General features: G+C 32.4%; 3 protein-coding genes and 3 pseudogenes across 6 annotated transcripts; 3 read left to right on the top strand and 3 right to left on the bottom strand.

Annotated features, from left to right (window-relative positions):
- Positions 1-996: 996 nt before the first annotated feature.
- LOC145626700 (uncharacterized) lies at positions 997-4,326 on the bottom strand (annotated as a pseudogene).
- A 4,877-nt stretch (positions 4,327-9,203) lies between these two features.
- LOC145628923 (uncharacterized) lies at positions 9,204-11,660 on the top strand. Of its 2 annotated transcripts, none has more exons than XM_081681356.1 (2): positions 9,204-10,576; positions 11,217-11,660. In XM_081681356.1, exon 1 carries the CDS (start codon positions 9,292-9,294, stop codon positions 10,567-10,569), a length of 1,278 nt encoding a protein of 425 aa, XP_081537482.1. In that variant the 5' UTR covers positions 9,204-9,291; the 3' UTR covers positions 10,570-10,576; positions 11,217-11,660. The 2 variants fall into 2 exon arrangements, with proteins under 2 accessions (XP_081537482.1, XP_081537481.1); XM_081681355.1 differs by having other exon boundaries at positions 11,173-11,660.
- A 4,489-nt stretch (positions 11,661-16,149) lies between these two features.
- On the bottom strand, positions 16,150-18,938 carry LOC145626699 (uncharacterized; annotated as a pseudogene). The gene is made up of 2 exons (XR_014111058.1): positions 18,450-18,938; positions 16,150-17,356 (listed from the first exon to the last, which is right to left on the bottom strand). The product of XR_014111058.1 is annotated as an uncharacterized LOC145626699 (transcript).
- Positions 18,939-29,467: 10,529 nt separating this feature from the next.
- Positions 29,468-48,121, top strand: LOC145626698 (multisubstrate pseudouridine synthase 7-like). Of its 2 annotated transcripts, none has more exons than XM_081679160.1 (21): positions 29,468-29,735; positions 29,833-29,911; positions 30,008-30,205; positions 37,382-37,596; positions 38,311-38,383; positions 38,783-38,839; positions 39,820-39,899; positions 39,987-40,049; positions 40,129-40,216; positions 40,397-40,500; positions 40,607-40,709; positions 42,299-42,372; positions 43,624-43,688; positions 43,800-43,969; positions 44,567-44,634; positions 44,721-44,781; positions 46,605-46,642; positions 46,734-46,802; positions 46,927-47,206; positions 47,388-47,482; positions 47,807-48,121. In XM_081679160.1, the coding sequence occupies exons 1-20, from the start codon at positions 29,494-29,496 to the stop codon at positions 47,421-47,423; spliced, it is 2,163 nt and encodes a 720-aa protein (XP_081535286.1). In that variant the 5' UTR covers positions 29,468-29,493; the 3' UTR covers positions 47,424-47,482; positions 47,807-48,121. The 2 variants fall into 2 exon arrangements, with proteins under 2 accessions (XP_081535286.1, XP_081535285.1); XM_081679159.1 differs by having other exon boundaries at positions 47,719-48,117.
- A 707-nt stretch (positions 48,122-48,828) lies between these two features.
- On the bottom strand, positions 48,829-49,395 carry LOC145627658 (mitochondrial import inner membrane translocase subunit TIM23-3 pseudogene; annotated as a pseudogene).
- A 10,701-nt stretch (positions 49,396-60,096) lies between these two features.
- LOC145628922 (trihelix transcription factor GTL2-like) lies at positions 60,097-62,951 on the top strand. Its single transcript, XM_081681354.1, has 2 exons — positions 60,097-60,634; positions 61,137-62,951. Exons 1-2 carry the CDS (start codon positions 60,114-60,116, stop codon positions 62,809-62,811), a joined length of 2,196 nt encoding a protein of 731 aa, XP_081537480.1. The 5' UTR covers positions 60,097-60,113; the 3' UTR covers positions 62,812-62,951.
- The last annotated feature ends 9,138 nt before the right edge of the window (positions 62,952-72,089 follow it).

Below are 72,089 nucleotides of genomic sequence, written 5' to 3'. Positions count from 1 at the left end.
TATTTAGTTAGGTCATTACCTTAAAAAATTTAGTTTTTATTTTGTAGTTAGAATCTACTTGTACGCTAATCGTATAAAAAAAATAAAAAAAAATTATGAAATTTTTATCATATAATTTTAGCAAAAAATGTTTTTGGGATCATTATCTTATTATATTTTGGAAAAAATATTTTTGAAATTTTTATCAAGTAAAAAATATTTATGGGATAATTATCTTATTATATTTTTGGAAAAAAATATTTTTGAAATCTTGGGCATATAAATTAGTGGCTATAAAATTGGGATATTCCTAATTAGCTTTTATTCACTTTTTTTTTTTTTTTTTTTTTTTGTATTAGCTATATACGGAGTATTGTTCTTTATCAAATCCTATGTAATGACCAAAGATAGTTTAAGTCATTACCTAACTCACAAACAAATTCGAGCAAACTTAATTACATTTATAAGATTAAACAGAGGTTGCGGTAGGTAAAAAAAATTCGACCCACTTCATCTTGTACAAACTTGATACTCTTTGTTCTTCGACAAAATTGCACAATTTGAGTCCACATAAATCATATTTTCAAACCATTTAAAGCGGAATTTGTCATTTGCAAATACTTATAAATGAGAATGTTATTGAGATTTTTTTACAAACGAAAACTTAAAATCAAAAGTTGCAAAAAGAAAATGCAAACACACAATTTATTTTCAAATTTTTATCACAATTTTAGCTGGGATTTGCGAATTTATCAACAACTAACATTGAATTTATTATTATAAAAATACATTTTTATAATTTATTATTATGTATTAAAAAAATACATGTATTAAAAATAATACAAAAAATAATACAATTTTAATACATTGTGGACATTAAAAATAATTCAAAATGAAAATAAAAATACAAAAAATAGGCCAATTATATTTTGCCACATCTGCAAATTGTGGTGTCATTTTTAAAGAATGACATTGTAGAATTTTTAGGGCTGAAATAGGTTGTAATTTTAGTTCTTGTCTAAAGTGTTTAACTTTATCTGATATTAGATTTATATACACGTGATGTAATTCAACAAATTCATGTATAATGAGGCTTGCCCCTCTCTTTCACAAAAAAATAAAAATAAAATAAAATAAAATAAATAAAATAACTAATAAATAAATAAATAATCATGTATACTAAACTTTTTTAAATATGAGCAAAAATTAATGACATTTATTTATTTTGAAAAGATAATACTATCTCACCCTTGACTTATATAAATATGAAGTAGTGATATTAGTTGACCAAAGGTTATGATTATTGTTAAACACCGCAAGGCACTGTTTTTTAGAGTGACTCTGCTCTGCCCTGTTGACTGCTGCTTTGCAGAAATCTGTTAAGCTCTGCTGAAATCTGCCTAAAAGCTCAAAAGAACATAACCTAATATATATACTTAACTCTCTTTCTTTTGTTACATTATTAGACAACAGGTGGATGATTGGTAGACCTTGTAAACCACATTGTGTACAATATTATGGACGACTGCTTTCCCGGCCTAATCAGCTTCACTATGAAGCATATTGTATGTCCAAGTAGTAGAAGAGCCATCAAGCAATCCCATACAATCAAAGATATATAAAAAGCCTTCCAATGTCCTGGTGTTACATCAAATTTTTTCGTTTTATAAAAGTCTACATCAAAGATTAGTAGTATTGCCATTAGGTATGTAAATGTTGTGGCTGAAACTGCGATCCACATGGTAAACATCAAAATCCCAATGAAGAGTTTCTTGTAGGGGAGGCCGCTTATGAGGAGGATGATCACACTTAGAGATGAAACAAGGCCGATTGTGTTACTAATGAGTAATACATTGTATCTACCGGGAGCCTTGGTAGTCAATACGGAAGTACCTGCAATGTGTAAATTTGTATCGTCCTGCCAAAGACCTCCTGGAGGATTGATTCCGACTTGGAAAGCCATGGTTGCTATCAGAGATGCGACCACTAGTAAAGCACTATGTTGGTTCTCTAGCCATTTGTGATTATTTTTGTTACGAAGTTTCAATGTGTCCTTAGCTTGTAATGCTTTGGCTACTTTGAGGGAGCGCGAAATCTCCTCATCATCTCTTGAATCCTTCGTATTTTGAGTTTGTATATCCATTGCAGTTAGCTTATTTGTGTTGAGGGCATTTATTTCGATACTTGTGTTTCTTAGTATACAATCTACCATCTGCATTACAGTGAAGAGCCAAATTGAGATAAGCAAAATGTTGTTACTTTTTTTAGGCCTTGTTTGGCAATTGGTTGTTGGCTGATGACTGTTTAACTTGGCTTGTTTGACTGATTGTTAGTATTGGCTATTTGACCATTTGTTGAATGTAAGAGCATATTCTCTTACGTTGAAATTCAGTTCAGTTCAGTTCAGTTCCAGTTCAATTCAGTTCAGCTCCTAATTTCCTTCTCTTATAAAAAAATTAGTTCAGTTCAGTTCAGTTCAGTTCAGCTCAGTTTAGCTCAGTTCAGTTCAGTTTAGCTCATTTCAGTTCAGTTCAGTTCAGTTCAGTCAATGAGAACAAGCCTTAAATATGATTGATTTAAATCAGCTGTTAGCTGTTGGTTGTAACTATGCAAAATAACCTTAAAGGACATTATTATAATGTTCTTATTTATTTAATATTGATTACTAATAATTACTAGTTACTAAATTTTTTATTATTAATTACTAATACAAAATACTAACTATTATTAATTATATATTACTAATTACTAATTGTTAATTACTACTCCGTAACTGTTAATTATTAAGTACTACTCGTAATAATTACTGATTACTAACTATTAATTATTAAGTACTTATAATTACTAATTTATTAATTATTAATTACTACTACATAATTATTAACTACTAATTATTAATTATTAACTACTCCGTACTAAACTACTAATTACTAATTATTAATTATGAATTATTAATCATTAAATTTTAATTACAAATTAATTAATTATTAACTATGTATTACAGTATTAATTGATTATAAATTAGTAATTATTAATTATCATTTATTAATTACTAATTACTCTGTACCAATTATAAATTATTAATTAGTAATTATTAATTAAGGATAAAGAAGTAATTTGTTTAATAAAAAGCCAAAACCAAAAGCTAGTCTTACTAGCTTTTTGTTTTTGGCAGAAAAGCCGACAATTTTGCTAACTAAAAAGTCATTTATCAAACATGTATTTTAGCTGTTTGACCAACAGAAAAAGACAATAATAATAATAATAATAATAATAATAATAATAATAATAATAATAATAATAATAATAATAATAATAATAATAATAAAATAAAAAAAACTAGCTAAAAGCCATTTACCAAACAAGACCTAAATCTTCTTTAGTCTTCACATCCACAAAAATGTTATTAAAAATTTATTTTAAAAAAAATAATAATAAATAAAAAAGGAGGATAAGTAATTAGTACTTTGATCATACCTCAGGTTGTTTAGTAGCAACAGCAAGGTGCAAAACCGTATTACCATCCATATCCTTGGAGTTAACTAATTGAGCATCTATAGCATCTAACAAGCACTTGAGGGCCTCAAGCTGACTAAATTTAACGCACAAATGCAAAATAGTTTCGCCACCATTCGCCCGCTCCCTAGCTGCCTGCAGCCTTGCCCGAACAAGCTCACCAAGTACATGAATCTGACCATTTATGGCTGCGACATGAACCGGGTTCAATCCATCTTGATCGCGAGCAAAGCACATGTTAGGCTTCTCAGTGAGCAAAGCTTGCGCAATCTCTAGGTACCCTTTCGACGGAGGCTATGTGTAAGGGTGACCATCTTTTTGAGAAATCAAGCTCCTCTGCTAGTTCAGGCTTTTGATGTAAAATTTCCTTGGTAAACTCTAGGTGCCCCAAACTAGTTGCTATATGTAATGGTGATTGTGAGAAATGGCCCGGCTTTTCGAGGATGTATCGATTGAGGATGAATGGATCTTCTCGGAGCAAGTTGAGCAACGAAGGTAAGTCACCCTCAAGGGCTGCTTCATGTAGCTTTTTTGTGGCTAGTAATTTTCTTGATCTCTCTGCTTCTCCTTCCATTTTTACTTTGTATTTGTTCTTTTTGTTTGTTGCTCGCAATTTATATGATTGGTAGTGCTCATTTTAAATATCAGTTAAGCAATCCGTATAAATTAATGTTGAATATGCGCTCACCATATCTGTCTTTTACATACCTTCAGTCTAACATAGTCAAAATTGATGCACTTATCCTAAAACATTTTATTTTATACTTCGTATGACTTAAGATAAGTCTCTATTCAAAAAAAAAAAACAAAAAAAAAAAAAAAGTTTTTTTTTCTAAGTTATGTCCCTAAATTTGTTCGATTTCTAAGCCGTGTCCATGCTTTTTCAAACGTCTAAGGTGTGCCCTCAACCTCACTAATTTTTATTAACAATAACCTTTTTTATTATTTTATTTTCTTATTTTTTTAAAAAAAATTTAAAGTGTTAAACCAATTAGAACGGGACACGTGTAAAATTTATAACGACACGACATCATTGTTAATAAAATAACTTAAGTTTCGTTAATGGATATGGTTGTCAAAGGGTATTGTTGATAAAATATCGTGAGCTGAAGGGCACAGCTTATAACTTTGAAAAAGTATGAGTACAGCTTAGAAACCGAAGAACTTGGAGTGCATAGCTTAAAAAAAAAAACCAAAAAAAAATGATAGGACTGTAAATACATAGTATTAGACTCATTCAACTTTTTTTTTTTTTTTTTTTTTTTTTTTGAATAGAGACTCACTCAACCTTAACAAGAAGTGATTTGACCAATTCAATTCCTTCACAACAGAAACTATCCCATGTGATTAATTTAAGGTACACAAGTCAAAAATGATTACTGTTATACACGGTCTTCAATTCATATAAATGCGTTGCAAGTTTCAATGATAAATCATACGATACATAAATCACGGAGTATCAATCTTTAGAGACATACAAACAAAACTTAGCAACCAAAGATACACTCGTTTATTTCGAATAGACAGAATTTTTTGTTACACGAGCGAAAGATATGGAACTTGCTATAAAGGCGTTCATCATAATATTAAGTGTCATGATTGCATTAGCAAGCATCATCGCCATCATACGGGTGCTGTGTTACCGATACTACGGGGTGCCGGATGCCACGATCGTTGTTGAGTCTCGCCCCTCAGGGTGGCATGGACATAACAACCACTATCATCATCACGGCCACCATCACGCTATGGCACACGATATGCACATGAATGCTGCACATAGTGCCGCTCATATGTCTGCAACCAGTTCTGTCTAGAGAGATCATATTGAATTCTACTCGTACTATGTATAGTCTTATTCTTTAATTAATTATTGATTTCAATGTAATTGTTTAATCTTTATGTTATTTGAACTTATGTAAATGAAAATTTTCAATTCATGTTTGTAATTTTGTTTGAGCATGGAATCTTAACTACGCACTTCATCTATTTCATAAAGCTAGTCTCATTTAGAATCTTTTGACTATTAAAATTAGAGGAAATCTTCTAAATTTCTTTTTCAATATAAGAACAAATAAACATAATAATATGATACCTAGTTTTATTCGTGTGGATGAGTACATTATTAATGTTAATTTTTATACTTTTTGCTAGTATGAGATTACATATATTTGCCATTAAAAATTTGCATCCATATACGTAAAAGGGACTAACATTATGGAATGGAGGGGATATCACTTATATCTTTCATGCTCTCTTGCATTACTTTTACTGATTAAAGTTATTTAGCTGAGCTAAAATTATTTTTGCTGAAATGAAATTATTTTTACTAAATTGAATTTATTTTCATTGATCGTTATTTTAAGGTGAAGAGGCATAGCTTAACTAATTATTATTAAAAAAAAAAAAAAAAAAAAAAAAAAAAAAAAAAAGGTAATTGAAGGTAACAAAGTGTTATGACTTATTCTCTTCTACCTAAATAAAGTGTGTATCTAATCAGAATTATTCTAGTATGTCATGAACTCATGATATATTGACGTGATTAAACTTTAACCTTGTCTTTAGACAGAAAATCTTGCATGGACCTGGTCCACAATAATGTTATTGTGGACCCGAGGTTTATACACACGTAAATGACATTATATTAAACATAGTAACCCCTAATTTTGATATAGTAACCTTATTTTTAACATAATAACCTTTATTAAAACTAGTATAACGTTTAATATTATTGTGAACTTAAAGTACAACGTTATGACCCTAATTTTAACATAGTGACCTTTATTATTCAAATTAACCAGTATATAAAATATTTCATTAAAAAAATTAACCTTTTATAGCATATATATTACCAAAATGACTTTTATTTCAACATAGAGACCTTTTTTCTATTATAGTGACCGTTTTTTTTTCTAATAAAACAACCATATTTCCCTAATGTTAGTGGTCCACAATAAATTAGTGTAAACCAGGTCTATTTAAGAATTTGTAGTCTTTAGAATATTGTTCAATTAAGAAAAAAAATACTAATCGTAAGTCAATTTTGTTGGATTCATCCGCGATCCCAGGATACATACTTTCCAAATACTTGTAAAATATTTATTAATATATATGTGCAATTCAAGATATATTTTTTCATGAACTTAAATTATTTTACTGAACTGGAATTAATTTTACTAAATATTTTTTTGTAAATTATTGATTTTTTACTCAACTGAAATTATGTTTACTGAATATTTTTTTTTTAATTTTTTTACTGAATATTTTTTTTAAGACGAAGACAAGAAATTTAAAATGAGCCAAAAAAAATTTAATAAACAAAAATCATTGGGTGCACGACCATACACTTGGGTAAATATAAAAAATTTCTAAATAGAATAGGGCTTTAACAATAAACAAATAAATATTAGAAAATGTAAATTTATTACCTAAACTAATCTATCTTACTATGTAATCCCTCTGTCTTTTTACGTGCCCCATTGAAACTTGACACACATGTCAATGCAAAACTTTGATTAATAGTATGTTTATATTAAAAATCATTATATATAAATTACAACAACTAAATATTACTCATAATAATCTATTCAGTAACACGATTCTAGTAAAATAAGTATTTATAAGACTATATTTTTTTTTCTTTAACTACCTCTGATTTTTTTTTAGTTGCGACTTTGGGGTATTATTTGAGAGATATAAAATATTCCTTAGTTACAACTAAAAAAAAAATCAAAGGTAGTATATAGTTTCCACACATTGGTCAAAGTTGGTCAAATGAATAGTACAAAAAGTGCCAATGAAACGCTTGTAAAAATTTTAAGGGAAGTATTTGGGCTTGTTTGAATACTTAAAGAAAATGGGGGAACTAAAAAATCATGGGAATTTGAAAATGGATTAGTTGTTTGGTTGACAATAAAAAAATGTAAAATGAGGGAATTGCAAATTCATGGGAATTGTGACTTCCCACAAAACATTGGAAGTTAATTACCCAACCTCCCCTAGGTAACTCAAAATTCTCATGATTTGCAACTTCTTTCATCTCAACCAAACAACTTAAAGCAATTTCTAGGAATTGGATGTAGATACTTAATTCTCATGAAATACATACAAATTCCTATGGAAAGTAAATTCTCATATCAAACAAACAACACCTTTGTTATGACAAAAATACGTACTACAAAGTTTTAGTTTTTTTTTTTTTTTTTTTTTTTTTTTTTTTAAACGTACTACAAGCTACAAAGTACTAAGTATGGAGTATTAAGTTATTTTATACTCCCTCCATATTTTTTTAAGTGTTACATTTTGACCTGTACATAATTTCAGGCAATTTAATTGACTTTGATAACATAAGAGGTAAGTGGGGTAGTTGGAGTATTAAAAATTTGAAAAAGAAATATAGTGGGGTTAATAATTTATTCAAAAGTAATAAATGTGAGAGGAGAGATATAATAATAATAATAATAATAATAATAATAATAATAATAATAATAATAATAATAATAATAATAATAATAATAATAATAATAATAATAATAATAATAATAATAATAATAATAATAATAATAATAATAATAATAATAATAGTGGGTTTGGATGGAGACCATGAGAGGAGAGAGATAATTTTAATGTAGTTTTTTGCCAAAAAAGGAAGTGTAACATTTATTAAAACACGGCCGAATTTGGTAAGTGTAACACTTACAAAAACACGGATGGAGTATTCCCTTTGTCACATAACAAGAAATTTGTATTCTATTTCAAGGTAGCAAAAACTACATGTCTATTTCTATTTAAAGAATACCTTGTGACAATATTCCACTCTTTTGTCATCATTTTTTTGTTTTTTTTTTACTTTTGACATAGTTTTACAGTACATTCTCCCTCTATTTATTCAATAATAATTTGTACTCTATAATTTTACAGTACATTCTCTCTCTATTTATTCTCTCTCTATTTACAGAACAAAAACTTTTGACAATATTCCACTCTTTATATCTCTCTCTAACCTCATATGCATATTTGTACTTTCCAATCGTGTGTTTTAAGAAATTTCCAGCTTTCTTAATTCTCGTGAAAAATATAAATTATGCTTTTTATTTATGTAATGGATGGAGTAAGGGCTTATTCGGTACAGTTTAGCTCAATTCTTAATTTCCTTCTCTCATAAATTATTGAGACAATTCAGTTCAATTCAGTCAATCATAACAGGCCCTAAGAATACGAAACAAGTTGAACCAAACCATTTCTTAACCTTAGGGGTTATTTGGTTACACAAAGAAAATGGGGGAAGTGGAAAATCATGGGAATTTGAAAATACATGAGTTGTTTGGTTGACAATAAAAAGTGTAAATGAGGGAATTGCAAATTCATGGGAATTGTGACTTCCCACAAAATATGGGAAGTTAATTACCTAACCCCCCATAGGTAAGTCAAACTTCCCATGATTTGCAATTTCCCTCATGCCAACCAAACAACTTTATACAATTCCCATGATTTTGATGTAGGAATTTAATTCCCATGAAATACAAATTCCCATGGGTAGTAATTCCCATAGCAACCAAGCGACACTTTAAACTTTGCTTAAACCAAGTTCAACTTCAATTGTACTTCCCTAATCCCTACAAATCTTCCCCTCGTCCCTCGTCCCCTTAATCTAACTTCAATTAGGATACACCCTAACCCAATCATTTTAAAAAAAAAAACAACATAAAAATATAAAATCCCTTCAACTTTGCATTCAATCACCCCCTCTTCTTTCCTCTTTCTCTCTCCTCCCTTACTCTCCTTCCTCTGTATTCTGCAATGAATTTCTTCAAATCTGTCTTCGCAGACGAAGACCCAGAACCCGATCCTCAATCACCACAATCTTCTCCCAAACATCAACAACCCCTTCAACCCGAATCCGAACCCGAACCCGAATCCGAACCCGAAGATCAATCCACAGCACCACCCACATGGGGTTTCGTCGGCGGCTTAATCAAAACCTTCGCAACAAAATCTGAATCCGTAATCGAAACATACCGTCGTGATTTGCAGGAATTTAGCTCTGGTTTAAAGATTGAAACCCAGGTTTTCAAAGAGGTTGCAAGTTCATCTCTCGAAGTTGGTGCATCAAAAGCGCAAGAATCCCTTGAATCTGTTGGTCAAGCAATTGATAACATTGGATCTGTTGTTTGGAAATCTACTGCTCAGATTATAGCTCAAGGTAGTGATTCGGATCTCGAGAACCCGGATTCGAGCCCGCGATCGAATCCGGGGTTGAATTTGAATCCAATTGATGGGAGAAAGTACAGTAGGTTTGATGCGCAGTTGAGGGGGATTCAATGTGATGTGAATACGTATGTTGAGGAATTTGAGGATGTGGGTGAGTTTGAGAAGTGGAAATCGTCGTTTAATTTGGGGGAAAAGAGTGAAGAAATGGGGAATTTGATGAGGGAAAATGGGGTTATGGAAGGGATTTATAAAAGGGTTGTTCCCAATTTGGTTGATCATGATTTGTTTTGGTATAGGTATTATTTTAGGGTTTATAAATTGGAGCAAGCTGAGAGTGTTAGGGCCAAATTAGTCGAAAGAGCGAATGAGGATGAAGAATTGAGCTGGGATGTTGATGATGATGAAGAAGAAGAAGATGATGAATTGAAACAACATGATGTTGTTGATGGTGGTGATAATGTAGGGGAGGAGGAGAAGGGAGAGAAGGTGAAAGACGAAGGCGGTGTTGTTGAATCGAATGAAGAGGCGAAAACGGGAGGGAATGAGGAGGAGGAGGAGGAGGAGGTGAAGAAGAAGAATGTGGATGAGAAGACACCCTCAGAGGGGAGTAAGGATAGTGATATAACAGTGGTTTCGACACAACCATCTCGAGGAGAGGAGGAAGAGGAGGAGGATCTTGGTTGGGATGAGATTGAGGATCTTGGTAGTGATGATGATGTTGGTGAGAAGAAAGGGAAGCAAACTGAGGGTGGTGGTGGGAGTCCGAGCAACCGGGAGGAATTGCGAAAACGGTTGAGTGTTTCTGAGGATGATGAGGATTTGAGTTGGGATATTGAAGATGATGATGAACCTATTAAGAAAAGTTAGAGAAAGGGTATGTTATAGTTATACTTTGTGGTTACATGATCATTTGATTTTTAAGAATGCAATTGTTATTTAAAAGCTTTGATATGCTTATTGTCTATTGTCATGTAATTGCTTAGTTTCAAATATATGCATTTAGTTTAATTCTTTTGTGTGGTTTTAGTCCTTGAGTTCATTGTATAAAGTTATATGATTTGCTAAGAATGCTTTGTCATAAACCATTCGAAATTGAATACGAAGTACATTGCAAGAACAAGTAATAGTATATTTGGATTGAATTTTTGAGAGAATTGGGAGTTGCTAATATTGCTATCTTAGAGTGCCATATTCATCAATCAATTATTGATTTATAGAAGAATCATGGTACGATCTTTGTGACTACAAATAATGGATTCGTTGTGGATTATAGCTTGGTCGTTGTAATGATTATTGATTAGTAGAAGAATCATATGCAAATCTGTGTAATAACCAAAATGCTACAACTGTATATTGGAGATTGTTTTGGCTATGATAATTCACTGCCTGATGTCGTTGTAAATTTGATAGAATCTTAGCCCAGACCTGACTGCTTTAGTTCATAGTTCTCATGGAATGTTTTTGAATCAGTGCAATGTACAAGAGATTATATAAGGTGATGAATCTGATGATAGGTGAAGCATAAATAAGGGTTAAAGCAGAAAGTGTACAGGGATATGGAAGGTGCATCTTAACTCGTTAAGCGATCATCATTGCTCAGGTTGTGTTATTATTACTCAATGAATCATTTAGCAATAAAAACCATTGCTGTTGAAGCCCACCAAGGCACCGAATGCACAGCAACCTGCGGTTAGTCCTATACCAGAAGTCTGTTTGGCCTGTTAATACTAGAATTGACCAGGGATTCACTGTAAATGCTGTCTTTGCTCGTTATTGCCAATATATTGGTCTGCTTCCTTACATTTATCTTGTAATGCCTGCAAATCATTGATAGATGAAAGGATCGTGTATGCTCTTTTAAGGACTAGCTAAAATAGATTACCTTTGTCTGTGCTGATCTACTTCAAGTGGTTATAGTATTTACTGTACTGAATCGCTCTACACGACAATCTTATTGTTTTAGCCGTGGATTATTTCTTAATCAATACAACTATAACTTCCCATATCCTTTTACGTATCTTACCTATAATTAGATGTATAACAGCTGGTATAGGCTAATAGCGCAGCTGATGTTGTAACGTTAAGCTAAGAAATATACAGTCGGGAATATCTGCAGTCTGACCTTATCCAGAGTGTCTACAGGTTTTTTTGAAGGGAAGAGAGAAAGAGGATTATGTTAAGGGAAGAGATGAAAAAGAGACGGTAAAGATTGATTGGTTAATTAATTTGCAAGCTAATTAGTAATTACTACCTTTACTAGTACCGCGCAGAAGCATTGTAAACGCTGTTTCTGGTCTAAAACAATATCTACAGTTGTGTTGGAGTGTCTTTGATTCAACATGGATACTTGGATTGTTAGGCCAAAATAATTCGTCAAAATAACTTTATATATTACTAGGTTACTAACTTCATAATTAGTATGCACGATTTTCTACAGTCTAAAAAAAAAAGGTATTTTAGAATACCTCATTTTTTTTCTTTTCACATTCCTTTCTTCCTTACCAACCCTTGAACCCTTGTTCAAGTGCAACCAAGCAAATGATTTATGCCAACAAGACACAAGGAGGGTTGGTGTCTTCATGTGAAAATCATTTACTCTAGTGTATTGTCTGTGGTAACAAACACAAATTTTGTACCAAGTAAGGCTTGGCCTGTAAGGATTTGGACTTATGACTTAAGCCTTGTTTGGAAAAGTGTTTTTTGAAGAGTTTTTAGCTTATAGAGACATATTACTATATTAGAGGTTTGACCACCTTAAAAACATTAATTTCGTTGTTTGGAAAAGAAAAAAAAAAATAAAAAAAAAATGAAACTAGCTTATTGAATATTTAGGTTTTTGGTTATTATATACACTTACAACCAGTCAAATCTAGGAGTGTCCATTCAGATAAAACCCAAATCCAAACCGAATTATCAATTCGGATCAATCCAAACTTTAAATCGGGTTAAATTCTTTTGAAAATTCGAATTTTCGAATCGGATCAAATTGACCTTATTCAGATCCAAAAAAACCGAAATAGAAAATGTTATTTTCTATAAAAAAAAATAAAAAATAAAAAGTATTTGTAATATAATCATGTTAAAACTATGTTTATGATTATATTAGTATTAGTTGAGTAAACCTATGCTTTCAATACTTGTATTAATCGCGTACAACTATACTATCAAGAATTGAATTTTTATTATTGCATTTTTATTTTTATAATCGCATTAGGCCCAAAAACATTAGCAACATATTTTAATTCGGATTTTCTGGATCCAAAAAATCGAATTATAATTCGGATTGGATTTGGTAAGGAATTCGGATCAAATTGGATTTGATAATTAAAAATCGAAATTTGTTTCGGATCGGATTGGATTGGATTTGGGCTAAATCCAAACCGAAAACCAAATAGACAACCCTTACTCAAATCTCTAATACAACCAAATAGTCAAACCAGTAAAAACAACCCACAATATTAATCAACTATCAACTAATTACCAAATGAGGCCTTAATAATCCTAGGATCAAACCTCATTAATTAGAGGCTTTTATGGGGTGATGTTTCACTTTATCCTTATGGCTTACCCCTTCACTATCGAAATAACAGTAAATAGAAAATTTGGTTTTTGCATGACTGTGTACAATATTTCAATCTTTATAATTTATTGGAAAATTTGCAAATTACAGCTATTTAAAACTTGTATTTTGTAAATTGCAGCCATTTAAAAAAAAAAAAAGCAAATTGCAACTCAAAAGTTATTGTAAATTGCAGCCTAATTCAATTTTTCATCGATTTGTGTATCAAAAAATGTTTGTTTAAGGTTTTATATTTTTGTTATGCAAAACGAGGCACTTACGTTACTTTTTTGCCAATTCCGAGCTCAATTTGGACTGTAATGACTTAAATGGCCGCTAAAACCTTAAATGCACATTTTAGTAAAATATTTGTATATCATAACTTCATAATCACAAACTTCCAAAAAAACTCAATTGACTGATGTGAGGTTTTCAGCATGAGCATGACTAGGGCTGCAAACGATCCGGGCCGAGCCGAATTTTAGTCTGTTCGAGCTAAGCTTGATAAGGAACATTCGTGTTCGAACTATCTCAACTTCTCGAGCTTGAACGCTAGGCTCGTTAAGAATTTGGATATAAGATTTTTAAAAAAGGTATTTTAGAATACCTCTATATTTTTCTCTCTTCTTCTTCCTCTCTCTCTACCAACCCTTGAACCCCTGACCTTGAGCATATCATTAGAATGATTTTTGCCAACAAGGCACAAGGAGGGTCAGTGTCAATTTGTGACAAATATTTTTAATTATATTCTCCGATTTTTTGAGTCTTCGACACAAAGGCACCAGTGCAAAGGAATCTTTCCATAATATCAAAATGAGATTGTGGTTATGTACTCTAATCAAGTATTTTGACACGTTATCTAAAATAAAATAAAATAATGTGTAATAAATTGAGAAAAAAGAGTGACATGTAGCAAAGTTTTGTAACATAATACACCTTCAGAAAGATGGATACATAGATAATTAGATACACCGTACTTCATATTAATTTTTGTCAATGGGATTCAATATTAGTAATGTAATTAAAAGATCTTTCTTGGGAATTGAACGCAAAAAGTCTTCCACTAGTATGCAATATTGCAATCATGTTTTCCATAGGAGTTTAGATTGACAACTTGACATCAAATAGAAAAACCCGAAGAAGTAATATTAGTCTTAAACCACTTAATTTAATTTGTACTCCCGCTGCCCTTTTTTATTCTACTCACTTTTCCAATTAGGTCCACCGAAAGTCCTAAATCAAATAATTGTAAAATTTTCCTCTTTATGACAAGTTATACACACAAAATACACAATTGTGTTTGAAGAAAAAATGATTAGTGCCAATCTTATCATAACAAATTAACAATGCTTACTTTAAAAAGTTTAGTCAACTCTTTAAGGAAACTAAAGTAAAAACGTAACGCAATATCTTAAGCTGTAGATTAGCATACTAAACACTAAAACCAAAAGGCAGAGAGAGTATTTGAGATGCTCACCATTTCCATTTCGTGCCTTCATCCTAAGCATTAGGCAAGACGTTATATCAAACACTTTATGTAGCATATATACAAGCCCAATTTCTAGCTCTATATGTGCATATGTTAAATTATTCGTCGACCACTGAGCAAATCTGAAAGCCGAAAGAAGACATGTCTGATGCCTTTGTGGTGCTCCTGATAATGGTGGGTGTAGGGATTGTGGTGGTGTCCATCTATGCTGCTATACGTTCTTGTAGAAGATCCAATAGTCTCACTTGCATTGCCAAGATCTAGCTCGATATTTTTCCAGGGTGGATCACAGTGTGTTTTTTTTCATGAAGTATAAGGGCGCTTATTTGCAGGGTTAGTAAATCATTCAATTTCTGGAACTTTGTCTGTTTCATTAACATGTATTAACATATTGTAAAAACATAGACAATGTAACTTAGGAATATAAGGGGATATATTTCACACAAGATGCTGTGTTAACACAGATTAAACACGAAGTAGAATAGCAGCAACAAGCAGCCAAGAAGGCATAGATTTTGGTTGCTAACAGCACCTGATGTAAATTTCTGCAAATAACATTAATGAAGATGGAAGCAAAACAGATACAATGTAAAATTTGATGAGTGTGAAGCGTAATACCAATTTTTAATAGACTGAAACACAGGAAATCAAGCACAAACTTGTCAACAAAATTCCCCATACAACTCTTTTTAATAAAGGCGGATAATCACTAGAGTACAAAACTGCAATTGCTCAATCTCATCAGTAAAGCTTGCTAAACATCGACTTTTAACTAGAACACAAACCACGGTGAAGTAAACTTTGTTTAGACACCAATAACTTCTGTGGTCTCACCCTCTGCGATGGTTCCTTCAGATGGCCTTTAAATATTTACACCTGTTTGATTGCAATGAAAATTACTGACAAGACTGGGATCAAGCTAGCTGTCTATGCTGTGAATTGCTTCACCAGGTTTCTTGGCCGTGACACTACATTCTAGAGCTTGTAGAGTCTGGAGCAAATAAAATGTGAAACTGATCAAATCTGAAGAAGCCTGCTGTATTTCTGAGCTGCTTGTTCTACATTTTCTACAGGCAAAATAAGTTAAGCAGAATGCTATAGAATGATACATCGCTGTCCTAGTGAACAGCTTCCATAAACCCTGTTGACATACCAAAGCATTATACATTGATAGCGCGCAAGTGCTGTTGCCTTAGTTCAAAGTGAAGAGAAAAATATAAGAATCAACTAAGACTTATATCATAAGCTCTTCATTATCCAAATTGAAGGGTGAAAAAGAAAAATTACAGAGAGCAGAGGAAAGCCTGTTTTCGAGCGATTAATACCCTCTGATTCTGTTTTTTGGGGGAAAGAGTGAGGGGGTGGGATGTTAGGAAGGAAAGCAGGGGAAGATCAGTAATGAACATGCATACTGTGAAATAAAATATTCATTAAAAAGGTAACCACAGAATTAATATAGTCTCAAGCCTTAAGTAATAAGAATAATTTAAAATCTTGTTAGCAAACATACTCTAACATAGATTAGGTTACTCAGAAGAAAACTACAAAGTATACGCCATCACGGAAAAACCTGTAGGCTCCAGCATACCAAATGCTTATGCACCTGCTTCCGAAGACCTCATCTGTTGCTGCAACTCCTCATCAGCATTCCTCAAAAATTGATCCCAACCACTTCCAGCGTTCATATCTATATAATCATAAGGAACCGCAGTCTTTAATCCTGGACGTACTGTATGCTGGCTTCCCACTATTCTACAATCAATATCTTCCTCTAACTTTCCAGCTAGCTCCAACTCTTCCCAAGTAAACAGTAATGGCAATGTAAATGCACCCCATGGATTAAAATCAATCAACTTGACCTTATTATCTTTCGTAACATAAACATCAAACGTGTAATTTTCAGATTTAAATTTCCCTTCAACATTATCCATAAAAAAATCATGGATCATATCTTTGAGCTCGACTTTCCTTTCCAGCACAGCAGGATAATAAGCAGTGACTTCACGTTGAGAAATTCCAATTAGCTGCTGAGCATAGACATAGCAACGGAACTCCATCTCTGGTCTCAAAGAGGGGTACCATTTGCGCAGAGCAAGGTAAAAAAGTGGTGGTCTTGACAAAGTCTTGTCACTGCATGAATCATACGGATGGCACAAATCATGCACCACTGAATCAGACGATTTTAGTAAGAGAGCTATGTCACAAAATGATGTGCATCTGAGGGTTCCTGTAGAGCTAATCCAAGCAGCATCTTTTGGCGAACTCCAATTTAACTTGGGAAAGACAGCACCACCAAGGGATTCAATTGATTCTTTGATCTTTAATTCAAGTTCCGGGAAAGAAGGGGGAGATGGTGGTTGCTCTGATTCATCTTCAGATCCTTCTGACACTTGATAGTCCTCCTCATCTTCAGGTTTATGAATCCTATTGGGCAAGGCGTCCTCATTTGAAACTGAAGTGGGAAGCAAAAGGGGGCCATAATCTTCACACAGATACTCAATAAAGGATTCTGGGAGTTCATGGACAACAGTCTTTAAAGAGACAGATTTAAATTTCGGATACCATTCTTGTATCTGGCAACAGTTCACTTCTTCTAACTTCATTTTCTGAGACAAAAAAGATAGCACAAGTAAGAGCAGAGAATAAATTTAAATAAGGATAAAACAATTACAGCACAAGAACTTGGCAATAAAATAGAATAAGAGTGTTGCACATAGTCATTAATGGTCTGTGTCAATATTAAAATTTAGTCTTTCCTGATACGAAAATCTATCTGGGAGGGCAATTTTTTCTTCTGATATTAATTGCACCAATATCCCATAATGACGATCCTACTTTGTTAATCAACCATCCTATATTGTACTCAATTTTTTGCAACGATTGCATTTTCATACACATCATTCATTCTATTTGTTGTAAACTCCAATGATTATAACTAGAAAGATAAACATAAAGTACAATATCATTAAGAACCAACCAAAGATACAAGACAAAATCCATCATAATATCTATTTAAACATCAATATGAGTTTGCCCAATTATAACTTTCAACAACCAAAACTTAGATCATACTTCCATAAAATGACATTTTACACCATCATAAATTCATAACAAATGCAAGTCATTTAAAAAAAAAAAAACAAAAAAAGAACACTCCAATCAGCAAGACATTTAAAAATTCTCTACAAAGCATAGAACCTCAAAACTCACCAAATAAACCCAAAATGAATTAAATTTTCTAGGCGACTTCTATCGGGTTGATTAAACAGTAGGTAGATAAATAAATCCTAGACTTTCAGTTTTCAGGGATAATCATTTGCTATGGTTGAGTGAATTATTATTAGTAATGAAACCCAATATAATTATTTTATCATGGTAACAACAAGGAATTCATCAAATAAATAGCAAATATGTATCAAGAGTCATAAAGCTGGTGAATTTTAATTTTTCGGCTATTTTGCAAACAAATTGATATTAATCCCAACTAGTTCTCAATGAAAGCATAATTAAACTAAACAATTGGATGAGTGTTCTGTTATCTAACCAGCAAAAATCCAACAAGACATATTTCATAATAATAATTATTAAAAAAAAAAAAAAAAAGAGGGTTATTTGAACAATGCCCAGATGAATTTCAGCAAAATTATGTACAATTTTATATTTTTAAGGGCAATAAAATCAAAATTAAAGAGACAGTACCTTTGAAGCAACTATTCGACCACCTGACCGGCAATGAGAATAATCTTCTTTGTGAATCGTTTTAACTCTTTTGATTTCAAATTCTAGGGTTTATATAGATTTTTTAATAGAGATTATATTAGATTATTAGAGTAAAAAAAAAAATTATTAAAAAAAAAAAAAAAAAAAAAAACCCACAATCACTGTGGTTATAATCTATTTTACTATATTCGTGCAGGACCGAACCAGATCGACCCGGACATGACCAAAAATTAGAATTTTAAAAATCGAAGACCGGACTGATTAAGTTAGGATCAAACGGAAACTCGGACCTGACCGAAAGAATCAGTCCAAAATCCGGACAAGACTGCTTTGGACTGATTTAAATTTTTTTTTAAAAAAGAATTCTAATTTTTTTAATAATTTTATGAAAAACTCGAAAAAAGTAAAGGAATTCTATTTTTCAAAAAATATGCTGACCATAGGTTTTGTCGAATTTTCATTAATAATATCCCTCTTAAGTGTCGTGCTTAGTAAATGGCTGCGCAGAGAGCTGTCAAACATACACTTCTAATAAAAATACGACACCTCACCATCTACCAAATAAAAGAGAGGGAAATTATGGGGGGAAAATTTCAGACATTTACCGCCAAACTAAAATCTTAGGCGGGAGAAATGATTTGGCGCCAATGGTAAAAGATTGTGGGTCCTACCTTTCCCACCCTCTTTCATCTTCAATTTATAAAATAAAATAAATAAAAATAAAATGTCTCAAAGGAAGCAATTAACATTACAGCTTTTTCAGCCAAGTTTTTATTTTTATTTTTTTAAATAAAATCACTGGTGTTCAACAATATATTTCTTATTTGTGATGTTCAAGATCCTATTGTTCAATATTTCATTCTCCACACTCCATCTACAGTAAAGCATGTTTTATGTAATGTTATTAAATCAATGAACTATAATGTTGTAATTTCAATTTTTATTGTTATCGTTTTTTTTAATAGTCCGACAATAATCTTTGTGGTTGTTTAATTTGAATCTTACAAATATTTTGTGTTATTTAAATCAAATGATCTGGTTTTGACAAACTTCTGGAATTGTACAATTCTGGTTAAAATTCACTATTTTGGTTCGACGAAGAAGAAGAATCGAGTTCTACGTGATGTTAAAATGTTTATATTAATTTAATAACAAATACAATTTTTAAGTATCTTGAATACTATATATTAGTAACTTGATAATGACACGTATATTATTTGTAGTATAATATCTAGAGTTACTAAACAAATGATGGAAATAAAATTCAAATACATTCCAAAAAAAAAAGGCACTTATAATTAACAAAGATAAGATTCGAACTCGGGATCAATGCATGGAATATGGTTTATACATTGCACTTGTAACCAAGATTACAGGATATTCATCATGTTAACAAATTTCTGCGTTAAATACTTATAAAACACATCGCTGTTATTTGCGAACTATAATACAAGTTTCCAATACTATTTAAATTCATACTGTTACCAAATAACAAACAAACTTACAAGAATATAATTGAAAATTATATTATTGCCAATAATTTGTTTTAATTTCAATTTTAATTATCATAGTAATGGACTACAAATATTTCAAAGATTGAAAAGCATGATGTCTTAATTTCAATTATCATAGTAATTAATGGAATTCAAAACCTTAATGAAATTCAAACACATTATGATAATTGTCGAATTGTGACACGGTATTTCCCCCTATCAAGCTACCTTTGCCCAAGTATATCCACCGTAAAATTAAACCGTGAAATACCTAATGTTTGGTTAACCATCCAATACCATCGATAATAATAAAGTTGGAGGGTTCAAATTAAATAGTGAAGGTTTAAAATCGTTTATAAAATTAACAATTGTAATTTTAAAAGTAGTTATCATTTACTAATAAATGTGACTATACAAAACTTTTTTATACTTTGTTACATCTTGCAAGGAGGTGTATCAATTTTTTCCTTATGTGAAGGAGAATCCAAATTTTAACAATAAATCATTCATTCACTATTCGTTAGCATTATTAATATGATGTTATTACTTACCTTAATAAGACACGTACAATAAATCCATAAGGGGGGTACCTCATAAATTTGAAAGGTAGAGATAAAATTACTAACTATCGATCAATTGTTTAACCAAATATGTATATATTTATATAAAAATATATAGGGAAATTCTCTTTGGTAAACTCATACTTTTTAATTTTCTCAGTGGTAAACAATAAAAAAACTTATTATCCTTGGTAAACTTTAATTAGTTATAATTATTAAATGGTAAACTAAATGAAATTATAAGCTTAACCCTAGTTAACTAAAGACTTAATGACTAATTTAGCCCTTATCCTTAATTATAGCTTTCCCCAAAAAAAACTTCAACCACCCAAAAGGTACAGCCATCAACCAGAGCCACCGCAACCATAGCCGCCATCGCCATCACCACCAGAACCACCTTCCAACCGTTGACATTACCACCAACAACCGACCCAACTTCACCGCCCACCCAATTCGCCCTAAACCCACCTAAAAAAGCCAATTCTCCATGAGATCCACCCCACCGAAAACCTACCCTCCCTGGTCGTCGCATCTCTTCCCCTTCCTCCTCCCTCCTCGGCCGTCTCATACCCTCCCCTCCCTCACCGGCCGTCCCAGCCCCCTCCCCCTCCCTTGCTAGGTGTGTTTGTCGCGCAAATATATATCATCAGAAAAAAAAAACAAAAATCCCGACCTTCAAAAGTTCAAAGCATCAATGGCGTGGTAGTCGGATCTCTGATTTCAATTGATTATCAACCTAATTGAAGGAGGAATTACAGAAATTGGGGAGATTTTGAAGTGAAATACATTGTTTAGGTAGGAGAGATTGAGGATGTGAGGGATTGTTTGGGGAGGGGGTGGTGGTTCAAGGGGAAGGAGAGACGCGCGCAAGGGTGGGGGAGTCCAGCGCACCGGCGAGTGAAGGCTGGGCGCGGGGCGCCGGCGTGGGTGGGGGTAGGGTGGCTGGCCGGTGGTGATTGGGGGGGATCTTGAAAGTGAGAAAGGTAAAGAGGAAGAAAAGAGAAGAGGATGAAGATGGTGATAGATTGGGTTTGGGTGAGGGTATTTTTGTAATTTGAGTGTATTAAGTGGGATATTTTAGGAATTTAATTTTATTTTTTTTAAAATAATGTTAACCATAGTTACGTAATTATATAAAATCATCATTAATGTTACCATTGATTTAGTAAAGATAATTAGGGTTTACCAAGGATAATAAGTTTTTTTATTGTTTACCACTGAAAAATTTAAAAAGTATGAGTTTACCAAAGAGAATTTCCCATATATATATATTTACAATGTAATGACAAAACTCAAGTAAAAGGGCTAAAAGTAAGGTGTGAAGAGTTATAATCAAATAGTGGAGGGTTACAATAAAAATAACTGCAATTCATACAAAAATTATTAACTACTAATAAATATAGAACATTGTCAAAAATGATATAAATGAAGTAAAATTTTTACAAATATAAAGAGATCTCTTACTAGTCTTTATTTTATTATCATTTTCCATCTTCATTAGCATCAATTATATGATCTAAAATATTTTTAATACAACGTCGTTATTTGCAAACTATTATATAGGGTTCCAATATTATTAAAATACATATTGTTACTAAAAATATTTCGACAGTAATTACATATATTTGATTCGAGTAAAAAAAAATCACACTTATAGCGAACACATGATTCGAGCCCGGGACCTAAATGCATGGATCTCGTATTAACTAATCAAAGTTGTAACCAAAATTGCAGGATATTCACCATATTAACAAATATATTTTTAAAATACTTATAGTGCACATCGTTGTTATTTGCAAACTATCATACATGTTTCCAATACTATTTAAATTCGTACTGTTACCAATTGACAAACAAACTTACAATCGTTTCGTTAATAATATAATTGAAAATTATTGCCCATAAAATATTTTTATTTCAATTTGAATTATCATAGTAATGGACATCAAATGTTTCAAAGTTTGAAAAGCCATCTCTTTATTTCAATTAACATAGTAATTAATAATAGACTACAAAAGCATGCCGTCTTTATTTCAATAATTAACATAATCCATAAGGGGTATCTCATAGACATAAACTCAAGTTAGAGGGCTAAAAGTTAGTTATGAAGGGTTATAACTAAATAGTGGAGGGTTACAATAAAAGCAAATTTAATTCATATAAAATATTATCAACTACTAATAAATACAAAATATTTTCAAAAATGAAATAAATGAAGTAAATGTTTTTACAATATATACACTTTCTTTACTTTTTGTAAGGAAATCTCTAAATATAGAATATCTCTTATAAGCTTCTTTTACATATAGCCCTAAGGGTCATCAATGTCAAGTTCCGTTAATCAATTAAGATATGCCTAATGTCTATCCTTAACATTGATAGTATATTATTCTGATTAATTTTTTTTATCTTTTTATAAAATTGCGTACACGGTCTTTTTATTATTCTGTTTAATTTGGTTTTTGGTATTTATTTGTATTTTTTTGTGTTAATATTGTATCATAGAATAAAATACAAATATAAAATCAACAATCTCTCAAATTTCTATATTTAATATTTCGTTGTTGAAAATTATCTTATGTTTTTGGTTAAAAAATGATTATTGCTTTTGTTTCTTGAATTGATATTGTAATTATGTGTGAAATTTTCTTACATTTAGTAATATGTTCCACATAAACATAGTAACTACAAAATATTTATATGTAACATATATTGAAATATAAGTAGTATAAAATCTAAATTAGTAACAACGAATCCCTTATATCGAACTTAAAATTTGTGTTTAATCAGTTACTGGGATATATAGAAGAGATCCATGTGTTTATGATTGTGAATACTACAACTTTTATTTTGTGTTACTAAAAATAAACTAACTTATCAAACATTTATGTTGATGAAAGGAGAAAACCGAAGAACATTGGAATTAACGATTTGTCATTTTTCTTCAACGAAATATTATGTTTTAATTATGGAAAACGCCAAGTTCAATTAACGTATTAGGTTGATGTGAAACAAATCATATAATGGAAAACCCCAAGTTTAATTATCTACAGTGTTAAATATTAAAAATTCACATTCATCTATAAATATTAAAATTAAACACTAGAATAATAAAAACAAAAATCGTAATCGGCGAAATAGATCTCCAAATTGCTGTTACACATGCAATTCTCCAGTTTAATTCGGATCACCCATCATCTTTCCAGGGGTAATTCTCCATTTTAATTACATTTCTTCAGTACTGGAATTAAACTCCAATTTCGTGATTACGAACCCTAGAAATTATTAGGGATTTCAAGGGATGTGAAAAGAAAATAAAATAAAGAAATTATTAAAAATATGGAGCAAATTGTGTACACAAATCCAGAATATTGAAGATTAAAAACATGTAAATTATTTTCACAAACAAATCTGGGAACAAAATTATAGAAGAATAGATGAACATTATGAAGAACAATGGAGGAAAGAGAAGAACCATATAAATTGGGGATTTGTGAAACGAAAATTAAAAATAAAAATCGTAAAAAAAAAAAATTAAAGCAAATTGATTCCATAAATTCATAATATTAAAAATTTTTGACATGTAAAGTATTTTATAAACCAAATTTGGATAAAAAATTAAAAAAAAAAAAAATAGGAACATGAAAAACAAGAAGAATGGAGGAAAGAGGAGAGAGAAGAGAGAAGAGAGAAAATTAGACCCAAAAAAGGAGCTGGTTGAAATGAGAGAGGAGAGAGAGTGGGGTGGTTGGGGAGAGTGGGGACCAAGTTTATTTGAAATTTGAAAATAAAATTTCAAATGAAAATTCAGATTTTTGTTTTTTTGGACTCAAATGAACAACCAATGGAAAGATGACACATCACTGGTGTATGTCTGGCCCACATACACTCAGTGTATGTGTAGCCTTAGCCTGGCTGCACATCATGACAATTACTAGTAGAAGTTTTAAACTACTTGGTAATTTATTTTCACCAGAAATATTTACTTCCCTTTGTTAATTAGGCTTTCATTTTGGTTTAGCAATGTCACCCAACTTTAATGAGGGTTGGGGCTTGGGACTTGCAATCAAATTAATGTTCTATGTTCCTCATTTTCATTTGTTCTCACATGTGACATGTAATATTGTAAACTTTTTGAGGAAGTAGAAATCTATACATCTATACAATATATTAAAAGGTGTTCTACAAACCGTACATGCGTCACATGACAACTTTAACTTCTATCAAAAGGCCACATGTACATATGTCGTCTCATTAACTTCTACTCCGTACTAGAATTGTGCTATGTAGGATGAGGACACATGTAAATATGTTTTTTTTACACCGGATAAAACAAGTTTAATAATAATAAGAAAGCGAATTAAAAGAAGAGGACAGGGAAACTAAGTTGTTAGCTGCTTCTTTTAGGCAGATTATGAGCTCATTCCACCTTTGATCTTGATTCTTTTCGAACCACACACCAGTTTAGAGATTTTGAGTTGTTTTTCATCTCGTTGATAGTCCACGCCATACTCTTATCACCAATATCATCCTGCTGCAGAAGATCCACTAGGCCCGAAGAATCCATCTTATTTAATTTATCCATGACTTTTTTTTTTTAACTAATTATTGATTATATACAAGAAGCTAGATTATAAATGAAGCTATTGAACTAAACAAGCAACCAAGTCCAACTATTAGTGTTTGTTCTTACTTTTCAGTACGTGAATTTTCTGAATTTTGAGATATAACATTAATTTATGATATCCTTTGCTTTTGTTTGGTGACAGATATTGATGGATTTGTTAGAATTTCATACCTATTTTCATTGATAGATGTGATACACACAAGTAAAGTTATACGGTATATGAATCATGCATGATGAGAGATAGTAATTCTGTTTAATGACTATTAAACTTAGTGTAGTTAAGCCGGATGAGGTTACAACATGTATTGTTACATTGCAGAGATTTATATTTTGGGGCTTAACACTGGGATCATGAACTAAAAGTAAATTTTGTAAATGATTACAACAAAATACCATATAACATAGTCATTAATTAGGCATTAATGACAACTATTAGAGACAGCTGCAATTACTCTTCTCAAAATGCTAGTCATTTAGACCCTTAGTAGTGATTAATAAAAGTAGATAAATAATAAATCTTACTCACTCTGTTCCTTAGAGCATGCCCAATGGTTAACCAATTGGATTGGTGATATGTCCATTTTATATAGTGTTTTACCCCCGTCCCTTGGTCGTTATTAGTAGAGTTTTTGGCTCTTTCGGGCCACTTTTATTACTAATTTGTGTGTTCTAGTGTTTTCGTAGTCTTAGTTGTATTTTACAGGAAATTGCACTCTTAGAGCATTTTCCCGGGCTTTATGGATCAACTACGGAAGCTAGAAGGACACGACCACTTTTGGAGCCCAGGATCGGTGAGAGCCGGTGATTAAGGGCTCGGTAATTGGGATCCCGAGGCATTTGGACCAAGTACTCAAGACTCGAGGAGGAAATCCGGATTGGGCCGAGAAATCAAGCCCAATCGAAGTCCAGGCTCAAGGAGAAGCAACCGCCCGATCGGGCTACCTCTAGCATGATCGGGCACGGCAAGACTAGTAGGCTGAGCTTGATGAGGCGCGCCCGATCGTGCAAGCTTCTAGCACGATCGGGCGATGCTGCTTGGGAAGAACGCGAAGAAAAAGGCGTGCCCGATCGGGCGGCCCTTCGCCCGATCGGGCGCGCGTTTTTAGAAGACCTGATTAAGTTTAGTTTTAATTCTTGTTTTAGAAAACGTTTAAATACGATTTTGTACGGAATTATTAGATTATCTTCTTCCTTAGACTTTCTCTCTCTACAGAGGATCTTTTCTCTCTCTTAACTCTTCTCTCAACTCTTGTTCTTGATTATTTTTCCCATCAATACAGATTAGTTTGGTAACGATTTCTCTTCTCTTAATCTTAGTTATTTACTTTATTCTTTTTATCATGTCTTGCTTTATTGCTTTGATTAGTTTAGTTTTTAATATGTGTGAGTAGTTTTATTTCTAGGGTTTAAGGGGATCCATAAATAATATGAAGGGGTAAATTGTCGTTGTTAACTATCAATGCTAGATTTATTTCCTATTGATTGATTTAATGCTCTGTGACTAGATTATGCCTATATTTTATGCATGAGTTTGACAACATTGATTCGAGATTCGACAGATGAGAATTAATGTTTAGGTCTAGTTTCTATAGGCAGATTAATTTATAAATGGTTAAGTCGAGATTCGAGAGATGAGATTTGATACCGGTAAATTAATTGTGTGATTGTAATACGTAGCGAAAGCCCTTTACAATCTGGTTAATTGATGCATTGATGATTGACTATTATTGGTTATTGGTATTGCATGATAATTTCTTATTGAATTGTTTTAACGTTTTACAATTGCGGCTTGTAAAAGTGTAGCAATATTAAATTGATGAATCGAGCAGATGTTAATTTGATATTAAAGGCTATTTTCAATAAGAACTTAGATCTAGTAAATTGCGAAAGCCTGTTAAATCTATGGTGATTAATAAATTGCGAGAGCCTGTTAATCGTGTTATTTATTGCAATGTTAATGATTGATTACTATGTTTTACCCTGGAGTATTATTTATTGGTGAACCTATACCCTAGATCCTTTCATATATTGTTTTCTCTCTATTCTCAATCTTAGTAGTTTAGTTTCTTGTTCGAATATTAATATTGGTTACTTAGATAATTTAGATTATAATAATTAATTAGGAGTAAAAAGACTTGTTTCCCTGTGGAGATCGACCCTACTTTCCTATCTACTTTAGTTAGAGGACTTAGGAATTATTTTTTATTAGGGGATACGACTTTACCTTGTCAGTTGGTTATTAGGAGAGAGAAAGTGAAAAAATAATAAAAAAAATTGAAGAGAGAAAAAGTTGGGGGAATATTTCAATAACCTGGTTATTTGGGGTTGGTTATGCAATAAAATATTGCAAGTGGGTGGGTTTTTATGACAACCCTTGATGACGTGGCACAAGAGGATTTTGGCACCTATTTCTTTAATCAATGGCTGAGATTTGCTCTGATTTTAATTACCGTTGTAATTTTGTAATGGCCATAATTTTTATAATACAATTCAAAAAAAAAAAAAAAAAAACACCAACGACTCTATTTTATTTTTCTCTATAAAATGAGCCCAATATCGAGGTATTCATTCCTACAATATCACAACCACAAAATGAAAAAGAAGGTCTTTTTGCCAAATTACAAGAAGCTAGACGAAAGGATGTTGAGCGTGATTTTGGAGTATTACAAGCTCGTTTTGCAATAATACGGAATCATGCGCTAGCTCGTGACACATCAATGTTAGGAAAAATAATGATAGCATGTATCATTATGCACAATATGATCGTTGAGGACGAAAGAGATACGTATAAAACGTATTACGATCCAAATGAATATGATCAAGCTACAAATGCGTCTTCAAGTAATAGAAAAACTGAAGAGCCTTTTTAGTTCGAAAATAGTAACAACCGAATTGCAAGTTTGGAAATTTATATTTCTAATACAGCTCGTGTTCGTGATGAAGCTATACATAAAGCCTTGAAGAAAGACTTTATTGAACATATGTGGCTTAAATTCGGTGTTAACAGTAGGCAAAATAATTTGCATTAATAGTTGTATAATCGTAACATTAAATTATTGTATTTGTATTCAAGCACAATTCGTTTTTATCTTTGATTGAATATGTATTATTTTTATTATTATCAAATTTAGTAAAGTTGCAATTATTGTGTATTTCTTAATTATTGTGTGTTTCTTAATTAACGACTAATTACTTACTAATTAAATAATATAATGCATTAATTTTAAACATAATTCATTTTATTTAAGTAATGTATGCTAATAATAATTATTAGTTTTAATTGATTATTACCAAGTGCATTATTTATATATGATAGGATTTAAGAGAGATATTGTGTGGTGGGTTGGGTAAAAGTAGGAGAGAGAAAATGTATAACCAAAAGTTGTGGTTAACTATTGGGAGACATTGATTATTAAATGGGTATAAGAGTGGTTATAGGTGAGGTGAAAGATGTAAAAATTAATAAAATAAGCAATAATCCTAATGGTTGTGGGCAACCATTGTGTTTGCTCTTACTAATAGTCTCTTAGAGCAAACACAATGGTTGCCCACTAATATTGGGCTCATTTTATAGAGAAAAATAAAATAGAGCCGTTGGTGTTTTTTTTTTTTTTTTTTTTTTTTTTTTTTTTTTTGAATTGTAGTTTAAAAATTATGGCTGTTACAAAATTACAACGGTAATAAAATCAGAGCAAATCTCAGCCATTGATTAAATGAATAGGTGTCACAATCTCAAAAAACCTTGTCATTATGTGTCACTATCAAAAACAATAAAATATTCCATGACCAAGCTACAATAACCGGTTATTCTACTAACCAGGTTATTGAAAATTTCCCCCAAAAATTTCTCTCTCTTCATTATTTTATTATTATTCCACTTTCTCTCTCTTAATAACCAACCTCAATAACCAATGACTGGGTATACTCTTAAGGTTAGTTTTCAGACCCAAAATGATAGTCCCATTTGCTTTTTTTCAAGTATCATTAATATCAATTTTTTGCCAAAATTCCCTTCAATTCGCAACAATATTTTCAGTTTAGTTCAGTTCCAATCAGTTTAGTTCAGTTCAACTCCAATTCGTTCGGTTCAGTTTAGCTTCTAATTTCCCTCTCTCATAAAATATTCTTTTCAGCTCAGTTCAATCAGTTCCAATTAGTTCAGTTCAGCTCCAATCAATTCAGTAAATGTGAACAACCCTACATATGTTTATTAATTCTTCTAAATTGCCCACAAGAGACTATAAAGTATGAATAAGGGAATAAGGGACGAAGGGAGTAAAACGCACCGTATACAGTACATCACAAAATTCACAATGACATAAACCCCTGTCTCTGATGCTGGCATGCTGCGAAACCGAACACTTACATTTCTGTGCAGTAAACTTGTTAAACCCTATTCACTTCTTCCACCGTCGACTACGCCAACTACGACGGCGACAATGGCTTCCACCGCCGTCGATAATCTTCCCGCCGATTCTCAAACCTCCATTACCAAACCTCCATTGAAGAGTGTCGATGAACCTGACGTCGGAATCCTCTGCTACATCTCTCACCTCCCTGGTTTTCGCGGCATTCTCAAACAAAGGTATCATCGTCAAAAAAATCATTGCTTAATCAGTTAATTACAATTTTTTCTGCTTCAAAATGTGTTGATTTCGCTTTAATTTGGTTGAATTTTTTAGGTATTCGGATTTCATTGTGAATGAGGTTGATTTGGATGGAAATGTTGTGCATTTAACTTCATTGCATGTTTCTCCTGAGGTATTTACCTAATTAGTATTAGTTTAAATTGAGGTGTTCTTCAAATTTTGAATTAGTTTGTGATTGTGAAATTTGAGTTTTGTTTGATATTGTTAGTTGGCTGAAAACAAGGAAGAGATTGTAGCTGAAAAATCAGATAAAAGTTACACTGAAGAAATTGAGTCATTTAGGTTATTAGTAGGTGACGAGGATGCTGATCGCCTGAAAGAATTGATTGAGAAGATTAGTGCTGGTGTTGATCATGATATTTCACCTTTAGTTCTTTCTCCGAGTTCGGATAAAGTACACCGCACGGTAATGTCTTGATTCTCGATTCAGATTACTTTAAGCTTTGATGATATGAATTTTAGCTTGATATTTGATTTAGTAAACAAACCATATGTGTGCTCTATAGAGTTTAGGAGAAGAGATACTTTTCTCATTAAGGAGTTAAGCCTTTATATAGGCAATTACAAGAGAGGTTACAGTGGGATTTGAGAGAATAAAATCCCCTAAAATTAAGCTTATACATAGGAGCAATACTAGGAATACTAATAAGTAAACTAAGAACCTGTACAAGCAAATTGACTATATTCTACAATATACAATAAAATAATATCCCATAATTTGGGTGATTGATTTTGACTATTTATATCTTCTACATACCCCCGCAAGATGGACGACCGTTTAGCAAGTCCAATCTTGGTAAATAAGTCATGAAATCGAGACCTTGCTAGAGGCTTTGTGAGACCATGAGATATGTTGTACACGAAGTGTACCTCTTTGAACTTGTTCTCGTACAAAGTGGAGGGCCAATGCTAGATGCTTCATACGAGAATGAAAAACCGAATTAGCCGCATAGTGAGTTGCTCCCAGATTATCACAATAAATGCTAGGAGCTTTGTTAACATGAACCTCTAATTCTTGGAGAAGAGACTTAAGCCATATGACTTCAGCACTAGTGGTTGCCATGGCTCGAAATTCAGCTTCCGTCGAAGACCGAGCTAGAATCTTTTGCTTCTTTGAACTCCAAGATAAAGGATTTCTGCCTAAATAGACAATGTAACCGGTGGTTGAGACATAATTATCTCGATCACCTGCCAATCCGCATCACAAAAAGCATGAAGTTGTAATGGAGATTGACGATGAATAATAATACCATGATGTGAGGTACCATTAAGGTAGCGAAGTAGCCTTTTTAGTGCAGCATAGTGTAGGTCTGTAGGCTTGTGCATGTATTGAGATAGCTTGTTTACCGCAAATGCTACATCCGGCCTTGTTAAAGATAAATACTGAAGGCTACCAATTAGCGCACGATAATCAGTGGGATTAGATAGTGGTGAGCCATCAGTGAAATTGAGAGAAGGATAAGTAGCCATAGGTGTTGGAACCGGCTTCGCATCGGACATCTTGGCACGTTCTAATAAGTCTTGTATATATTTCTTTTGATTTAAAAACATCCCATGCTCATGAGGTAGTACCTCGACACCAAGAAAATATGATAGGGACCCCAAGTCTTTGAGAGAGAAGCGGGATGCCAAACTAGTAATAAAACCTTGTAGAGCGGAAGGTGAAGGACCCATAATAATAATATCATCAACATATACCAATAGATAAAATGTGACATTATTTTGCTTATAAATAAACAATGAAGGATCAGCAATTGAATTACGAAAACCATACGAAAGAAGATAGGTACGGAGTTCTTGATACCAAGCTCTTGGAGCTTGTTAGAGGCCGTAGATAGCCTTATGGAGCTTGCATACATGAGTTGGATTATCCTTATCCAAGAAATCTGGAGGTTGTGACATAAAAACATCCTCATTAAGATGGCCTTGAAGAAAGGCGTTGTTAATATCAAGTTGCCGAATGGTCCACCCATTTGTGACCGCAAGAGATAACATAAGACGTACAGCGGCTTATACTTGACTCGATACACTCATTTGTTGCCAACTACATTTTGAGATGGGTGAGATGGAACAAGCAACCAAGTAACATTTCGTACCAAAGCATCATATTCCTCTGTCATTGCATGACGCCATTGAGGATCTTTTAGAGCTTGGGTAATGTTGCGGGGCTCAAGCGATTGAACTTGAGTGGTGGTGAGATTAGCAAACTTTGGATTTGGCTTAACAATATTGTTTTGTAGTCGTGTGACAATGGTTCTAGTGGGAGGAGGTGGTGGTGGGGAAGGAGAAGAAGACAACATAGTGGTGGTTGGTGTAATTGGGGTTGATGGTTGCGTAGGTGAAGGTATGATAGGAGTGGATATAAGTGGTGATTGAGTCTCAACATTGGGTTGCACAGTGGGCGACACTTCAATGGGAATAGCCACTGTACACCATTCGTCCACATTAGAAGGGGATGTGGGAGTAGATGTGGGACTAAAAGTTGGGAAAGGGAATACATCATCTACAAATTTTACATGTCTAGAGACATACACTCTATTGGTGGGAAGATGTAAGCAATAATATGCACTTTGTGATGGAGAATAACCAACAAAGATGCATGGAAGAGATCGATTATCAAGTTTATGACTAGCATATGGCCGAAGCCATGGATAACATAGACTACCAAAATTTTGCAACTTTGAGTGGTTAGGTACGACACCAAAGAGACGAAGATAAGGTGAATCATTGTGAACTGTGTGGGTTGGGAGACGATTTATTAGATAAGTGGCCGTAGAAAAAGCATATGGCCAATATTTTAAAGGCATTTTGGCATGAGAAAGTAAAGCTAGTCTTGTTTCAACAATATGCTTATGCCGACGCTCCGCAAACCCATTATGTTCCGGGGTATGAGGAGGAGTAGTAAGATGAGAAATGCCATGAGTAGCAAAGTAAGGTCTAAGTTTCTCGTATTCTCCTCCATTATCACTAAATACTTGAATTATGGGCCTTTTAAAATATTTTTCCACTAGGGCCCTAAAATGATGGAAAGTATTGACACTTTCTTTTGAGAGGATATAACCAAGTGTATCTTGTAAAGTGATCAACAAAAATTACATAATATTTGTAATTGTCATGTGATACCACTGGACTAGACCAGACATCAGTAAAAATGAGATCAAGAGGAGCATTTGAAGTAAGAGTGGAGTTATAGAAAGGCAACTTGTGGCTTTTATTAATATTGCATGAATTACAATATGACATAGAGAGATTGGAGATACCTAATGAAAACTTGGAATTTAAAATCTTAAGGATAGAACTAGATGGATGCCCAAGCCGATGGTGCCAATCATGAATGGGCTTTTTGAAACTTGTATATACTCGAGGAGTTGACGGGTACCATTCATAAACTCCAGCTTTAGAAGGCCCCTGAAGAAGAGTTGTGCCCTTCAATTGTTCCTTGACACGAAAAAAAGAAGATAAGAATTCAATGGAAGTATTGGTTTTCTTGACAGAACTTGGAAATAGAAAGAATATTTCGTGATATAGATGGAATATGTAAGACATTAGAGAAAGTAAATAATTTAGAAGGAGTTGTAAGAGAGAAAGAACCAGTGTTTGCTATCGGAAGAGATGAGCCATCACCAATCACAATTTCATCCGAGCCATCATAAGGTGCATGTAGAGAAAGATTGTTGAGATCATATGTGACATGATGAGATGCTCCACTGTCTAAAAGCCAACCATTATTAGTCGAGGAGCCGGGATTAACTGAGTGCACCATATGAGCTTGGGGTAGAGAATGGGAATGTTGACCCATGTGACCCGTTTTAGCATAGACCGGATTTGGTACGGCAATGTTAGGAAATAGATTCTTGAATATATTGCATTTGTCGAGAGCATGACCGGTAGCACGACACCATTGACATTTACCCAAAAAAGGGCGTTGTGACTTCACTGAAGAAGGAGAGTGAGGAGTAGGAAGCAAGCCCGGTGAAAAAGAGTTTGATTGCTTACCCTTGTGATAACCTTTCTTGTATTGAGTAGCATGCACAGTGGCCGGGTATTGGGTGGGGGAGGGTGTATTAGCAACAACCACCTCCTTAGTAATGAGTTTTTCATGAAGTTCTTCAAATGAAATGGCGGTGTCTCGCGCATTGACAACATCAATGACAGATTTGTACACCTCATAATCAAGTCCATGGAGCACCTTGTCAATGATATCCTCATGGTCCATAGGCTTTCCCATAGCGGCAAGACGATCGGTGTGCCTCTTGATGGCCTGCATATACTCATGAATTGATTGGTTGGTATGAGTAATTTTGGAGAGTTGAGCCTTGATTTGTTTGAAGTGCCCACAAGATGGACTAGCATAAGTGGAGGAGAGGATGTCCCATGCCTCCTTGGAAGTACCAGTTTGAGAGACAAGAGGTACAAGGTCCTGGGAAAGAGATCCAACTAGAGCACCAAAAACAAGCCGATCTTGTCGGAACCAAGTTGAGCCATCATCATTGGTGATAGAGGTAGAAGGAGAGGGAAAAGAGCCATCAACATATTTCCACAGGTCATAGCCTAGAAGAGTTGCTTGCAATTGAGTCTTCCAGGCTATGTAATTGGTGGGTGTCAATTTGATGGTATTTTGTAATTGTAAAATGGTGAATTTTCTGGCAGGCTCATTAGCATTAGGAATGAGGGACTGATCATTAGCCATTGGAAGAGAGAATTTTTTTTTTTGAATAGAGTAGAATCTTTTAGGCGACTGATACCATATAGAGTTTAGGAGAAGAGATACTTTTCTCATTAAGGAGTTAAGCCTTTATATAGGCAATTACAAGAGAGGTTACAGTGGGATTTGAGAGAATAAAATCCCCTAAAATTAAGCTTATACATAGGAGCAATACTAGGAATACTAATAAGTAAACTAAGAACCTGTACGAGCAAATTGACTATGTTCTACAATATACAATAAAATAATATCCCATAATTTGGGTGATTGATTTTGACTAATTTATATCTTCTACATGCTCTATGGCTTTGTATCGAATAACTTGCGAGCTGTGACTTCAGTTACGTTTTCTTGCTAAAATACATTTAGGTAGTGTTTGGAACCTTGATTTCATTTGAAATGAAAGAATTCGATTCTGGAAATTCAATTCCAAACACCATGTTTGGGAGATTCTAGAATTTATGTTCTAACATTTCAATTTCACCAAAGTGTTTGGGAAAAATCTACAATTAAAATTCAAGAACATTCAATAATTTTCTGTACTTCATACTCTGTATTGTTTTCTTAAAACCCTTGATTCTTGATTTTTTTTTTTTACCCCAATTTGAGTTCTCTCTCCTCAAATTGCTTTGCCTCCTCATCTTAGTCGTGTTCGTCGGAGCCGACATCGGTAATCTAAATATTGTTTCAAGGTAATTAAAGGCTGTGCTATTATTGGTAGAGGATAAAATCGGTCGTTGGACAATCACCCTAAAACCAAACAATAATTCTACCTAAACCAACCTAAGACAAGTCTAGGGTAAGTAGAGGATCGTATCCACAGGGAATGGGTAAGTACACCGAGAGTATGAAACGGTTGCAATCTAGTTCGGTCACAAATTGGGGGTTTTGATTAGGTAACTACTATGGAGACAAACACTAGGGGGAAATAGGGATCGACTCCAACCAAACCAACGGATCAAAACAATAGGCAAGCATGAACACAAATTGGGTGATAGAGAGAGCACTCAACATTGCCTTCTTTCGAAGCCACAACACTAAGCATTTCTAAACCAAACTCAACTAACAAGATAGGCCAACCAAGTCTTAACAATGAGAAGTAGACTACTAACTCGGGTTTGTCTTTCGATCGGTCCAAGAAAGCATTAAGGCACAAACAATTGAGATTTCTCACCTAATTGTTGCAACTAATACTACTACGTCATTCAAACAAGGAACCATAATCAAGAGGAATTTAGCATAATCATATAAGAAAAGGCTCACAACTAGACTCCATCTCTCAATGTAAGCATAGAAGTGAATACATGAGCAATAAGTGGCCATCCAATTACACATGCAATTAACCAATTCTTTAACAATCAATCATCAACCCAAAATGAACATGCAAGCACATACATCAATCAACCCATGGCTTGGTTGGGTCTTCACCCAACCCCTAGCTAATTAACTACTCACTAAACATGGTGAAGGACATCAAAATAACAAGTTCCAATTCAAACATTAAATTAACAAGTTGAGAAGAGTAGTAGGAATAAGGTAGATTGGACATGCAACAACAATTAAGCAAGATTAAGAGAGGAATTAACAATTCAAAGTAAATAAAAACTTAAATTAAAGAGTAAGAGATAGAGGAAAGAGATTACTTAAAATGCTTCAAAGTTGAGAAATTGTTGAATTCAAGAGAACGATCTTCAATTAATCTACTACAATGATTGAGTTTGAGAAGATCTAAGCTAATTAATGAGGGTTGAGAAAAACTAAGGGCCTAAGAAAACTAAAAGGGAAAGAAGATCTCAAAATCTGAAGTCAAGCGTCCTATTTATATGCCCAGAAATTACATCGTAAAATCCGTCAAAATCGGGCTTCAGAACAGGAGGAGTGCCCGCTCCAGTAAGTAGGAGCGCCCGCTCCTGGGCTCTCTGCATGCCCTCTCCTCTTGCAGCAGTTTGGGGCAGAATGTAGGAAAACAGGGGCTCCTTGAAGGCTGCATGCCCGCTCCTACATGTGCAGGGGGAGGCAGAATGTGGTTCTTAGGTGCATGGCCGCTCCTGCTTTCCTTTGCTTCCAAAGAGTATTTCTTCATGCTTATGCTATTTAGCCCATTTTTCATTGTACCTACAAGCACGAGCACACACATAAAAAGAAACAGGGAAGCCAAAAGATGCAAATTAGCACAAGAGGAGTTAGAAAAAGGGATTAAAGTAGGGGAAAGAGTACAAAATTGTGTTTAGAAAGCCATGATAAGTGGACAAATAAAACACATCAATTATACTTGATAGAGTTTGAGCAATTAGCTTCAAGTTTTAATGGGGGTAGGAAAAAAAAATATATATATATATATTATCATTCAAAAGGGAATGAGATGTACATGAAGAAAAAAAAAAAAAAAAAAAAAAAAAATTCAAGCATAGCCGTGGAAATTACGAGACAATCAAGCATAACAATTAATTGTTCAAGAAATTCGAGCTTCCATTAATTGGTGGCTGAAAAGAGAATGGAAGAGGGGGAGAAACAAAACAGCAGCAATAAACTTATGGGCTTTAAGAATTTGAAATGACAACTTTTGTTATTGGATTTCAAATTTATTAAAATGGACAGAGTTTTTAAAGGGTTGGATTTGTCTCAAATCCAATTCCAAATTCTATATGTTCCCAAACAAACCATTAGTGTAATTATTATTATATTATTATGGCCTTAATGGTGTGCATTTATCATCTAAATTTGATTTGAATTTATATAATTTGCTTTCATCTCATAATGGTTGTGAACTCGTGATAGGGCAGTCAGCCAGTCAATTCTCCCTGTTTATTATGAAGAAGTTCTCACTTATTCTTTTCTGGGCAAAAGTTTATGTTGTGTATGTTTGAGATGATACAGGCGGTGCACAACTTCTTCAAGGAAAAACTGAAATTTCTTGTCACAGACACAATAGATGGTCCTAAAGATTCATCGAAATGCATTCGAGTGAGACCTAATTCTTCAGGAAATCAAAATAATGGAAGAAATTTTCGCAAGCGGAAAGATAGGAATGAAAAGCCATTTGATAAAAGAGGTTCTCATGACTGGCCAGAGCATCTTGGCAAGTTCCTCAGGTAAGATTATCTGTCTGCTTCTTCCATTGAATTGATGCTTCCTGTCCTGAATACAGGTTAAAATTATTGTATATTTGTATCTGTAATGAAAACATAACTAGCCTTCTGACCCGTGCAATGCACGGGATGTTTAGGTGCACAATATAAAATTTTATTTTATAATATATATTAAATGAAAGATGAATAGTCTATAATGGAGAAGAAGGGGTGGAAATTGAATAAAATTGTAGAAAATATTACGTTTGGGGAGAGTAAATCAAATAACATTCATACATGTATTGAGTACAAGCTAATGCTTTTTTTTTTTAATTAAAAATATGAGAAACGGGATTAATTAATGAAAATGTGAGGTGACATGTGGCATTGGTGAAAAATTAAAGTTTACATGTGGTATGAGCATGATGGGGAAGGTGGTTTGTGTTTTTAAATACTAAGTATAGATATAGATGAATTAGATGCTTATTGCATGATGCTAATCAAAGAGAGGACTAAGATGGGGAGTATATGACTAATTGGCTATAATTTGCAAGAAAGGTGTGCTAATTTTATGCCAGTATTGTTCTAGCCTAACTCTCATATGTGTCTCGATTCGAATAATGACATAACATCAATATCTTTTTGATAGACATGTTATAAGTTATTTCATGTTTCTACCTGATTTTGACTTATTTCTCCGGCGTGTTTCTGAAATGCATTATTGATCTGTTCATGTAGGTTTCATCTTTACAAGGAGAACAAGGATACTCAAGAGGTCTTGAGGTTGATTGGCAAGATGCTTGGTGTCCAGGTTACCATTCCCATTTTTCTCTGTGTATATATTGCAGAAATTTGATTGGGTTCCATTGGCTTAATTGACAATTAAAAGGCATGCAACATACTGAGAAATTGACATGACATTTCTCACTAGGCAACTTTGGCAATTGCAATACATAGTTATTTAAACTCGATACCTTTGGCATTTTTTGGGTTCATGATTTATTGATTGTAACAAAATACTAGAAATAGCCAAAAAGTATCAAATTAAGATGATTTGATTTTAAGGTTGCAAATTACATTTATTGGCAAAATTGCTTGTAGAAAAGGCTGTTGTGACAAATTTTCCTAATTTAAACTGCATTTCTTTATATTTCAGACATTATTGACTATCGATTCTTTACTAAAAGCTTGTTAGCTTTCTGTTTTGCAGCCTAAATCATTTGGATTTTCAGGTACCAAGGATAAACGTTCTGTGTCCACTCAACAGGTATATTTCTCTTTACAGCTGAGCTTGATGTCGTTACTCATTTTATCTTCTTTTTTGTCCATTGACTGATATGTAATGTTCCATCGATGTATTTCTCCAATTTAATTTTTCATTTGTTTATTTGCTGGAAGTTATAATCTTGTAAAATTGCTTGTGGTGATATGTAAAACTGCTGTTCATGTGACCTTTAAATCCCAAGGTTTAGAGGTTTTCATTGAAGCATAAATGTACTGGTTTTCATTGAAGCATAAATGTACCTAGTTTTCTTGATTTATTGCTTCATTCTTCACATTTTGTAGAAGTTGACTTCCAGATTTCCAATTGCTTTTAGGCCTTTCTGGTTTTTTCTAACAACTGAAGTCTTTTTTTTTTTCAGGAACTTGTTCATCTGCTTTATGTTAAGAAAAAACATGAGTGAAACTGTGAATTTGTGAAAATATAAAGAGAGAAATTTTGTAGTTCATGATTCTTCCTTTATTATTTATTTTTTAATAATATTTCGATGTTGTTCATGCTTTTGAAGTAACAATTTTAAGTGAAATCCTGTCAGAGGGAGAATTCTTGTTTGTGTCTGCATTTTAAAATAAAAAATAAAAAAAAATACTATTCTCTCTCCTTGACCCTTCTTGTAACCTTTCTTTTCAGGAGTCATATTGTCAAAGCATCTCCTTTCCTTTTTAATATGTAGTTATTGGGTCCAATTTTATAGTCCATAACTTCATGTGGTATCCAATGGCATACTACATATATATATGTTCTGATAACTAAGCTTGGGCTCATGTGTGTATTTTGGTCCTTGTACATGTTCTTTGCCTGATTTACTCCTTATTTGGAAACATCTCCCTACGTCTTTGCATATCTAGAAGTTAGCTGTTGGGAAAATGTCTTATTGCTGATCACTGTGTTGGACCTTCTGTTAATTAAGTTGAAACAATACACATTTTATAATGCAATGTATTTACTTTCATCTATCTTCACAGGTAACTATGTTCAAGCAGCGGGCTAGTAAATTGGCTTCTCTCAATGCAAAGTTGATTGGTATAAAACTTGGTGACTTCTGGTATGGTGAAAATATGGGGTTGTGAACTTATGATGCCTTCTTGAATCTGCTTATATGTTGTGATGATACTTCTTTTTTACTTTCTAGCTATGTTAGAGAAGGGCTTCAGCTTGGGCAGCTTTTTGGCAATAGATTTACAATAACGTTGAGGTAAGATGTCGTTGCTGAAGTATGGATTCCTGTCCGTAATCATCTAGTATGAGGTGTAAGAGCTTTCTTATCTTCTCAGAGGTGTTACTGCTGATTCTGAAGACACCATCAAAGCATCTGCTGATGCCTTGGGAAAGCATGGATTCATTAACTATTTTGGTCTACAGGTATTTCTACTGCTTTTCTGTGCTTCTGCATTATTTCTCACGAAAGTCAGGCCACTGAGCTGAAGTCTTTGACACCGTATTTTAAAAATTCCTCATCTCACATTTGCCCCCCAATGAAATTTTTTTTACACTATTTGATATGAAAACTAAATGGAGCAATGTTGGCATGAATTAATACAGAGGTTTGGAAGTGGCTCAATACCGACTCATCTTATTGGAGCCGCTTTACTTCGTGGAGAGTGGAAAGCTGCAATTGATATGATTCTTGATCCTAGGGAGGGAGATATCCTTGCATTAATTTTTTAGATTTGACTAGACCCATCTTGTGAACTTCTTTCATTTACAGTACATAGTGAAATAACCTGAGTCTTCCTTGACTGAGATTTTACAAAGGGAAGCTGTTAGAAAGATTCGGGAACAATACAAGGAAAGCAACAATGTTGATGGAGCACTGAGGCGATTGCCACATCATATGGTTGCTGAGAGGTCTATTGTAAGTCCATGCCTACTAGGCTACTAATGCTTTCCTAGAGGAGGTTACACTTTCGCATTACAGCTGTTCAAGGCTTTTTAATAACAGAAATACAGAATAAGCTAGGCGTTATGGATAATTAAGTATTATTATGTGTTTAAAAACAATATGATTTTATATTATATTTATTTATTTAGGAGGATAGGAACATTATCATTAATTAGCTTCCATACAACATCTACAAATTAGTATCCCTTGGTAAATGATGATTAAATATATCAATTTGAAATATTTCATCCGATCTACTAGTATCAGTAGTATGTTCTCTTTAAAATTACTCCTTTAATATGGTTATGTGTCAATAATAATAAAAAATTAATTACTTAACATCTCTGATACGGTGATACCTGATGTTCAAGATCTTCAACCAATAATAATCTTCCCTTATAGAAATCAGATTTATAAACTTCTAAGCTAAAAAGTAAAATAATGCTCTTAAAAGAGAGGAGACAAACTCATCTAAGTCATTTTAATGATGGGAAAAAGATTTCCTTGCAGAATGAGGGAAGAACTATTAAAAATAACCTGTAAGCTAACATGTCGAAAGATTTTTCTCACTAGAATAACGAATCTGGGCATTGTATTTGATGGAAGCTCCTACATAATTCTCAAATGGAGGCTAGGGTTTAAGATACAGTGTGATTATAATATCTTGCTAGTAAACTATAGTTTTTGCCTTTTTGCTAATAATGTTTTGCTCTGGTGCCAAGTATATGGACAATCTTTACAACTGCTAATAATAACCCTTGATTTTGTACTGTAAGTTTTTTTTTTTCCTGACAAGGAAATTTCTGCTCATTAGTGCTAAACGTTTGTTTATTTGTCCCTTGTGAGTTTGACTTAACCTTGAAGCAGCATTCCTATTGTACCCTCTTTTGTCTGTATGGTTTTTTTTGTAATGATCATGGAATAATCAGTTTAGACACAACTAAGAATGCTCTTGTGATTAAGCCCTTTTCTGTCGAATTTTTATCCCTTTTTTGCTTGATTGTAACCCTGTCAAAAAGGTTGGTTAGACAGGTTTCAGATCAGGTTTAGTTTGATTTTGGGTACAATGTGCGAAATCTTTTGCTTGTGCCTTATTGAGCTTTCAATTTTTTTTAACAAGATTTTGGAAATCAGGAGCAGTTATTTCCATTTTCACCATCGATACAATTAATATAAATATTGCTAATTTTATGCTTTTTATACAACAACCTGCATTAGATGACTACTCAAAATCTTAAAACCAGAATCTAAATATCGAACAGGATCTTAATTTTCAGATTTATTTTGGGTCAGGTGAAAAATAATCTTGCTTACCAGTTGTTAGGGGATCGGTTAATCTTTTTTGGGTGATAATTCTCTGTTATTAAGGCTACAATTTTCACTTTTCGGGCTTGTTTCCAGTTCATATTTATTTTTGCCTACTATAATTAGCTCTGCTGATCCCATATATATTGGATGATGGACCGCTACTCATTTCTCTTTCATTGGTGCTTTCTGTTGCTGCAGCCTACTATTTGAAATTTTATCACCGTTCATTTGATTCCCACTTCCTAACTTTACAGCTGTTGTGTCTAAAGAAGTCCCCTGGGAATTACCAGCAGGCACTAAAGGCTATTCCTAGAACAATGAGAATGATGTAAGTGGTTGTACTGGCTGTCCAACTTTTACTTGTTCACTGTGAGATCTGTATTCTTGAGAAGAATTGAAGCAGCTTATTTTATATGTGAAGTTAAAAAATTTATATTTGCCAACATATTATATAACTATGGGATGGACATTTTGGAGAATAAAGGAAACACCTTATTAGTAAACTTGTACTTTTGCAGTATTTTGAACATTAAGCAGCTAGCAGATTAGTAACTGGTACATCAACAATATGCCAATTCCCTTAAAGATATGCCTGCCTAGGGAAGGTTTAAGTAGGGTGGATGTATGCAGCGTTACTCTATAATGACAAAGAGATCTGAATATGAACCTACATTGAAAAATGACATTGCATAACTTCGATTGTTGTGATTAGTAAGACTGGATAGTTGAAATGCACTATTGTGGGACATGGGACATAGTGTGAGAACTTTATTCGCTAATTTAATTTGTGAACCTACTCTATGGGTGTACCACATTCTTATAACACAGTTCCAGCCTTCCAGGTTTGAATAAGGGAGAGGGCAGATAGATATTGTCGGTTGTGATATTTGCTGCCAATAGGATTACCTTTAGCTGTTCGTCTGGTTCTCTGGAATATCCTAATAAAGTACTTAATCTGTGTTTTTATTTTTTTTGTGCCATTGATTACTTTAACCCAGCTGGAACTTTTCATTCTGTCCAAAGCATCTTTCAGTAGACCTGGCTCTGGAATATAACCATAAAATTGTATGTATCTTAGCTGTTTTCTGTATAGATGATGATTCACCAAAAAAATTTTATGGTATCTCGTGTTGGTTTGCTATAGCTGCTATACCGATGCTTCTAGTAGTAACTTTGTTTCCTGAGCTATGTTACTTCTGTTTTCTGATAGTAGTTCCATCAAACTTCGAAGCTAGAGCTTACTGCTTTTCTTATTTCATTTTCTAAATCCTTCCTCTTTGGGTTTTGTGTTTTAGGGGGGGGGGGGGGGGGGGGGGGACCGGAGTGCAATTGCACGATTTTCTCCTGACTATTTTCATGGTATGAAGATGTTCTTTAGTCTATGAGGTTTTACGTATGCGGGAAGTTATGAATACCTGGAATACTTAAGAAATTTTGAGCAGTATAGAGATGATGGTCACCTAACTGCTTAAATCTCCTTGGGGTAGTAGCAATAGAGAAGTCATTAAGCTTGCATTTATGCCTAATACTCTGTGTAGTGGACTAAGGTTGTGACATGCTCTATTTATTCTCTGTTCAGGTATGTACACAGTTACCAAAGCTACTTATGGAATCATGCAGCAAGTGTTAGATTACAGAAGTATGGTATGTAATTCGAAACCTTCATATGTAATCTTTGTAAAATTTTTGTTATTTCCTAATTATTTTCCTGATCTTCTGTTCATTACACTACTTTTCTGCTTAATTATCTGGCAGGAGCTGACAGTGTTGTTGTTGGAGATCTTGTTTATTGCAAAGAAGATTCCGGTGAGATTATTACTGCCCCTAATGGAAGTGAGGAGGATATTATTGATGAGGTAGACAATATTAGCAACCTAGAGGATATTGAAGTTGATGTCCCTGATGAAAAGATTTTTTCAGTCAAAGTAAGATGCTTACAAAATTTTCCTATTCGTTAATCTTGTGTATCCGGCTATATTGTTATTGGCATCTTACACTATAGTGATGCTTTTATCTGTGTGAAGGACAAACTGATGCTTTTGCTAGGATAATCAAAACAATATTGTTGGTTTTTGTGATAGTGTAAAATTTGTTAAAATTTTAATCCTAACCTATCTAATTCAAGTTCACAGGTTGTATCATATATTTGAAGTGATTTGATTTTATTCAGTCCAATTAGGGAGGAAATTAATACATGGATGGAAGTCAAATGTAGATTAAAGTATTCAAGTGAAAGTAAATGGGAAGATATTTAGTGAAAAGAAATCAGAGATTGATAATGAAGGCTAATAGCTTAATGAAAAATTCCAGATGTATAAGCAATAAAAGTTTGTGATGTATATGCTCTGTGGCTTCCTGGCTTACAGACAACATTACTGAAGTCTTGAAACTTAAGTCCTTGTTTGTACAGATCCTTTGTTGCTTAGATACATTCTAGCATTTGTACATTGCTTATTTGCACTTCACCATGACAATGCTAGTTTATTGCTTTGGCACTTGATGCTAATAATACTGCTGATCAGGCTGTAGATGAGGAAGATTTGCTCAAACAAAAGTATACAATCGATGATGTTGTCCTTCCGTTGCCCGGGTGAGTTATACTATTGATGCTGGTTAATTGCATTGGTATGGTGCTAGATTATGATATGTTCCCTGTTAACACAAATATTGTGACAGTTCAAGGGTTATGTATCCAGCAAATGCTGTTGCTGATGTCTATCATGACCTGGCTAAGAAGGTACTTCTACTCAATTGAATATCTGTAGCATGGTGTTAACATGGATATGATTGTTATAAATGAAATTTATATGGTGATTGAGAGTGATATGAGTGCTTTGGGGATCGAGGAAAATATGGTATTGGATAGGGCGGTGTAGAGGGAGAAAATCCACGTCAACATGTCATGATTATACATACCTTTGTTTATATTCTATCGTAGTATTTACTTTTATTATTATATTCAATATCGGATTTTATGAACTGTATTGGTTTCCTTTGCTAAAGTTTTCTCAAACTTTTATGTTTTAAACTCACACGTTTTACCACTCCTTTAGAACTTTCTTGAATTTTATCTCGGTTCTCGTTTAAAACTCTCTTAATTTTTACTTCAATGCTCTTTCTTTTTCTCACTTTACACACCTTTTTCAAGCTCTTTCAACTGATTATCTTGTTATGTCCCCTTTTTCTATATTGGATGGTTCCTTATAACGATTCATGTTAGCCGACCCCAAATCATTTGGGGACTAAGGCTTAGTTTAAAATGAGAAAGATCGATTAATTTCATATTTGCTAGTTTTTTATTTGACTTTTCAATTACTAAATTAATATAACTTTCATAAAAAAAAAAAATTAAAAAAAAAATAATAATAATTAAAAAATCATGAGACAGACAAAAGCATGTCAAAGTTGCCACTTGTATCAGATGAGACCTTGCTAATATACATTAATCTGTTCTGTTATCCTGGCACTTTGTCAATGTTAAACTGAAAGGTCTTGTCTGAGACTGAGGGAGGGATGCCTGTTTACCAGGGTTATGTCTGGCAAGATTTCCCAATTATTTCAATGTAAATACTACCTCGTTACATATTATTTGCAACGATTAGACATTTTCCCTCTCTAATTTATGTCAAATCGTTGCAAATAATGTGTAACGGAGGTAGTATACACTTATTCAAACAATAAAAAGGAGCTGGTCACTCATAAAATGGCAAGCCTTGTCCAGAGTGGGTTATAATGCAAGAGGAAGTTAATATTTGATGACTCTTATGTAATTTCTATCTACTTGCCATAATTTGGGTTGGGTAGGTGAATTGTTTTCCTGTCTTCAGCTCGCTTTTGTTAGTGTGATAAACAGTGTCATATGCTGCTCAAGTAGAAATATCCCAACTAAAATTCTGGGTGTTTTGAAGTTTAAAGTCTTGAAACAGTGACCTGTTTCTGCTTTTGTCCTGACACTGGAAAATTCTTCCATCTAGGCTAGTAATAATTTATTTATTTTAATGTATTTATCTTGGGTTAAGTGCTATTTCTCCCCTTAGAAAAAAGAAACAAAGGATAACTCAATATCTTTCAAAACTATATGAGGAAAGACTTTGTAACCACTTGTAATCAAACTGACCTTGTAAGTACTAAGATAACCTTTCAGTAGCCTTCCAGGGTTCTCATTACCAACCTGACTACCATCCCAGCAATGAAGCAACAAATTGCATCTTTATTCATTTGTGCTTGTGACTGTTGAACAGCTAAAGGCAAAATGTAATCTATGATCCAGTTCCTGGAAATGAGTGAGTGAAGAAAGTCAATAGGACTCGTGATTTGCTTGTGGAGAGAAAGAGAGAGGGGGGGGGGGGGGGGGAGGGGGGATCTTGGTGGTTCTCACTTTCTGTCTGGATCAGTTTTTGAAACCTTTGGTCATTTGGTTACTAAACGAGGCAGATGTCCTTTCATGCTGGCTTTTATGTGTTTACTTTGGCTTTCTGTAGCTTTGAGTTTTTAACAATCATTGGACATAGTTCTGTCTTTCACCCCTTTTTATTAATGTCATTTTTGGGTGTTTGTCAGGATAATATCAGCTTGACGGAGAGTGTACACAATGTCAAGTATGTTATTCAGCGATCATAAAATAAATCTTCCTACTTGTGCCACACATTCAATATGGCATGCATCTAATGACCTTCTTCTGCTTTTCAGAGAATTCTCAATAACAAGTATGACTGGAGCTTATAGACGTGTTTTCCAGAAACCAATTGATTTTGAGTGGTACTCCTTTATTCATGTTTATTTATTTATTTATTTTTTATCTTTACCTGTACTTTTGTTAAGTTATTAGTTGCAGAAATGATATCTGTATGAAGATTTCACAATTCACATTGTCATTTTTCAGGGAAGTACTCAAGTATACAGATGCTAGTACACCTTTGGCAGAAACAGATTTGGACATTCTTGCCAAGACTGAACCTGCAATTAAGTATCAAAAGGTGGATAAAACCAATGGAAGCAATTCCTGTAATGCACCAGACAAATGTAAAGACGGAACTCCAGATAACACTGAGTCAGATGGTCCAAATCAGGCCACACAGACAGCTCTCAAGCTCAGTTTTACCCTCCCATCATCTTGCTACGCAACAATGGCTATAAGGGAGCTCCTCAAAACATCAACATCTGTACGTAGTTCAATCTTTGTGATATCATTCTGAAGGATTCTCCTTTATTACTTGCTCATTTATTGCTACTCTGTTGGGCTGTGTTGGTTTACGGAGGTCAATGAATTTCTTAGTAGAGATTTTGTCAATCCCTATTAATAGATTGCTGGCATCTTACTTGACTACAATCATTCAACTACAGGTTGCATTTCATAAAACATTGAACGACCAAGTGTAGCTGCTTGAAGCAACACATTATATCTGATGCAATTATACGAGGTGAAATATACGCAGCAGGTATATTTTCTTGATTGCTACCGTGTTCTATGCTGATTTTATGATGTTATTAACATGAAAATAAAAATGTCTGGAATTACTTTCCAAGGCACAATCTATAGTTGTCTAGTTGATATTGATAAATATCACGCACCATTGAACAATAGCAGTATACTTTTTTTTTTTTTTTTTTAAATATGCTTATGTTATTACGTTTGTTGTAATGTAATTGTAGCATGTATATCTTGATTTTACAGAGCTGGACTGTCAGCTGAGATATGAATGTTTCTTCAGTCTTCATTGCCCCGAGACTGTACTAAATACTTTCCAAAAGGATGGTTACAGGTGTTTAACGTAATAGGGCATGGTATAGGACAATAGGACATCCCAAGGATTCATAAGAAGACACCAGAATACCAGACATGCCATGGGAATGAATCATACATGTTCTCCTACCCCATGTAATAACAATATTACTGGGAAGTTTATGTAATTTGTGTAACATGTTCAGGCATAGAATCAAGTTCATTTTTCTATGTAGTTTATGATCTTATGCTTAACTGTGTATGCTAACAATATAATGTTACAACTGATGAAAAAAATAAAAAAATATTACCATTCACGTCAATATTTGCAATTTTTTTTCTTGTATCATCAAAGCTGTAGCATGTCCTGATTTTAAAGCATGTGTTGAGGTTTCTTTGCATAAATATACAAGCAATTCACTACTTTCATTTGAGAAATATGTTCAATATTTGAATACAGATTTAGAATACTACCTCCGGTCCAAATTACTCGCAACTTTGGGGTATTATTTGTGAGATATAAAATATTCCAAAGTTGCGAATAATTTGAACCGGAGGTAGTATACAGATACAGAGTAATACAAATGCTGTATAATGCAGGCCTCTTAGATTTGTGGTGCGCGATTTCATGGGATGTGGGCAGTGGTTATGATTGATTTGATCGTGAAAGTGTTGTTTTTTTTTCAGGTTCATATTGTTTTTTTTTTCAACTTGAATATGTAAATTGTAAATTGTGTTGATTGACGCACACCAAAATTGTGATTCATATACAGAAATAGTCAATAAGACGCAAAGCGTTTCATATCTACATTGTTTAATCGCAGGGTTGTTAAGGAAACAACAAACAAACTACGCATTAAAGTGACAAATCAGAAAATTTAGGTCAAAATCGTGATTATGATCATATAATTTGCACAAATTACGTCCTCGTGAAAATCAGAGAACAACAAATTGATCAATTAGCTAAATAAAAGAAATTGATATAAAACCAGTTAAAAAAATAATTAATATCCAAATATTAGCAATGTCATCAAATTAAAAAATTGTGTCTAATCCAAAATTTCAGATGGGCAGATTAGGCGCAAATCTTTTCAACAATGGCTTTCCATAAACAACAGCACCAACAGCAATACCACCAACAACACCACCGATCAAGCCAGACCGGAAACCCGATACGACACGATAAACCGCTCCGGTACCGACACCCGCCAACACACTAGCACGAGCATCATCAACATCCAAATTATGAATAATAGTAGATTCCATTCCAGCATACAACAAACCCAAAACACCAGTTGCATTACCAAAAGTTCTACCCTTCAAACCACCCATGTTGAGCACACGGTTGGTTCGGATTTTGAGGGACTCTCCGTATTGAGCTGCGGAGAGTCCCTCAAAAGAACCCTTAACGGAGCCGACTACGGCACCGGTAACGTAGGAAGTGCCAGTGTAGAAGGTGAGGTTTTCGAAGGCGTTACGATGAGTTCGTGACGCTTGTTCTTCGAAGAGGTGTTCGGGGGCGGTAGGAAGATTGTAGAGCTTAAGGTGAGGGGAGTTTGGAGCAAGGTCTTGATATGGAGAGTATTTTTTGTATTTTGGGGTTGAGTTTTGGGAGAAATCGTCGTCCATTGTTGATCACTTTTTTTTTTGGGAGGGTTTTAGAGGGGTTTTAGGGTGATGTATGTATGATGTTGGTTGAAAAGGGTTTTTGAGTTTGTGGGGTTTGGAATTTATGGGGGATTTGCGATGACTTCTTTCCCAAGTCGATTCTAATTAGGATTTTTATTTCTTTCAAAAAAAAAAAGAAAGTAGAAATTAAGTAGGAATAGTTTTAGAGGAATAAAAGGAAGACTACTTAATGGCTATTATAGTCCTAATTATAATCAGCTCGTCTTGTGTGCGGCCGGCCACATCGTGTGACCACTTAAAGTAACCCCTATAATATTGATTAAGTAACCCATGTAATACCAATCAAGTAACCCCTATAACACCGACCGAGTAACTCTATAACAATGATGAAATAACCCCTATAACACTGATCAAGTAACCCCCATTACACTAGCAAAGTAACCCCTATAGTGGCTGACCACACGGTGTGACCAACTACATATAAGACTTTGTGAATTATAATTGTTTTGGATTTAAACTTTCTATTTTCAAAAGGAAACGATCTTATCTATTATTCATTTATTATATTGAAAAATATTATTAAAAAAATATTACGATGTACTTTATATTTGGTAAATTTCGAACTTGTTGGTGCGAAATTGTTCGAGTATGGCTGATGAAAACAAAAGGTAGGTACAATTTTGGTTCAATTTGATTTCGATTGTAAGTTTTTGCAACTTTTTTTTTTTTTTTTTTTTTTTTGTGGTTGGTTTGATTTTTTGAGTTCAAATCGATTTTTTGTTTTATTTTTTTATTTGATTTTTTTTTATTATGGTTTTGCAGAGAAAACAAAATGAAAGTAAGCCATATGATAATGAAAACTGTCCAATAGTTCAAAAAGTTGTAGATCCAAATAATACAATGTACATTAAAATACAGTAAAATGTTCTTTTTCATATACTTACATGATCCAAATAATACAATTTACATTAAACATGTAACCAACATTATAACATATATGTTCATTAGAATATAATACAATGTACTACATTATAATACAGTAAAATGTACTTTTCATATACATACATGATCATTTATACCAAATGTACATTTACTATATGAATAATGTTCTTTAATATTATCATGTTCTTTACTAATATTACAAATGTTCTTTAGATTTACAAAAAAACATATAAAACTGGATGTTCTTTATAAAATAGCTATATGTTCTTTACAAAACAACTATATATTTTTTACTGAACAACTAAATGTTCATTCCGCCTTTATATTAAAGAAAACCAGATGCACTGGTGCATCCACCTCCACAGAAAAAATTTCATGTTTGGAACGCCTTTTAATATATAGTATAAATATAATAAGAATTCAGTTTGTAAGCATCATACACATTATACGTCTTTAATTCTCTCTCTCTCCCTCTTTTCTCTCTCTCTCTCTCTCTCTCTCTCTCTCTCTCTCTCTCTCTCTTTCATTTTCTCTTTGTTTACCTCTATGTAGAGTCTATCCTATTTTTGTAGTTCTAGTACATAAATCTTGGGCCTCCTGTGAATGATGCTGGCAGGATTATTCTATTCCCATCTCCCGCCCAAGTTATGCAATTGGTCTTACATGCATCCTTATGCACCTAGGATAGGTGTAACACTGACCCAATAAAGAAGCCCACTTGCAAAACTTGCCCAAACAAAAACACAACCCACTTCCCTAACGCGACCCACTTCCCAACCGCCATATTTTGGATTTCAATTTATTTTATTTTATTTTTTTAAAAAAAACCATTTTTCTTCTCTCTCATTAATTTTTCAAAAATTTTTGCAATTAATTTCTCTAATTTTCTCCTTCCAAACTTCATTCTCTTTCCTTTACATAATTTTACTTCACGAAAAACTAAAAAATCAATAATGGATATACGAGAAGAGATTCAAAATCAAAAGGATTATCCCAAGAAAAGGTAAATTTTCACTGATTTTTGTCCGAATTTATGTGAATTTTTATTTGAATTTTTCCAAACACTGTTCTTCGAAATATTCTGTTAATTAGTGAAATTTTCTGTTCATATTCTTTATGCATTCACTAAGGAACACAATTAATATGTTCATATTTTGAATGGTTATGTTCACCTTTTGAAATGCATGTGTTCATATATTTTATGCCTATGTTCACTTTTTGAAAAAGCATGCCTATGTTCATATATCTATTCTGAAATGCATGTTTTCATATATTTTATGCCTATGTTCGCTTTCTTAAAAGCATGCCTATGTTCATATATCAATTCTAAAATGCATGTGTTCATATATTTTATGCCTATGTTCACTTTCTGAAAAGCTTATGTTCACTTTTAGGGAACCTAAACATATGTTCATATTTTGCTTGATTATGTCCACTTTATGAAATGCATGTATTCATATTTTTTATGCACACGTTCATTTTCTTAAATGCTTATGTTCATATTTTGAATGTTTATGTAAACTTTCTAAAATGCTTTTGTAAACTTTCTAAAATGTATATGTTCAATTTTTGAAATCCATATGTTCATATTTTTATGTATATGTTCACCTTCTGAAATGCTTATGTTCATACGATAAGCATTCAAAAAATGAACCAATGTAAATGTTCATATCTTGAATGTGTATGTTCATTTTCTGAAATGCATTTATTCATATTTTTAATGCATATTCATATTTTTGATGCATGTTCATATTTTTAATCGAAATTCATACACAAATCAAATTGATCGAAGCTAACAAAATGCAATTCATATGAATCCAAAAAATAAGATAAAACCTAATCAATCGAAATTAAGCACAAAATCATCACATAATAAATCGAAATTCATATATAAAAATTATGAACAAAAAAAATACGAAGAACGAAATTTACACAAAATTCATACATAATAAATCGAAATTGATCGAAGCTAACCAAAAAAAAAAAAAAAAAAAAAACAATTGGAACTAACATAAAAAAACCTAATTACAAATCAACAAAACAAAACACTAATCTGCATTGACGATCTCTTTGGGAATAACAACTAATTCCATGTTGTAAGAAACAAATTCAGTAAAAAAAAGTGAAATAAAAGTGAAAAATAATAATAATATAAAAAAAAGATGAGGAGAGAGAAAATGAAAAGGAGAAAAACAAAGGAAAAGAAAATTATATTGAAGAATTTGATGATAATTTGGATCAAAATTATTATAAGAAAGAAAACATATCAGAAGAGAGAATTTGGAAGAAGGAAACAAAAATTTATAAAAAGGAAACAAAGAGTTGTGGATTGATTTGAGTTTGGGCCGGTGTTGCACCTATTCTATATGCATGAGGATGCGTGTAAGAATATGCCCAAGTCATGTGTCAGGTGCATGTATCTTGGGCTTCCAGTAAATGATGCTGATAATGTTGTTCTTTTCCCGTCTTCAACCCTATTTGTATCTCCGTTTACCATTGTATCCCTCAAGTTATTGTAATTTTCATTCCCAATTTCTGGTTGTTGGTGTCGGATATCCTCACCATATAGGAAAAGCAAAGAGTATTGTAAAGCCATGAAGCTTGGATCTCCGACCATGAAAAGTAACCAATTAATATTATCCCTACATATTGTGTGGTTAATTGGATGGTGCATGTGAATTAAATTAATGCCTATTTAAGAAAAAAATCATAATAATTATGAAAGTAAATCATATCTTCTCAACATAAGATCTAATCCAATTTATTTATTTATTTTTTAATTATTTGTTTTCCTTGGAGTGGTACTTCGTTTACATCCTGGACATGAGATATAAATCACATCCTGGGCATGAGCTATAATACCAATCATTATCACTCATAATTGTATCCACTTTAGCCTTGCAATAGAAGATCAAATCCTATATGATTAAAAAAAAAAATTAGGTTTTACTTTAAGATTTATCATTTTTTAAATATAATAAAAGAGATTTGTTAAAATACAATTTTAAAGTTTTTTGTGCATGATTCATCTGGTTGAAATATCTATTTTTTTTAGAGTTGATTTCTTCCAATCCTACATTGATATGTTGAATCTCAAGTTTCCAATGGTGTCAGTATCTAACTTCTCACTGCACTGTATTGATCATAGATAAGAGATGTATCTTTATATAGAAAGAGTAGCATAATTAAGAAAATAAAATAAAATTAAAAGAGTAGAAGAAATATGATGATCAAATAATAATGATACACTTCACCCCCACAAATTAAAAAAAAAAAAATAATTATTGAAACAACCTCCATAAAGATTTCAATTCATTATGTAACCAGGAATAATTTGAATATCAATATATATTTTGGTTGATTAAGAAATACATAGATTAATTTTGCCTGAATAAAAAATAGTAAATAAATTAATACAATAATTATTACTAGTGCATAACATGTGTCATTACTAGTGCGTCCTTTTATATATACTTCGTAGTTAGATATCGATTGATTTATTTATTTATGAGGGCAAATTTTGTACTCCGTATTAATGTAGCCGTGTCGGGCTCCTAAATGCCTAAATGGTGACGGTCCTAGGTATATCCTATTACTCTGTATCAAGTAGGTGTGACTGTGTGAATGTGCAAAGGCATCATAAGGAAAGGTTAGGAAGCTGCAAATAAAAACCCAAAAGCGTCTATTAAGCATCCTTAACAATCAACAATTGAAATTGTTTGTGTTACTATTTGAATATAATAGTATTTAAAAAATGAGGGAATGATGAATAGTTCTATGAACAATTGTGAATGGTTTGATTTTCCAAACCATTTGTGAAAATTGTTTATATGACAAAATTTTCACTTTTGCTAATAATATATTGTAAATTATGTATGTATTTTAATAAAAGATAAATTGAGGTGGGTAGGTGAATAGTTATGTGAACATTTTTTTTTTTTTTTGGGTTCATTATTAAGTGGAGGATGTTGGAAATTATTTGTTTGGTTTATGTATATGAGAGAGAATATATTTTTTTTACGTGAATAGTAACATGAACAATTTTTTATTCCATCCCTTCGTGTTTTTTTTTAAGTGTTACAGTTTGACTGACACATAGTTTTAGGCAATTTAATTACTACCTCCGTTAACTACTATTTGCAACAAAGGGATATTATTTGTGAGATATAAAATATTCTTTTGTTGCAAATAATAGTTAACGGAGGTAGTAACTTAAATAAAATAAGAGATAAGTGGGGTAGTTGGAGTATTATTAAAAAATTATAATAGAAAGACATTGGAGTTAATAGTTTATTAAAAAGTAATGAATGTGAGAGAAAATATATAATAAAAAAAAGTAGTAGTGGGTTTGGGTGGGACCATGAGAGGAGAGAGATATAATATTTTAATATAACTTTTTGCCAAAAAAGTTTTGCCAAAAAAGGAACTGTAACACTTAAAAAAACACGGTCAAAAATGAAAAGTGTAACACTTAAAAAAAACACGGAGGGAGTATATCTTGAACCGTTAACTTTACATTTATTTATTTATTTATTTGTTTTTTTTTTTTTAAGCTTAGAGAGCTACAAGGAGCGGGTGAGAATCGATTTCAAGATCTCTTGAAATTGGATGGGAGGAAATGTCTAACCACTCGAGCTAAACTTAATTACTTGCATTGCTAGGTTGTAGATTTGTTATAGCTGTTACCAGTTGTATATAGTTGGCAAATCAAGGTACAAATTGGTGCTTACATTAATTTTCTATTTTTGGCCTATTGTAACAGCTGTTTCTTATTTTTAATTTACTCTCTTTTTTTTTGTTTTCAGTTTATGTCAAAATTTGTCATGAATTTTATGTAGATGCTACAAATTAATCAGAACAAACGTTTGCCTGAGAAACTGAAAGACAAATTTAGTTCTGCTATTTCAGAATATGAGATTATATTGATGCTACAGTTCTAAACTTTACATATTTTTATAAATGATTTATAATATGAAGCTATTTTATATTAAGCTTGTATTAAGAACACCAATAAGGAAGATGCTTCCAATGATGGACTCATTGACAATAATGTATACTACAAGTATCTTTAAACCTTAAACAAAGATATATACACGTGGTATTTACAAAAAATCTCATAGAATCCTAGAATTTTTACATGCATGTGTATTTTATCATATCACGCCTCTAGTTAGAGCAAGAAAAGAGTGGACTATCAAAGTATAATTTGAAGTACATTAAGAAATAATAGTTGTATGAGAGTGAGGGTTAGCTCAAGTAGTTAGAGCTCCCCTCTCGATTTTAAGTGATCTTGGGATCGATTCTCATTAGCTGCCCTTGTGGCTATCGAAAATAAAATAATAATAGTCGTATAAGTGACCTTTAGTAGTGAAGATGTCGACCTGAGATAGTGCGTTAAGTCAAATCGTTGCAAATAATATTAAACGGAGGTAGTACTAGTATATCTTCATTTTATATTCTAGATCGCCTTAATTATTAATAATTAAGCCTTAATCCAATCCACATAGGCACATAGCTATATCACCTCATTTACGTTTTCTATTAAACGAATTGATGATCATATTAATATGTACTTTTAAGTTTTAACAATCATAGATTGATAGATACTTGGCGATTCCAAACCTGGCCTTAACCCTTAAATAAGCTCCAATCAAACAATTTCATAATTTAAGGATTTTAATTTTCAGATCGAATAATTAATGACAAGATTATTTTGGACAAAATAAATAAAATCAAATTAATCTTATAACTTTTGCCAAAGTAAGTAGATTGAAATAGGTTCTAAATATTTTATTGTTCATTAACTATTCATCGATCATTTTAACTCAAATCTTTTAAAACTTTTTAGATGATAAAAAATGAGTGATCGAGTGATCAAATTAAAATACCCCTCGAATGCACCTTGTTAATTAACTCTAGGTGAAGTCATGTATAAAAGTAGTTATAAAAAAAAAAACATGGGATGGCACATCACAAATCACAATTGACAAGTCTTGTGTTTGTGCATTGTGCATGGCGACGAATGAGGCAGTGAAATCACAGATCAACATAGAAACTACAAAATTAGACAAAAGCATCTATTTCCTTTCTATAATACAACTATGTTGTTTCACATTTTCTGTCGGCTTGGCTTTGCTTTCCTTGTTATGTAGGCAAGTTCCGATCCCGGTAACCCCTTATTATTATTACTTCATTCGTTTCATATTATCTGCAATAAAGGTTTTAATACAAATTTATCGGCAAATTTTGTTTGTAAGTGTTAGATGGAGAGAGAAAGATAGAAATTCGTGTGATGAGGAGAGAGAGAAAGAGAATGAAATAATAACTAAAAAAGGAAACATCCATGTATGGTAAATGTTACACATAATATGAAACATAATTGAAATAGCATGCATTTTAACTTGAAGTTATGTAAACTTTAACTTTACTATTTTTCTGGAAATACTTCATTATGAATAAGTAGAAATAATAAGGTGAATCAAATAACACATTATATTAGTGAAATATTTCATATTTAGTATAGTCTGCGTTTGATTTATGTGTGAATAAAAGTTTTTGATACATATATTGTGGGATTTTTGAAAATGAGTGATAATGAAATTATTTTTGTTGTAGATGATGTTCTTCATAACCTAATTTATTATTCATTCACCAACAAAATTACATTTATATATAGCTGAAGTTCATCCATGTAATTAACATAAGATTATATAAGTTCATTAGTGAATTTAACATAAGTTTATTTAAGTGCAATGAACATGATACTGTCAAAACATGAATTAGCAAGCTCATAGAGTTTGTCATTTTGTCAAACACAAAAATTTAAGCGCATAATATATAATCTAACTCGATAGAAGATAAAAGTATTATTGTACTCATCGAACTTGTTGGTTTTTAGGATGCTCTTAAAAAAAATAAAGTCAATAAAAAAACAACAAATAAGACAAAATGAGGACGATTCTCCTTTCGATTAATAATTAATAAATGAAGAATCGGTGATGAGATCTCAGAATTTTAGGACATATAAATATATATAAGTATATATTATGGTGGCTTAAAAAGAACACGTAAATTAGGGGATAAAGACATTCATGGGGGAACAAATGTATGTCTCATTGAAACAAATGTAGGAAGGAAGGAGGAACATAATTTAGACCTACACAAAAATAAAACATTAATAATCGTACATGCCAACTAGTTTAGCTTCTAAAGTCGATTTTGAATTTGAGGATATGTAGTTCTCTCTATTTCATAATAATTGACATAATTTAATTAATTTTATTTACTATTCACATAGGAACTTTAACTGTACTATAGCTTTTGCATAATATGTGAAAACAATTACGAAGAAGTATATATCATGCAATATGTTTTTAAATAGATGTTTATGTAAAGCTTAAAAATAGCAACTTTTTAATATTTTAATTAATGTATAATTATACTTCGTATATATTAGTGGTTAAATTCTTGCATTGGAATGTGCGTCAAATTCATGTATTGAGTATTATGGAACGAAGGGAGTAAAATCTAAAATTGAATTATATATGACTGCATAACAACTTTTGTGACTCTTTACATATATATATATATATATTTATATTTATTTTACATTTTATAATCATTTATTATTATTATTATTATTATTATTATTATTATTATTATTATTATTATTATTATTATTATTATTATTATAGCATTCCTAATAAAAAATTTTATGCAATCATTAGTTTAAAATACGGAGTACTAAAATAAAAAGAAGTCATTGTCGTCGTTGGAAAAGTTTTTAAAAAAAAAATAATAAACAAAAAATTTTAAAAAGAAGAGGAAACTATAAATTGAGTGATAAGGCAGGGGAAACATATAACATGCATGTTCATCCTGATATTGTCTTAAATTAAATTAACACTGAATCGTGGGGTCTCGATTTTGTCAACTCCCCATTTGTTATTATTACTATCGACCTGGATCTGTTACACTTACATTACCTTACATACTCTCTTCTCTACTATATACTACCTCGGTTGCATAATATTGAAACTTTAGGGATTATTTGTGAGAGATAAAATATTCTAAAGTTTTTCAAAGATAATAAGAAAACATAATGACATGCATTTTATAAGACTTATTTACTCATGGTTCGTTTTTGATACTGTTGAAACCCATTGTAGTCCACTTATGAGTGTCCCACATTGGAGAAAGAGGAGAAATGATTTCACTTTATAAGGTAGAGGAGTATCTCCTACTATTGCCAATTGGTTTTAGTATGGAAGCTCCAAAACCTTGTTTGTGGACCAAACTCTCCTCCTCCTTGTTTGGGTTGCCCAGGCCCATTTCATATTGTTTCTAAATTTAACATGGTATCAAGGATTATTGATCTGGCCTTATCCAAATGAATATATATGAATATGAAGATTAAAAATAAATTAATTGAAAGTGATTAAATGAGTACCCTTGTATGATAATGATGCAACATGAGAGTATGTTGGTCCTTGAAGATCGGCTATCATCTTCACCCCATCTCAAGTCATTTTTGTGACTGCCCTATTTTACTTTCCTTTCCTTTTCTTTGGGGTTTTTACTTATTTATTTATTCCATAAGAAATATCTTTCTTGTCTACGCATATACGAATATACGTACCTACTATTTTAAAATGTACATAACTTGTTGCGTTATACTACATTTGTATAAAAATCTAATTTAAAAAGAATTATAAACATGATATGATAATATATGTATACCTTACATTATTGATACAATGAACGATAGTCAAAATAAAATTAGTGAATGATATCAAAGGTTAAATTAAAGGAGTTGTAAATACTTATGTACGTGTAGTAAATAGTCATAATATGTGGCTCATTTTAAAATTGTACCCTTTCTATATAAGGTAAAGGTAAAACTCTTAAAAATCATAACCATCTAACCATGTATATCATATAATAATAATGTACATTCATTACACTAAAAAGTAGATGATACAATATCATATCAATCCAATGTTTCTAATCAAACCTTACCTTAACATACAAAATCGATCATATATAATAAAGTAGATAAAAAGATATGACATAAATCAATCGAATTCCTATAATTGAAAGGAAAAAAAAGTCTTGGTACTTCCTATAAATCCATAATAAAATCAAATTGAACAACCCAAAAGTCTAGATATCATCTATAATCAAATTAAAATTGTAAAAGGAACATAAAAACAAAGGAAAAGGAGGTGTGTTTGTTGTATGTACTATGTTCATTTCCAAACTTAAATAAATAGGGTCCCATTCTCTGCATGTTTTCACGTGTCTTGCTATCTCTTGCCGTTAATTACACCATCATCATTCATCACCATCACCCTTCTTCATTGGATTCTTACACCCCAAAAAAAAAAATTAAAATTAAAAAAAAAAAATTAATTATTTTTTTGAAAAATATCATTTTGTTAAAATACAACCACACCCACATAGCCCTACAAGTGTAGGGCACTCCCAAATCAAATCCCATCTTTTCTTGTCATTTCCTAAGGAAGTGCCCTTCACTTACCTTAAAGTGCCTCATAAATTTAGGGCATAGGTAGATGACAAAAACCCTTGATGAATTAAGGGGGGCCCTTTATAAGAGCAAGATGAAGGTCCCCTATTTTTTTGGTATTTTGTTTAAGCCATTGTAAAATTTTTAAATCAAGTGGTAAAGTTTTTTGGGTTTTTCTTAGAGAATCTATCTCACCCACCAAAAATTAAAAAAAAAAAAAAAAAAAAAAAAAAAAAAGTATGCACAAAAGATGTTTGATGGAATGCCTGAACAGTTCTACCAATTTTTAGCTGCTGCTGCTACTACAACATCTATACCAACATCTTCTTCTAATATTCTTACTAATAATACTAATACTGCGGCTGCTGCAGCAGCCGCACTTTCTATTCCTTTATCATTCTCTCTTCACCACCACCAACACCAACACCGTCATGCGGCCGGTTTTCCTACATATACACAACAACCACCACCACCACCTCCGCCGGCCCCTCAGCCGACATTCGATGTTCCTTATGGCCACCTTCTACATCACCACCACCATCATCACTCGCAGTTTCTTACAAGGAATGAAGTTGTTAAAGATGAAACACTCCAACTTGACCCTACTAGGTTACAAGATGGCGGCGAAACACAAAGATCTTCATCATCATCATCCTTAATGTTATTGCCTGAACTTCCATGGTCTAATGATGAAATGCTTGCTCTCTTCAGAATCAGATCTAGTATGGATAATACTTGGTTTCCTGACTTCATCTGGGAAAATGTCTCAAGGTATGTCATACATATTACATAATAAGTAACACTGTAACATAACACACTCGTATTTATAATATAATCATCTCGACATATAATAATAAGGTTGCGTACATCTTATCCTCCCTTACTCCGAGCCAGCACTTCATTGCGCCGGCTCAAAAGGGTTGATATAGTTTGATTAATAGATCATTATTTTTGTAACGATATGATTTTTTTTTTTTTTTTAATTGGACCCATGTTAAAATAGATTGATAGGGTAGTTTATTTGATATCATTGTTGATGAGATTCTAGCAAACTACACATGCCTAATTTCGTCATATTATTATTTTCTTTCTTTCTGTCTATCTGTAACACTATTATTTACAGCACCATATATTATTTCTGGTCCCTTTCAGTATTTAAATCATGAAATTGATACTCCATTTATATAATAGCTGTCAAAAAAAAAAAAAAATACATACATTATTATTTTTAATCCTTTGATGTTGTTTTTTTGTGTATTTATGATGGGAGCAGAAAGTTATCAGAGATTGGATTCAAAAGAAGTGCTGAGAAATGCAAAGAGAAATTTGAGGAAGAAACTAGAAGTTTCAACAGCAGCATTATTTCTAATAATACTTGCAACAATAAGAATAATAATAATAATAATAATATTCCGAGCAACAACAATTATAGGCTCTTTGGTGAGCTTGAAGAGCTTTGTAACAATAATAACACTAACAACATTAATGTTGATCACGACGACGACGGCGGCGGCGATGATCATCAGAAAGGCTCTCTTCCTGATCAATGTGAACGTGATCATCATACCCTTGAGACTTGTTTGTCTCAAGGGGATGTTTGTGTTGACGATGGAAAGGAGGAAGAGGAGGAGGAAGACGACGAAAGGCAGAAGATTGAAGATGATGAAATAAGAGAAGATAATGACAAGAGTAATGATAATGATGAGGTGGTGGAAGATGAGCAGCAACAGTCAGTAGACGATAGCGAGAAGACGGAGGAAAGTACAAAGAGAGTGATGAAGAAGAGGAAAAGACAGAAGAAATTTGAGATGTTTAAAGGGTTTTGTGAGAAGATTGTGAGTAAGATGATGGCACAACAAGAGGAGCTTCATTGTAAGATAATTCGGGATATGGTTAAGAGAGATGAGGAGAAGATTGCTAAGGAAGAAGCTTGGAAAAGGCAAGAGTTTGAGAGGTTAGAGAAGGAGTTAGATGCTAGGGCACACGAGCAGGCGGTTTCCGGTGACCGCCATACCAAGATCCTTGGCTTCTTGAACAAGTTTAGTACTTCATCATCAAGTTTTTTGGAAACTCAATCTTTTAAAGAGGCACTTGAGAAGCTTAATAAGGTACCAAAAATGACTTCGTCCAATTCCTCTATTTTAACTCAAGACTCTATTTGTGTGCAATTACAACCCAATTCATCTTGTACTACTCATACTCCTTTGGTGAATAACATCCCTAGTTCTTCATCAAATGAGAATCTTGCTCTAGACAACTCGAAATCGACACTTCCCTTGAAATCATCCTCCTTGGATCATCAAAACCCTAATAATCCTCTTCCTAGTCATCAGAATGAGCCTTTGAAAATCCCTTCTTTAGTTTCCTCTCGTAAATTCTCCAGGTCTGATCATACCAGCACTAATGCAGCGGACCACATTACAAACACTAAGGCCCTAGAGAACATTAAGAGTGGTAATAAGGATGACACCGGTAGAAGATGGCCAAGAGATGAAGTGCTAGCATTGATCAACATAAGGTGCAGCCTTTTCAACAACAATGGCGGTGAGACTCCCCATGATACAGAAACCTACTCTAAGGGTCCTCTATGGGAAAGGATTTCGCAAAAGATGACCGAGTTAGGGTACAAAAGAAGTGCTAAGAGATGCAAAGAAAAATGGGAGAACATAAACAAGTACTTCAGGAAAACTAAAGACTTGAACAAGAAAAGATCCGTTGACTCTAGAACTTGTCCTTACTACCACCAGCTTAGTCATTTATACAGTCAAGGATCACTAGTGGGCCCCACGAACCACCCCGGCTCACCGGAAAATCGGTCCATGGCAATGTCAGGGCAGTCTCAAGGTAATGGGTCAAGTAATCCTCCAGCAAATAATGGTGCAACTAATAGTATGCAAGGTAATGAGGCCAATGTGGTCCAAGTACCAGGGTTTGATTTTGAATTTTGATATTTGATATTTGAAATAGCAGTTTAAATTTGTATGTGTGTGCTGCTATATAATTTTGTACCTTATGTTATATGATGAACATTTACTAGCTATATAGATATGGCTAGCTGGCTATATGGTAGTAGTAAGATTTAATTAAATTTGGTGTCATTTTTGTTCATTTCCTATATATGCCCACCATAATAAATGTTGATGTAATATGGAGTACAAAAATGAATTAGGAATTAATAAACCATGCTCTTAATTAAACAGCTAATCCCTCCCGCTACCTAGTAAAGATGATCCACTAATTAGTTTTTATGGTGGCTTGAGAGAGAAATTTAGTCTATTCACTAATCCGCATATTTATTAAATTAAAGCATATAACAATAATTAATCTTGTTGTACATATGGCAAGTAGCTTAATTAGATGGTTAAATTAAAGTTTAGCTAGGTCAGGGTGATAACCTAGAGCTGAATCATTGCAAATATCGTCTACATCTATCATTGCCCTTTGTACTTCTCTCTAAACTTATATAGAAAAAAATAAATAAAAAAAAAAATTATCTCCGTTTTCACATTTACCTTTAAAAAAGGGAGAAAATTGCATATTTTGTATTGTAATGGCTGGAGCACTAGAAGAGAGTTGTAACGTAGTACTAATTAAAGCTTGATTAGTAGTGATTAAGATGGATTTAGGATTAAGATCAGGATTATTCGAGACATAATCATGTCATTCTACTTTAGAAGTATTATGTATGATTTATGATGTGAAATGAAGTCAACTTGAATAATTATATTTTATTAAAGATATGTTGAGTTTCTCAAATTGGTCGGAGAAATTAAGAATGTGGGGTAAAGAAGCAGCAGCATATGCATGTGTGGGTGTGACTACTAGCCTAACTTCATTCAGAAGCAACGGGGTCACTTGATCAGGTCACTACAGTCTTCCTCTTTCAATTCATGTTTTTTCTCTTGAATTATGCTGAAGATGGTTGATATGATCATAAAATTTATAATGGAGTTGGAATCCCTAAGTTAGAATTGAATTTTCGAAATTTATTTTGTCTATGTTACTGTTCTTTGTGTAGGTTAGTATGAAAACCCTAATTAAGTACTTCGTATATGATAAATATATATATCAAAATTGTAAACATCATTATAACCTAGCTACTTTTGTTCATAGTAACTATTATCAAATGAGTGTTTGCCATAGCAATTTGCTATAGAGGGCAATCAAGAGTAGACTAATGTCTATTTGAGACTATTATTTTGTCCACTTATTACTACTTTTGTGCTTCAATTCTATACAGTTTGGGATGATTCTTTTAAACTAAATCTATCATTTATATAAAAAAAAAATCTCGTCAATTGAACTAAGTCATAAAAAGAATAATACTTTGTACGAAGTTTCACAACTAAATAAGGCTTTTTGTCGGAAACTATCTATTAAAAGCCAATTTTTATAAGAAGATACCTAATAAAAAAATGTTGTAAGAAACTACCTATTAAAATGAAAATATTAAAAAAGACGAACCTTTCACCAGACTTTCACCTTTGATTAATTTTTCTGACATTGACCACCTATTGTCCAATCATGTAAACTTCTAAAACCATTTTATTCCATGCCCCCACCAACAATGCCACCTATCATGTGACCACCGACGGTGGTCAACTCCGGAGAAATAAGTCAAAGACGAAAAGCCGGCGAATAGTTTTTACAACATTATTTGTTTTAATGGGTAGTTTCTTACAACGTTTTTATTCTAATAGATACTTTCTTACAACATTTTTTTTTATTAGGTAGTGTCTCACAAATTTCTGACAAAAAGTCCATTAAATAACTTGATCTCAAGATCCTGGGTTCGAGGCTTCTTAGGTCTCACTAAATCTCCCCAAAATAATGCATACCACCTTAATTAATTATTGACACTCTCTAAAATAGGACTATAGGACCTCAATAGGGACCATCGAACAAGGTACAACGACACATCCAAAAGTAAGAATAAAGGCGATATAGATCAATAGAGTGCATAGAATTCCAATTCACATTCAAAATGGAAGATAGAATAGTAAATGGAGAGAGTGTATGGAGTCCTTCCTATATATCTTAGGAGTATGTCCTACAATAATGTCCTCTAGTGTAGAGGCTCGAGTGTATGTACGTGTGTTAAAAAGGTTAGAGCATACTCCAAATTACCATGCGTGCGTTTGGAACCTAATTGCAGAGTTGATGCTTATTGCTTTACGCCTTCATTCCCCTTTATTTTTTCAGAAGAATAGAATCACAATATTCTAATGTAGTAATTAATCAACCAAGATTAATTTAATTAATTACGTACATATCTTGATCAATCACCTTGTTAGTCTCTAAACTCTATATGTTTGAAATAAGATGTTGAATTCAAAAACAAAAATTAAAATTTAAAGGTTAAAATAGTACAAATTATCAACTATGAAAGAAGAGGGAGCCAAGCTAAGCATTAAAAATTTATATAGGTTACAAAACAAATATATTGTAGATGTCGATTATCTTAATTGATCGATTTGGGATCAATTCACATCTTATTATTTGCCCTCGGTGGCTCTTTTAACACCAAAATAATAAGTTAAAAAAATCAAATTAATTAATTTAACCCCTAAAGTAAGTCTTTATTGGATGGACTTCTTTTAAAAATGTGAGTTTGATTAAGCAATGCCAAATATACCAATTTATTATGATAGAAAAAGTGGTTTTACCTTAGCAAATAAATTAGTCACACAATTACTATATTAGGCATATATAAGACAACTTTAAACTATAAATATAAGTAAACAAAAATATAAGTAAACATTATTAGATTTATAGGAAAAAAAACAGGCCTTGAGCATGTGTAAAAAGTTGGAGAATAAGTGAGTCACTATGTACATACGCCATTGTCAATTGATTTATTTGGCATGGAATCTCACATGAATTTGTAAATATATTCATTTTATTTGGATGCTTGTATACAAATATCCTCAACAATACAATTTTCAAAGTCTGTTTTTAGGCCTTACGTCAATAAGTGAGAAAAAAAGTTGTTACTTTTTAATAATGTGAATAAGATAACCCTTCCAAAAAAAAAAGAAAATGAGTAGGATAGTTATTAATTACACGAAGAAAGAATTGGCTTTTTATTATTATCTAATTATATCATTGCTAATTGTTTTTGGTGAGGTTAGTTGGACTAATCCTTTAGTCATTAATTCATTATGAGTTGTTCGTATCTACAATATAATAACTTTTAAATTTTTAGACCATCATCGTGAAATAAAAGTAGTAATAGATTGATAGTGTGTTCATTATGTTAGCATGTATCAATCTTATAATAAAACATACAATGTAATATAACTTGATTAATACAAGTATTAAATAGCATTATTATTATCGAAATTTTTTATTATGCCAATCCCCATCTGAAAATAAAATCCCAAGTATTAACATTTCGTACAAAAGTATTAACATTTCACTTTGTACGAAATGTTTGGTAATTGAGTGTATAACTTAAAATAGCTCAACATCAATCAATTTAATTTTGATAATTCAACCTAATACTACTTTGTATTATTGGGCCGAATTAAAAACTATGACCATTTAATTTTATTTCAATGTAGAATTGAATCATCATCAAAATTAAATAATCTGTGTCATTTAAAAATAAAAAAAAAAAAATAATAAAAAAAAAAAACCTGATTATTGCATTATTAGTTTTTATGTTGGTTATAAAATAAATATGATTGTCTAGACAACTTAAATAATGAGATATTTACCCATCACGTAGATATACTGATAGCCAAATGATAACGACCAATGAACATTATATTATATCTGTTCCATCTTTGATTACTGCTCGACTGGTTTTTTCCACATGCTCATCCAAGATATTATGATAATATGATTGATTCTTTATTATTTTTATTTAACCTTCTTGAATACTCCTTTTCATGTGTTCATATTCAATTCCATCACAGTCATCAACAACAATATACTACGTAGCACTTTAGATTTTCTTGTCTGAATGAGGCACACATTATGAATTACATTTGGGAGGAAGGAATTTAATCATGTGGCTTATTGTTCACATCTCATCAATTTTCGCCATTAAGTCAAAATTACATAATGGTACTATAAGTAGGTAATTGTGTGCTTAACTATACTCGGTACGTACTCATATTAGAATTTTAGAAAATTAGTGTAACGCTTTGTTTTAAAGCATGCAGTTTAAGAATCATATCTAGCTAATGAATGGCTTAATTAAGCATATGATATGAGATTTAAATTCCTTTTAATTCTTCCAATACTATAGAGGATTGTTATTATTCACATATATGTATTAAAAAAAATTGAGATGCAAGAACTATATGTATGTACTAAAATAAAAATGAGAAGTGAAGATGAATAATAGAAATTTCCCTATTTTGGCATGTAATGAATGGATAATAGAAGTTGCAAAATATAGTGACAACACAAAGCATGTATGCTTGCTGTTAAACAACTCGGGTTGAGTACTTGGGTTAGAAATGTGGGTCCCACCACATGAGATAAATAAATTACAAAACATAAAATGTTTTCAAAAAAAAATTACAAAACATAAAATAATTATTTTTTAAAAAAAGGAAGTAATGCATAAAGCCCAAAAATTCGAAAGGCCCTTTTCTTAGTTACAAAAATGGGCCCACAAAGATATTAAAAATAAGTGCAAAAGAGAGGGTATGGTGTGGGCCCAATTATTGTTAGCTAGCTAATGCTGCCATGCATTAACGTCACATGTGACGGGTCCAGTATTCTGGTACAAATTTGGGCCTCTCTTGTCTTTCTTCGAACTTAGAACCGAATTGACTGGCCCACTATTGGGCCCACCTCGTTGCATTAATCTTGCAAAGTCAAACATGTGGCAACATTTTTTGGTTTGCCGTTTGTTTTTGGACTTTTGGGGTGAGAGAATGAGATAGCTAATATGCAGTACTCCGTATCTATATCTATACTCTATATTCTATACTTTGATAGTATGTATCTATCAGATCAGGGTTGTCTCAAGGCATTGTTTAACTACGATAAAATGAGACCCAAACTATAATTTAAGGGCGAAATATAGAAAAAGTGTAGAAAAGTGTGTGTATTTTTACAATATATAAAGTTATAGTGAGCTCTTATCGTTAATAATTTAATAAATCAATGTATTATTTTCTTTTAAAAAATCAATATATCATTAATAGATAAATGTGTAAAGTTATTAAATTTGCCCTTAGTTGAAGTAAAGTGCGTAAGAGGTTGTCTAAAAAAGTGCATAAGAGGTTTTTATACTACGGAGTAGTAAAACTAAAAAAATGAAGGGGCCTTGTGGGCTAGACTTTAAAAACACACTAAAGGGCCCAATTCCATGTCACGAGTTTAGACGATTAATAATTGGGCTTGTTAATTTTTTTATTTTATTTTATTTTATTTGGTGTTCCGCCAGTTCTTTATTTGGTCTATTTCGGATTTGGGGATTAATTCTGAGTGGTTTGGTTGCATTACCCTTTCAATTGTTGTTGCGGGTTCTCCCTATCAATTGCAAACCCAATCACCACTACACCAACAAGCAACAACCAATTGGTGGCATGTTAATAATTTTTAACTAGTTTAAGCCTATGTAAGCTAATTGTAAATGTTGTATTTGTATGTTAAAATTTCATTTAGGATATTAATTACATATTTTGGATTGAAAAGGTATACGGTTCTAAGGGTTTTCCTATCTCGAGAATAGGTCAATAAAATGCATATTATTAATATATTATCGAGAAGATATGATGCTAGACATTCGAGAAATTATGTTTACAAAATGACTGGACGAATTTCCAGAGGTCTAGTGTTGCTTCCTAGGCTTTTCATCGAAATTTAGTAAGGGTGTATTGAAGTTATGTTCAATTGTTCATCATATAACTCATTGCCTTTGCAAAATTTATGTCTTGGTGATCAGTTCTATCATTATCACAAGTTCACAACACTTTAAATGAATCATCCTTGCATGTCTACTCTTCGACACAAGCAAATCTAGAACCTGGCCATTGTTGTGGAAAGGCTCTAAAGGGAACTCATGCCTTTAAAAATATATATGTGCTAGCTTGACACATTATGCTCAAGGTGTTTGATTGCCTTCTATATAGCTACAAATATAACACATTATGTCAATCTTGTCATGCATTGCTGTTGCAAGTTTTGTCTAATAACTTGACTATATATCAAGTTTGTGTTGCACCCCCTGAAAAATGTCTCAAAATGCTCCTTGTCCCCCTTGCATCAATCTTGGACTTGTCTAGTCTATTTTGGATTATAGAATAGATAATTCTCGATGGATATCTTATCTTCTTGGTGATGAAGTCTCTCTTTTTATGTAGTCTTGACTCTTTATAGAGGACATTATTACCAACCGGTTCAACCTATCAAATAATAACCTAACTCGATCTCACTAACTGATAGTAAGGGCAATATTACAAGGACCAAACTCATGAGAGGTGTTAAATTAAATCAACTACCAAACGATAAGCTCAATTGTTTACCTTCATCCCTTTTTTTTAATTACTAGCTAGGTTGCACATGCACCCATGCTAACACACAAGATATATCACATACTTGTCAAGGAAAATCGTGTCAAAAGTTGAAAGTATGTGAAATATTTACTCGTGTTTTTTCTTTTTATGAAAGTCATGTGAAATTCCTTTTTAATTTTTTTTTTAAGTTTAATTTAATAAAAGCTAGAGGAGAGTGCACAAAAACTGAGTATTGAGAACTTGGAGGTTCATGACTAAAAGTTGAAAAAAAGACAATTTTATTATTACTCATTCTGAAGCTATTGCTCTCCAAAGTGGCCTCCTTCTTGCTAAGGAATTTAATAATTCTAACATTTTTATTGAAGGTGATAACCTAACTATTATTAATATTTTACGGGGTCATTTCAGCTGTCCATGGAAACTTCAGATTCTTATGGCGAATGTCAAGGCTATTTTGGATTCTTTTTCGAGTTTCTAGGCAAGGCACATTTATCGGGAAGGAAACAGGGCAACAAACTCGCTATGGCCCTGTTGTCTTCACCTTAAAAAAATAATATTAAGTAAAAATAATTTCAGTTCAGTAAAAATAAGTTCAGTTTAGTAAAATTAATTTCAGTTCAGTAAAAATAATTCCAGTTCAATAAAAATAAGTTCAGTTCAGTAAAATTCAGTTTTCTTAAAGAAGAATTATAATAGAAAATCAGTAAAAAAATAATTTCAGTTCAGTAAAAATAAGTTCAGTTTAGTAAAATTAATTTCAGTTCAGTAAAAATAATTTCAGTTTATTAAAAATAAGTTCAGTTCAGTAAAATTCAGTTTTCTTAAAGAAGAATTATAATAGAAAATCAGTAAAAATAATTTCAGTTCAGTAAAAATAATTTCAATTCAGTAAAATTAAGTTCAGTTCAGTAAAAATAAGTTCAGTAAAAATAAGTTCAGTTCAGTAAAAATAATTTCAGTTCAACAAAATTAAGGTGAATCAAACAGGGCCTATGTTGCCTCTCTTGGCTATTCGACTCCAACTCATCAAGATATCGACCCTTTTCTGGATAGTAAATTTTCTTATTTTTGTAATCTTAGATAGTTTAGGACACGGTCTTGTGAGAAGACGTACTTAAACTCCTCCTTATATCTTACTTCCTAAAAAAAAAATCATTATACAAAGTATATGAGTGACAAAAACTTATTACTTAAGAATTTAATTTTTTCATTTAAATGTACAATTACTATTATCATTTTTTTTCAAAAGATACTGATATAATTGTTTTTCATTGTCTTTCGACTAGGTGTCCCAACTTTATTTATGATTTCCTAAATTTTCTTCCAATATTTTAACTTGTCCATTTTATTTTGCAAATTATATTGCTTTTTGGCACCACTGTTCTAGAGTTTCTTTCATTACATGACGGCAAGTAATCACAAATTATAAAGTGCCACACTTGTAATATTATCGTGCCACCGAGTTCTTCTATGCTATCCTTTTCATCCAATATACTCAAACACCACAAAACCAAAAATAGCCAATTAATTATATTAAATTATCAATAATAAACATTTTTATTTATTATTAATAGGAATTTCTAATTTTATCCTCAAAGATAAAGGACGTCCACAAAGAAAGTGAAGATCTTGTCAACACGCGTAAAAGGAATACACGGCCGTATACAATAGAGGGGGCAAGGTCATTTTGGTCATTTTTTTTAAAAAGACCTGATTTTAAGTAAAAAGGAGTTTGACCCCGCAAGATCTTAGTGGTCCTTTTGTATGACATCTATGATCTACTAATAATATTCTATACCATGAATCCATCCAAAATCTATATCCTATTTTCAACTCCATTACTCTTTGATTAGAGTCTAAGATGTCCATTTACACCACTAGGATGAATTATCTTACAATGCCATCAAGTTAATCATTACTTTGTTATGGATGTATTATGGGCGTGCATGGTCCACTCGAGTGTGTAATGTAATGTTCGAGACTAATTGCCTTTATCTTATTTAGGGCATGTTCACATTTACTTAATTTCAATTCAGTTCAGTTCAGCTCATCTCTAATCAGTTAAGTCATCTCCAATCTATTCAGTTTAGCTCTTAATTTTCCTCTCTCATAAAATATTCATTTCAGCTCAATTCAGTTCAGCTTCAATCAGTTCAGTTCAGTAAATATGAACAGGACCTTAGTTTTTAATTATCGTTAAAATATTTTGTATATATTTATAGATTTATAGGCACTTTTGTTCTTTTGAAAAACTTTAACTATTAATAAAGTTAATAATGTAAAGTTACAAAGTTTGTAAGTGAATAGATATTGGAATTACTACAAGTATTTTTGTTCTGTTATTCTATTACATTTATTGCTCATCAAAGTAGTTATATTAAAAAAAAAAAAAATCAGCTTAAACTCATGTCAAACTGCAAGTCTGCAACGTATATTTAGAGGTAGAGAATACTAAAATAATAAGAGACACGTATCATTATTTTCATAATGGAAGAAATATTTAAAAACTAAAATAGGTCGTCTAATACCATGAATAAATCATACTTAATGTTATCATGAAATAAGATGTAACATATTAGATACTATCCTCATATCAAGTGTCGCGAACATGTATAAGTTCATTGAGACACGTTATCTCCCCCTTTAGAGAGGAAAATGTATTGCATGTATAATAAGTATGTGAAAAGGTGACTACTTTGCTTACAAAAATTAATCAAAGCAATACTCCTTGACTATGCAAGTAGTTT

Source organism: Chenopodium album, chromosome 4, assembly GCF_948465745.1.
Source record: "Chenopodium album chromosome 4, dcCheAlbu1.1, whole genome shotgun sequence".
Lineage (NCBI taxonomy): Eukaryota > Viridiplantae > Streptophyta > Magnoliopsida > Caryophyllales > Amaranthaceae > Chenopodium > Chenopodium album.
Note: the sequence above shows the minus strand (reverse complement) of the source record. Positions and strands in the feature narration are given on the sequence as shown.

Bases quoted from the DNA above. Each gene is read 5' to 3' on its own strand.
- LOC145628922 (XM_081681354.1), top strand. From the start codon at position 60,114: ATGTTTGATGGAATGCCTGAACAGTTCTACCAATTTTTAGCTGCTGCT. The intron at 60,635-61,136 runs GTATGTCATACA...TGATGGGAGCAG, and splicing joins ATCTGGGAAAATGTCTCAAG to AAAGTTATCAGAGATTGGAT.
- LOC145626698 (XM_081679160.1), top strand. From the start codon at position 29,494: ATGCTGCGAAACCGAACACTTACATTTCTGTGCAGTAAACTTGTTAAA. The intron at 43,689-43,799 runs GTATGTAATTCG...ATTATCTGGCAG, and splicing joins TGTTAGATTACAGAAGTATG to GAGCTGACAGTGTTGTTGTT. The intron at 43,970-44,566 runs GTAAGATGCTTA...ACTGCTGATCAG, and splicing joins AAAAGATTTTTTCAGTCAAA to GCTGTAGATGAGGAAGATTT.
- LOC145628923 (XM_081681356.1), top strand. From the start codon at position 9,292: ATGAATTTCTTCAAATCTGTCTTCGCAGACGAAGACCCAGAACCCGAT.